This window comes from Lygodium microphyllum, chromosome 29 (genome assembly GCF_053477565.2).
Source record: "Lygodium microphyllum isolate KBCC chromosome 29, Lygodium_microphyllum_v1.1.10, whole genome shotgun sequence".
In the NCBI taxonomy this organism is placed as follows: domain Eukaryota; kingdom Viridiplantae; phylum Streptophyta; class Polypodiopsida; order Schizaeales; family Lygodiaceae; genus Lygodium; species Lygodium microphyllum.
In genome coordinates, this window is record NC_141163.1 from 98,213,073 (window position 1) to 98,285,161 (window position 72,089).

Genomic DNA, 72,089 nt, shown 5'->3' on the forward strand with positions numbered 1-72,089 from the left:
AAGTAGAAGTGTGGGAAGGCGAATGATGGTGTTTTCCAAGTGCACAGTACTCACATATTCCCATACGTGGATGAGATTTAAGATCCATACCTTGCACAAGACCATGACGATGAAGATCAAGAATTTTGGCAAAATCGGAGTGTGCAAATCGTTGATGCCATAATTTGCAATCTGCATCTCCAGGGGTAGTAACAACATTTGCAAGCATATCATTCAATGATAGCTCAAATAGATTACCATGCCGAGGAGCCACTGCTATAGTATGTCCGTCTTTCTCTATACAACATTTGTAACATGTCCACTAGTATCATCTAGGACACGTCTTAACAGTCCATCACAAAGGATGTCTAGAAAGCTCCGCCCGGCACTCCCATGGAATGTTATGGGGTTTGCGATCCAGGGCTTTCCGCGTCTGCCACGTAGCCGAAGTATTCTGGCCGTTCCCACTTAGGATCGATCGAAATTAGGGTTTTTCCGATTGGTCATTTCCTAATAGCAACTAGCGTCGGACCCAAGCGAACTACTTTACATAGAAACGCCAAGTCCGAAGCAGATTCACGCTGCACTTGGTTCAAGGAGAATGGGAAACGAGAGGGATGCAAAGCTCAACCTCTCTGCCATAAGGCATAATCCCATTACGTTCCCCTAAAACAGGGTAATTCAGGTAAGACATAACTCTAGGTCATCACTTTCATTACTCTGTCCTTTGACGATCATCCCGCTGTTCTTCGAGATTTGAGAAAAGTTTCTGGCTAACCGGGACCACCCAACCGTAGGACGGACCCATGGTTTGTTTTAGTTATATAATTATCTAACACATTAATTGGACATGTAACAATCAACTTCTTTAATTAATCCGTTAAGCACTGGTTCCTTCACGTAATCTTATCACGTGACATAGAAAAACAATATCAAACAAGTTCTTTATTAACATATCATCATATTTATCTTTGAAATACATGGAGTTTCACCCGTAGGCTTGTCCATAATCCGCCCGAAGGCTATCCAGTAATCCACAGGGAACACTTATTCCAAGCTTCCGCCCATAGACTAGTATGCGGGCCCCCGACATCCAATCCCGAGTCACGTTAGCCTCTTGTGCAAGACCCGGAGGGCGAGGGATTTATGACTAGAGCCCCCCTTGGCACCCAAGCATCCTCCTACTCCAAGTAGAGCTCAACGGAGAGACCTCTCACGGCGGATTCGGTCCACGTTCCCGGCGCGGTCAACAACCCCCTTGGTTAGGGTCAGGCAGGCAGTCGGGGGTAACTGAAACTGCCTCTCCCTTCAGGCCTTCAACCTGAAGTATAGATATTCATTTAATTTGTAATTCATAAATCAAATAGTGCTCTAAAATCTCTAGCAAGCACAAATATTTCCGATAATCGATCTTGTTGTTGGCAAACTGCTAAGGAATGATTCTTTCCTTTCGAATGCATCAGCACTCCTTCCAAGGTGTCTTGCAACTTGGCAAGATCCCTTATATTCTGGGTTAGGGCGTACCCTATTAACCCAACTCGGTCAACCCTAAAGTTCATTGGATACATTAGTTTTCGGTTTTTTTTAAACCTTCCTTAGAAGGATATCAAAGAATATATCCTTTTGCAAGATAACTTGCGTAAGGATCTGCCATCCTTGTTGAGGGTATTTAACCTTTCTTCTTGTGAATCAATCACAAGACCATATGACTTCATACTTGCTGCACAAGTCCTGCATTGTAATATACGATGAAACAATCCGTTTTAGTTTCTTTAAGCTGACGTTTATTAGAACTAGGGTCTCTTTTTAAGAACCTCAGGGACAAACCCTAGTTCTTTTACATTTACGATATATTGACCCTACAATCAGGGAAGGTAGGCAAGTATTTAAGGTATAAACGTTTCTTGGATTTTTAAATCATTCCCAATGCATATTTCGCAGCATAGATATTTCTAAGTTTATATTAATTTGGTTAACTTTTAGAAGGTAATATCGACATCACCTCTGCACGATTTGTTATCTATATGACGATTGATTTTTTAGTCCTAAAATTTATTGCTTCGAGGTTAGGCAAATTCTGTTCATCTTCTTTTTTTCCTTGCGAACAAAACTCATGCCAAATAAACAATCTTTCCCTTGCTAAGATATGCAGTTAGCCACAATCAAGGAATGTGTACTTCTAAGGAATGTGTACTGGCACAATCAAGGAATGTGTACTGCCACAATCCCTTGATCCCTGCACCATTGTTTCCACCAAAGTCTTGCTTCGTCGCTGAGTTTTAAGTTGGCGAGCATTGCTTGATTGGCAGGTGCAGTACCAGCTGCTTCGAAGTAATCCGCCACCATAGACTCAATCTAAATTTCAGCATTAGCTTGGACGAATCTGCCTCTCCCGTCAAACTCGGGTGGCTTAATCTGCTTAAGAAGAACTTCTTCTCCTGGATCACAGCAGTACTAGATGTAGGAGGTGAATTAGGAACCTGTACCTGGGGTTGTGCCTGAATAAAGGTTTTCTTAACGTTATTATACGATAATCGACGTTTGCATATCTTTAATTCAGCTATCTCGTAAACAATGTAGCTACTTAACTTTTTATCAACTCTTATGCACAGCCAGACATTGATAAAAAGAAGTCTTTATTTGTATTTATATGGGCATAGCCCTTTCGAATACAACATTTCATGTGATGATAAGCCAATTGTTACATTTAGTTTGGGGAGAACAACGTTGTATTGCATTTATCTACAGGAACTGTGTAATAGTAGGGTTTTGGGTCATGGATCTTCAGGAATCGGTAAGTCATTGGAAGTTCAGGATATCCTTTCCGTTGGAATCCATACTTCTCATGGCGGCCCAACACTTTAATCCTGTCGGTGGGGATTACACGAGTTACTTCCTCATATACATATGAGTTCATCTCAACCCTCCGACCTCGAATATGTAAAGTCGAATTTACGTGAGCTTCCACAAAAACGAACAACTTCACGACTTTCAGGTCTTCCAACCACTTGATCCTCTTTAGGTTGGTCTGTAGATAAGCAAACCGATGGGCGGCTATATAGTAGATTCCTGAAGCACCTGTCCATCTTCGTTCCATGTATAAAGGTGACGGGTTATAAATCTGCTCTAGGATGTTCATCATCCCAATTCTTTGTCTATAAAGCGGAGAATGCATTGCAGTCATAAACATGACTCGAAATACCAAGAACTTGTTCCACGTTTCGTAATTCTGCAAGACACCATTGAAGGTAAGGAAATGTTTGGACAGCAACAATTTCTTTACTTCATTTCATTGAGATCTCATAAAAACAATTTCTGTTGTTAGTCAGCTCTGATACCAACTATAACGTGTCCACTTGTATCATCCAGGACACGTCTTAGCAGTCCATTGGAAAGGATGTCTAGAAAGCTCCGCTCGGCACTCCCATGGAATGTTCCGGGGTTTGCGATCCAGGGCTTTCCACGTCTGCCACGTAGCGGAAGTATTCTGGCCGTTCCCACTTAGGATTGACCGGAATTAGGGTTTTCTTGATTGGTCATTTCCTAACAGCAACTAGCATCAGACCCAAGCGAACTACTTTATGCAGAAACCCCAGGTCTGAAGTGGATTCATGCTGCACTTGGTTCAAGGAGAATGGGAAACGAGAGGGATGCAAAGCTCAACCTCTCTGCATAAGGCATAGTCCCATTCCGTTCCCCTAAAACAACGTAATTTGGATAAGACATAACTCGAGGTCATCGCTTTCATTGTTCGTGTCCTTTGATGATCATCCAGCTATTCTTCGAGATTTGAGAAAAGTTCCCGGCTAGCTGGGACCACCCAACCGTAGGATGGACCCATGGCCCATCCTCCGCACTTTCCTCGATTTGTTTTAGTTATGTAATTATCTAACACATTAATTGGACATGTAACAATCAGCTTCTTTAATTAATCCGTTAAGCACTGGTTCCTTCACGTAATCTTATAACGTGACATAGAAAAACAATATCAAACAAGTTCTTTATTAATATATCATCATATTTATCTTTGAAATACAAGGAGTTTCACCCGTAGGCTTGTCCATAATTAGCCCGAAGGCTATCCAGTAATCCACAGGGATCACTTATTCCAAGCTTCTGCCCGTAGACTAGTATGCGGGCCTCGACATCCAATCCCGAGTCACGCTAGCCTCTTGTGCAAGACCTGGAAGGTGAAGGATTTACGGCGAGAGCCCCCCTTGGCACCCAAGAATCCTCTTGCTCCAAGTAGAGCTCAACGGAGAGACCTCTTGCGGCAGATTCGGTCCACGTTCCCAGCGCGGTCAACAACCCCCTTGGTTAGGGTCAGGCAGGCAGTTGGGGGTAACTGAAACTGCCTCTCCCTTCAGGCCTTCAACTGAAGTATAGATATTCATTTAATTTGTAATTCATAAATCAAACAGTGCTTTAAAATCTCTAGCAAGCACAAATATTTCCGATAATCGATCTTGTTGTTGGCAAATTGCTAAGGAATGATTCTTTCCTTTCGAATGCATCAGCACTCGTTCCAGGGTGTCTTGCAACTTGGCAAGATCCCTTATATTCACTGTTAGGGTGTACCCTATTAACCCAACTCGTTCAACCCTAAAGTTCATTGGATACTTTAGTTTCCGGTTTTTTTAAACCTTCCTTACTTAGAAGGATATCAAAGAATATATCCTTTTGCAAGATAACTTGCGTAAGGATCTGCCATCCTTGTTGAGGGTATTTAACCTTTCTTCTTCTGAATCAATCACAAGACCATATGACTTCATACTTGCTGCACAAGTCCTGCATCGTAATATACGATGAAACAATCCGTTTTAGTTTCTTTAAGCTGACGTTTATTAGACCTAGGGTCTCTTTTTAAGAACCTCAGGGACAAACCCTAGTTCTTTTACATTTACGATATATTGACCCTACAATCAGGGAAGGTAGGCAAGTATTTAAGGTATAAACGTTTCTTGGATTTTTAAATCATTTCCAATGCATATTTCGCAGCATAGGTATTTCTAAGTTTATATTAATTTGGTTAAATTTTAGAAGGTAATATCGAGATCACCCCCTGCACGATTTGTTATTTATGTGACGATTGATTTTTCAGTTCCTAAACTTTATTGCTTCGAGGTTAGGCAAATTCAGTTCATCTTCTTTTTTTCCTTGCGAACAAAACTCATGCCAAATAAACAATCTTTCCCTTGCTAAAATATGCAGTTAGCAATGATAACTTCCTAGAGTTTAAGCAACATAAGAAACCTTTCATGAATTTCATCTTCTATGATGATTCGTTGTAAAAAAAAATAAGGGTTAATGGTGCAATATGCAGTTTTTATACCTTCAAGATTTAGCCAAAATATACTACTTTAGTGGGTAAATAATCTTGCTCATAATTCGTTTCAATGCATAATGCTATTTGAAGGAAATCTATGTTTTATACATTATCCATTTTGCATGTTTAATTAAACTAAATTCTTTCATCGTAAATAACTAGGACAAAATATATCTTGTCCCTAACAATTCATCTTGCATGATTGAATTAAAACCGATATAAAACCAAGAAGGAAAAACCTGGTTTTGGGGTGAGATATCCACATGGATACCGGGAGATGACCCTCCCGCAGCTACTTCTTGGACTTTCTTAGGTGGCATCGCAGTTGTAATCCTTTGAATGTGGAAGTAGCTTTACACTCCTTTTCGGAATTCACCATCGCTTCAATATTCCTCTTCTCTCTTTCAAGTCAAGGAATCATTAAGGGATTGGCCACAAGAAAGGGGTAACAAGACCTTTAAGGTCTTAACTTCTTCAGAGAGGGAAAGGTTTATAAAGCCTAAAAGAAAAAGGGTCTATAGGGTATAATCACAGTGAAAAGGGTGTGTGTGAGTGTGGTTTCACAAACATATATGAAGGGCCTTGGGAGATCTTTGGGCTTGGGGTAAAAGGTATAGGAAGGGGGATTTTTGGAGAGGTTTTTGGGACACGGAGTAGTAAAGGTTTTAGGGATTTTAACCCGGGGTGATAGGGGAAAGATGAAGGGTGAAGGCTTATAGCATGGGGGAGAGGGAAAAGGGTGTGTAAGGAAAAGGGGACACGGGGGTTAAAAAGGGCTAAGGGGGGTGTGTTTAAAAAAAGAATCTGAGGGGGGGTGCAACACGGGGGAGAAAGGGTAATAAGGCTTTTCAAGCCTTAGTTCATTTTGGGGATTCCATCCATGGGAAGGGTTTTATGGGGACTAGGAAGGCTTAAGGTTCCTCGAAAAGGGGTTAAGGCTTCCATGGGAAGTTGCTTTAAGGGAGAAAAGGCCTTAAGCGTTTAAAAACTGGGGGGGGGGGAGGCAAAGGGTGAGTAAAAAGGGATATAAGGGGGGTGAAAGGGTTCTAAGGAGATAAAACTAGGAGGAGGGGAAGGAAAAGGGTTAATGAGGAAGGGGGGCTTAGATGACCCCCTCCTTAGAAGCTTCTCAAGAAGATTCTGAGAAGCTTCTGTGGGCAGCCACATGGAGGGAAGGGGAGTCACTTCAAGGCGGCAGCAGGAAATGGAGATGGCAACAACGGCAGCTGGCGATTGGCGGTAGGGCGGCTCCTCCTTAGCAGCGAACGTCATTTTTGCATCAGGCGGCACACGGCGAATGATGTCGTTCTCTCTCCCTCCCTCACGGCAGATAGACAACGTTCTGGTGTTTTCTTTTTTTCTTCCATTACTCCCCTCCCATAGGGTCTTTTATAGGTGAAGGGAGGGGACCTCCCCACCCCCACGCAGCCCGAGTGCATGGTTGAGAAGCCAAGCAAGCTCCAGCGAGGAGCTTGCTGGCTCTTCTTTTCCCTTCCACCCTTCCAGCTCAACCGTCGCGGACAGGAGGATAAGGGAAAAAAAATTTCCCCTTTTTCTTTAATTTGATATATTACATTATTTATTATGATCAAAGCCAACAAACAAACCAAGATCAACTAGACGAGCAACAGAAATAAGATTTCTTTGCAAATCTGGAACATGAAGAACTCCTCTTAATATTCTAGTGGATGAAACAGTCCCCAATTCATTGGAGTGCTACAAAACGTATTCTTAAGTACCTGAAGGGTACTAAGGAGTTTGGTCTTATTTATCGTCATCAAGAGGATTCTTCTTTATCTTCTTCAACTTCTCTTGACCTTATTGGATATACAGATGCTGATTGGGCAAGTTCACATTTATCCATGCGATCTACAAGTGGGAATTGTTTCTTTGTAAATGGATGTTTGGTTTCTTGGTCCAGCAAGAAACAACGATGTGTTGCGGTTTCTACAACTTAGGCCGAATATGTTGCTGCATCATTAGTAGCTCGTGAGCTAGTTTGGCTTCGACAACTACTTGCAGATTTCAGACATCCTTCATCATCTAGTATACCTCTTCGATGTGACAACCAAAGTGCTATTATTCTTACCAAAGACTATATACAACATAGTAAATCAAAGCATATTGCTATTCATTATCATTATGTTCGACATGAAGTCAAGAAAGGTTCCATTATGGTGGAGCATTGTCCCTGTGATCAAATGGTTGTAGATATCGTCACAAAAGATCTTAGTGAATCTCGCTTTAGTTCATTAAGACATGCACTTGGTATTGTTCCAAGTTCTTGTCTCATTGATTGGGGCATGTATCATTGTATTCAAGAAAAATTTATAGTAAATCATTTTTGTATCGTAGGTATGTGTAGGGGCTCGGGTTTTTCCCTTGTTCTCCCCAAGGGGTTTTTCACTCGCAGCTAGAGACCTTTGTTTGACTAGGGATGTTACAACTATATATATCATCTCTCACTTGACTTGGGTCTCACCTATATATACTAACTCTACATCAATATGAATCATTCGTAGGGAGCATGTCTTGTGTATCTCTCTCGTACTCTCTCTCTCTCTCTCAACAAAAAGAAGGGCAAGCAGCCATGATATAAGTTGCAATCTGACATTGAGACAGCCACAGATCTTAAGAAGGTTCTTGAAGAACGGATCTTAAACAGTCGGGTGGAATTTACCTTGGGAGAGATGCTTGGCATTGCCAAGTGAGAATTTCATGATGAGATCATTGACATAATTAAAAGGAAGCATCAATTTCTTGGTGATGCCACTAGTGCATTGCTGCAATTTGAAGAGGAAACTGGTTTGTTGGGAATTCGGGCTGAATATGAGCATGAAGTAAGTACTGGATTATCTATGTAGGAAGCTACTAATCAATGGACAGCATGTGGAAAAGAGAAGAAAGTGGCTGAAAATGCATTGTCTTGTAGCAATATGCATGGTGGAGTAAGGCAAATACAACAATATAGAGAAGAGACTCTAGGATTTATTCCTCGAAGTCACTACACAAGAAATCCTTGGGCTAGAGCTACCACTAAAATGGTAGTGAAAATAGGGGAGCGTGAAACTCCTTGTGTTCCTTTACTTGACCATGGGTCTAAGATAAATGTCATTGAGTGGGGATTGTATAAAAATGGTGCATGGCCTGTGGACACTGATCATGGTTGGCATATGAGGGCTGCAAATAATTCTTTAGGGGAGCTCTATGCTGCATGTCCTAATGTAAAAGTGACAATTGGTGATATACAAGAAGGGCAACACTTCTTTGTGCAAGATAATTCCTCATATGTAGTGATTTTGGGACAACCCTATATTACAAGAGTGCGTATGGAAACAAAGGTACTTGATGATGGTTTTGCTTATGCAAGAGTCAGAAGCAAAGATGGGAGGAAAGTAGTCCAATTTCTTACTGTTTGTGTTAATCATCCTAGAAATCATGATACACTTCAAGAGTCTCCTTTGGTTCCAAATGCAAGGGAATTCAAAGACTTGGATTTTCATTAAGCATTGTTATAATGCGGGGCTACAATAGTGGTGTTCAGAGGGTGTACTCACCTCTTGATGAAATGAAGCATGTATTTACTATTGGTAATTCTCAGTTTATAGCAAACAATTCATGTTGGTTTAAGCCTATGGAAGCTATGTGTAGGGCTGAACTCATATCTATGAAACGGGCCATTAAGAAACTAAGATCATTGGGGCTGTTAGTTGAAAATGATGGCATTTTAGGCATCTTTTATGGGTTGAATATTACTGATACTATGGCTGAAATTTCAGCAACTATACATGTAGAAAATGAGGCTGAAAATAGAGTGTTGTCAGTATGTTCTTTGGATATGTGTGATGTTATAGCATTGTTTGCTTAGTAGGAAGGGTTAGAATGGGCTGAAGCACTTGTCCAGACAAAGTATAAGATAATTGACAAAAAGGTGAAACCAATTGCTTTGCCACTTCCACCAGAGAGTGAGGGTATGTATGAAAAAGTGTCAAGACAGCCAAGCTTACGGAATCCTAAAGATATAGGTCATCATTTTACATCTGAAACATTACAGGAATTGAAAGTTGGTGCAAAAGGGTTTCTTTTGCATGTTGAGAGAAACTATTTTATGCAGATGTTGGCTAGACATGGAAAGGCATTTGCATTTTAGCCAAGTGAAATAGATTGTGTGGACCCAAATGTTGTCTCTCCTATGGTCATATTTACTGTGCCACATGTACCATGGAACTTGAGGCCTATTCCAGTGCCTAAAGCTTACTTGCCAAAGCTGATGGATTTGCTAAATGAAAAGATTCACATGAAGATCTTGGAGCCTTCTTTAGCCCCGTACTCAAATCATTCGTTTACTGTGCCCAAAAAGAATGGGGCTTTCAGATTTACTCAAGATATGCAACTGGTCAATAAAGTGACCATAAGAAATGTGGATTTAGGTCCTGTAGTTGATGAATTTAGAAAGGCTTTTGCAAGCAGAGCGATCTATTCTTTGGGTGATCTTTACTCGGGTTATGATCAATTTCAGCTTGCAATTGAAAGCAGGGATATCACAACCATGAAGACTCCTTTGGGGTTAGTACGGATGTGTACTCTCCCACAGGGTGCAACAAACTCAGTGCACACATGACAAATGCGATGAATAGGGTACCTAGGGATTTTATACCACAATTGACTATGCCCTTCTTGGATGATGTTCCAATAAAAGGGTGTGCAGTGGATGAAAAGAATGAAGAGATGGATGCTCATGGATGTAGACAGTTTGTTGCAGATCATATTGTGGATTGTGAGAGGATTTTGACACGTCTAGAAGAGGTGCATTTAACTCTTTCTGGATAAAAGTCTGTCTTTGGAGTTGAAGAGGTTTTGATTGTTGGGCATATGTGTGGGCCTTATGGGTGAAGGCCATCACCAGCAAAAATAGATGGGATTGATAGAATGCAAGAAGTATGCACGAATGTATCAGGGGCGCGTAGATTCTTGGGTGCATGTGTGTTCTATTTGATATGGATTCCTCACTTTGCACATGTAGCCGATGTTCTTTATCAGCTTCTAAGGAAAGGTAAAAAATTTCATTGGGAAAGGAAGCATCAGAAAGCAATGAAGAAATTGAAGCAACTCCCTACAAGGGGAGGGTCTTAGCAACCCTTGTTCTATGCATAGTCTATAAGGAGGAGGGAGTTTCAGTACTTCCCCTCTCCTAGTTAGTCAGTCCACTTTGAGTGGGCTAGTAGTGTAATCAGTTCAAACTCCTTTGACAAACCCGATTGTTATCATGGCACAACCTATTGCAATCCAAGTAGGAATTCCAAACTTGCCAGCCTTAGGATTTCCTCTACCCATTTTTAATGGGTTAGCAAAGGAATATGTGAACTTAATATTAATGAATTCCAAAAGTTAATGTCGAACTATCGAATCCAAGATGAAGGAAACTTGATGATGTTCTTTAATATGATGCTGAAAGGACGATCTACAGTATGGTATCACAACCTTGGATCCATTACTAAAATTGATATATATTGCACAAATCTATGGGTAATACATTGTAGTAGTTAAAAGGATGCAATCAAATGGTGTGTAGATTCAAATGGACACTTTTGGTCGATAGTTAAAATGTCCTATAACTTAGTATATTGTCTAATATATGGATAGTATGACACAAGAGTTGCATGGATAGTAGCCAAATGACATAGATATTTAAACATGCACAAGAGACTGACCCTTTATAGAATTTTTGAACCTCTATTTCATTGCCTTTTGGTATACACTAATAAATTAGTCCCTATTGACCAAGATTTGGACACCGCCACTTATTTGTAGCTCCTAAAATATATACTACCAAACAAGACCTAAAATGGCCCTGACACTGACTCTAAGGCTCTAGTTTGGTCTCTATGCTCCACCAAAACACCCTACTCCATGACCTCATGGCTAGGATCATCCTACACACTGATCAAACCAAATAAGTGTTTGTATGGCTCATAGTCCAATGGATAACCCCTTCTCAAACTCCTAACAGGGAGCCCCTACACATATTGTTGTTGTACACCACGTAAAACAGACATAGGGAGCATACCTTGGCTAATTATCGTGGCCCCACTACGACTCTCCTACACCTCAAGGATTGGCCTTGAGATGTGTTGTGAACACATAAAGCACACACGACACATACTCCTCTATTTTAAATAATCGTTCCAAGAGATAAAAGATAATCCTCACTGGTTTGGACACTCCCCAAAGGAAACGAATGACTAGCCCTACAACTTGGGATACCTCACTCTCAACGTGGGTCAATATTTATGAAGACAATTGCTATGTATTGACTAGGATGATACAATGTGTTGAATACAATGCAACTGTGAATGATTCATAATGCTCAACCATTTTTATTCATTTAAAGAAGAATTATGACAGTGCAAAATCATTTCTTTTTATGCTTTCATTCTAAAGGTAATTGCTACATTACATAGGGTCAGCACTAAGCATGCTCGTGCTATTGAACCCTTTAATTATCAAAACACATGCACCCTATATGCAAAGTGCATCAAGGAAAATGAGATTCAACATTTAATCCCCTCCTCTCCCTACTGTTTAAAGTTGTGCATCAGTGGTAGGTTTAGAGAGTATTTTGATGTATTTTTCTTCATAAAAATTGATAAATACTCACTCTAACATAAAGATAGAGCTAAACTAAGGATAAAACCTCTTGCTTTAGCCATACCATATATCCATGGACAAATATATTAGTTTTCTCTAATTTTTAAGTGCAAAAATCATGTTTTTAAAAATTTTCTCTATTTTTTCTATTTATTTATTAATTCGCATCCTCAAGTACTATCATACTGCAATTCATGGCTTCGGCATTCTTATAAGTACACTTAGATACATGATCATTTGTATATTTTTCACCACATTTGAAGCATAGTGCCCTTCTCTTTGGATTCTCTAAAATGATCCATAGGTATAAACTTGCCATTGTTTGTTGAATTATTTCTAGGTCTATTATCACCTTACCTAGGCTAGACTTTATGATAATTGCTAGCTTTGAAGTATCTTGCTATCTTAAAGAACTAAAAGTAGGGTATGTAGGGACTTTAGGGCTTCTAAATGAAGTATTGGACCCACCATAATTGTCACCAAAGTTGGCCTATTTACCAACAACCCTTTGCTATCCAAAAGAAGCCTACATGAGAATATCCTTCTTGTACTTACAAGCATACCTCTCTACTAGCTTAATAGCTTGGAATAGTGTGGTAGGTCTCTGGGCCATAATATCAGCTGAGAAATTTGGCTCTGGACCATAGATACATTTATGTAACTTTGCATCATTGCTCACACTCTCTCTATATATGGTCAGATTCAAAAACTATTTCGTATGCTCTCTAACTAATAGGCTTCTTTGATCCAACTAATATGATCATCTTCTAGCTAGCTTTTCTTTCTCAATGGGAGAGACAAATACTTCAGTCATCTTAGCTTTGAATTCCTCCCAACTATCAACCTATTGATTTTCCCTCTTAATGTACCTCCACCATGTATAAGCAAGGCCCTCAAAAGTGAAGTGTAGCAAAGTGAATCTTTTGGTCATTTGACCTAGGAAAAATATCAAAATAGGATTCTAACTTTGAATTCCTCTCCTCCAAATCAGTTGATGATGATGAATGGCCACTATATTTAGTAAACACAATCTTATCACAAAGTTTCACCGTAATAAAGCCTTATTACCCAATAGATGCTTGGGGTTGCATGTCCATGTAACTACCAATGGGGTTTGAAAGACTAGAGGCACTCCTATGATAGTTAGTTTGAAACCTACTTGGAAGAATAGGTGGGTGACTTTTAGCTATTCGAGGAGAATTTGACCCATGAATACTCAAAATAGGCTCATCAGTCCTATTTTAAGAAGTCTCCCTAATCTCATAAGTTGTATGCGGTATACTCTTATTTCCAATGATACATGGCTAGGGGTTATTATTTAATGGCTAAAAGGAGTGTTTGCCTCTACTCTCTTTGTCTACCATTTGTATTGCCACAAGCATAGAGATTTGAGCACTAAGTTGTCCAATGAATCTCTAGTGGAAGAGACAAATTTCTCCAAAGAATTTGCACATATCCTCACTAAAATATCTATAACTTTTCGCTTTGATACTAGAATCAGGAAAATTTTAATGAAAATTGAAGCTAGAAAATATCTCTTCATGATAAGCTACTCTATTTAACTTGAAGAATATGATTGATTCACTTAGAATCAAACCTTACTCCATTAGTTGAAAAGGTTGCCCCAAATCAGTCCAAGAGCTTTATGCTTTCAAGAATTCATTCAATTCAGCCCATACATGCTTGAAAACAATTAAATCCTTGAAGGATCAACGTTTTGAGTCCTCTTGAACACTTGAATATGAAAGATTTAAGGTCCCTAACCAAAAGCCCCAAAATGTAGCTCCATTATGCACTCCAAGAAGCTTGATATGCTTCTTCAATCTTCCACCTCAATGCTTCCTTACTTTGGCCTTAGAAGAAAGATTTCTTAAGGAATCTTGAAGGCCTTAAAAGTATTTTAGAAATATCTTGATATCCATGATCATTGGAAGAAGAAGAAAGCTTGAAGAGAAGATTCAGAAAGAGCTCAATCTTGCTACCATCGATGATCCATAACTAAATAGAGAGCCTTAGGAAAAAGAAGATAAGTAATCCCATGGGATTTATCAAGTTGCTTGACCACTAAAGTTGCTACTGTGTTTTGCCATGGCTAGGGTTTAAAGAGATTGCAAGAAAAGCTCAAAAGGTTAAAAGAGAAGATGGCATGCCCTTCATAGGTGACCAATCTTGTCCTTGATCACTATATCTTGGATTGGAGCTTGTTGAAGATGAAGAATGGAGGCAATAGTTGGCGCAAAAAGTGACACAATTTTTGGGTAGTTTATTGGCCTTTAATCCCTAATTAATCTCTCCGGTAAGTTACTTATGAATATATGTGTGCATCACATGGGTTCAAAATAAGGTATTTTTAAAATACCATTTTTTATACATTTTTTACATACAGAAGGGTGTAATACAAATGGCTTATTTACAGATTGAATAGAAAAGGGTTATACTTTATTTAGGAAAAATTTACAGGTAAGGATATTTATAAATAGGCCTTGAACGCACAAGATGTAGAGGATATACATATAGTAACTTCCCCGAGATTAATGAGAGGATATACATATAGTAACTTCCCTGAGGCTATACATATAGTAATATACATATAGTAGAGGATATACATATACAATATTAGTGAGTTTGGGAATCTCCCAATTCCCATTTTTTGAATACTAAAAAGGTGGCACCCGGATAACATGCCCATAAGTTTCTCAAAACCATATGATGTGACCTATCATTGGAAAGCGCTTGAAAAATGGAATCTATAGAGCTATAGACCGCTTGATTTGGAGTTATAGTATTCAAGTTATGACAAATCCAAAGATTTGACCACGTGTCCCAAACTTATGGAAAATTCCCATATTCCTGAATATGGTGTAGACTATCATTATGGTGCTCATAATGCTTGGCTTGACTGATTAATTCTTTGCCCCATAGTTAGAGAAGAAGATAGAGTGATTTCTGATGAAGAATGACTAATTGCTGTCATCCACCATGGAAGTCTGAATCAAAATCTTGAAAGAAGGAAGTAAAAGAAAACTTCTCAAAAGTAACTAGACCATTAACTCAAACTAACTCCATTTTCCCCTTCTTTTATAAATTTACCTCCAAAATGGCTTGTTTCTTATCCACGACTTGCCATTTTTTCCATGATGCCTCCAATGTTACCTTCATGTACCCCATTTTGACTAGATAGGTCCTTAGTCTCCTTGGTCATTGCACCTATCCACTTTTAAGTTGACACCTTGTCCTTGAGTAACAAGAATGTAACTAGTTTGAGAAGGAAATCTAGAGAAAGATTAAATCAAATGCATCAAATACCAATGCTCTGATACCACTTGTCAAGAAGAGAGCTAAGAAGTGAGAGAAAAAGAGAGAGAAAAGAGGAGAGAGAATGAGTGACGAGAAGAGATAAAGACTAGAATGATAAGAAAGAAGAGAGAGAAGCCATGAAAGCTATGAACAAGAAGGTGAGATGAGAAACACTGTTAACCATATCAAAATGTGATGAAACTTAACATGCACACTTGTTGGGTTAAAAGAGCATACTAAAATCCTTTGTTAAAAAGAAAAAGCCAAGAAGACCCTAGTTTGAAGTTTGGTGTCTAGAGCCATTTTCTTGGTGGAAGACGGCAAGAATGGCAAAAAATGGCCCCAAATTCTAGACTTGGGACCAAGGCACTAGAAACATGGCTCTACATACCTGACTTTGTACTAGGGCCTTCTTGTATTTTTTTGGAATTAAAAAATATTGATATATTTTTTAGCCATCTAATGGGTGTGCATGTTAAGTTTCATCACATTTTGATAAAAGATTATGGATTTATAATCACAAAATGAATCATGCATTTGACAATGCATTTAGTCGCTTTGGGGTTTAAAGGGTTAAAAGTTCAATCTTATTCTCATTTTGACTTATCACTTTCACTCTCTCCTCTTCTCCATTCTTCTCTGCTTGAGCTTACATGGCACACACCAAGAAAATTTCTTGCCATTACATTTGCAAGATCTCTACAACAAATGCAACATCCTTCGGGATTGGAGATCTCCACAAAAGAAGAGAAGATGACGACTGGATATTGTTGCCATATGAGAGATGAATCTAGTGTGGTACAAGCTCCTTATATCAAAGGTATCATTTCAAATATTGTTTGGAGATCTTGCAAGGCTTCCATCGGATGATCTTGGAAAGGTTTTGGGACGAAGTGATAGATGGCCCAACATCATGGAAGTGGACTACTATGGCAATGGAGGCCCGGCAAACAATGGCAAAGGGATACCTCATTGAACTCTTTGATGTCACACATTTGGCATCCATCCATGCAAAATGGGTCACTATGAGGCTAACAAGGATATGCAATTCATTATTCATTGCCTTCATCGGGGCAAGGGACTTCACCCTTATCATACTCAGACGTGAGGTTTTGTTGTGTATGGCCATGTTAAAAAAATCTTGAAAGTCACTATCTTATATACGCATCTCAACTTTTATATGTGTGTGTGTGTGTGTGTGTGTGTGTGTGTGTTCATTCAAATTTTTTTGAGTGAATCTAACTATTGTGTTTTTCAAATTTCTATGCAAAGCCATCTATACATGTATTTAAGAAATTGAAATTACTTTAATACATGCATGCACTACACACTATTGTATTAACATGTACTACATATGATTGCATTGCATGTAACACGTGTATTCAATAAATACATAATATATTGTTTCATAAATAAGTAGGAAGAATATATTTAATCAGTTTAGGGGTGCAATAAATAAATGTACCATGTGTTTATATAATAGACTTTTATTACACTATTGCATGAAAATCTATCACGTGCTATTGCATGTAAATAAACCACATGTTATCATACATATTTGTATATCATATTACTATCACATGCATGCACACCACACATTTATTTAATAAATTTTAAAATATTAAGGCAAAGAAAAGTAGATTGTATTGACCAAAAAAGATATAACATGCTCAATTTGATAGTGTTTGATACAAAATGCATTTATAATGACATGCACATTGCAAACAAAGAAAGTCAATATTTCTTTAATTTCTTTAAGGGTGGAGATGAGGGGCTTTCAGACACAAATAAAAATTCTTTTTTTGACTTGAATATGAGGTGCTTGTGCTTAACTCTTCTTATAGGAGAAGTGGGTTGGATAGCTTGCCAAGCTCACCCAATGCAACAAGCATTTAGATTGTTCTGCTAGACACTCGATCAAACAAGTACAAAAGCTTTTGGCATTTCACAAATACCACCATCTCCATGTTGAATGTTGTAGGTATGGTGCAAAATGTTTTAGTGCTTGAATCTTCATTATTGTCTCATCCACTCTAGGTAAGCACTTCTTGTGAAGAATAATTACATCAGTAGTAAGGTGGCTAATGTACTCCTTCACATTAGTCCTTGAACTAATCCACATGCCTTAATCCTCCTTCACTTGACTCAAAATCATTTATCTAAAGAAATACTTGGATCACCTTGGGCAAAAAGAAACTGATTATAACACACCTAGAAATATTGGAATGTGACAAAACTTGACCATGGGGTGCATCAAACCAGATGATACCCTTGACAAAATCTTAGCAAAAAATGAGTGATGTATGGCCTAATGAGATGCTAGACTTTGGAATAGGGCCATAAAAAACTAAAATTTTTACTAAGATTTCATTGAGGGCATCATTTGAATCTGATGCACCCTAGGGTCAAGTTGTCACTTGAAAATGTATCGAATGTAGAAAACTTGCTTTCTCTAGCTCATCCTGCATCTTCAAATCCTCATTCATTTAATGAAGCACCCTTTGAGCAAAGGGATTGAGAGATTTTGTCTTCATTGAAATATCAAGCCTTTTTCCAAATAGGTCATGTTGCAAAGCTTGGAACTCAACCTCAAAATTATTGTACCTCGATTATAGTAATGTCTTGTTGGGAAACTATGATTGTAGTCATAGTGTCCAAGCTTGTGGTCACTAATGTCATCCATCAAATCTCTAATGAGATTCAAGAAGATATCTTCCTTCTTCATCTCTAAGTACTCTAGTGCATCAGATATAGTACGAGGTATTGTATGCCCTCTATCTCTATAGGCATCAATGAGGCAAGTTTGGGTTTGTCAAGGATTGTCCCTTTTAAGGATGATTGCATTGTGAAAGCCAACCCTTGCTCTATCACTATCTGGTACTCTTTCTTGGGGTTGGTAGGCTCTTCAATGAGCTCTTCTCCCTGAGCTTACATCTTCATTGCTCTCCTACTCTATGGACATGTCCAATGCATGCACATAAATGACCAAAGCATCGTCATGCTCCATGATCTCAAAGGGTGTCATACCTAAAGCACTGCATATTGGTATAATGCATGCTCTATGACACAAAGCCACATGGGCCAAACATTGGTTAAGCACTTTTTTTGGTTCTTTCCATGTTGCATTCCCATTAGTCGGTCCAAAGGCACCCAAGAAATGTCTGATCCATGGATGGAGTATAAGAAGTAGCAAAGGTGCTCACAAAGTATTCCATGACTTGGATATCAAGATCTACCCCCGAGAGAACATGATCTAGATTGAAGATCTTTGAGAACACCTTAAATATCTCATCACACTGGCTAGGAAACCATGTGTCATGGATCTACTCGTGTCGAGCTATGCACATGAGTATCCATTATAGCTAGGTACAAGAGGGATATGTTAACTGTGAAGAGATCAAGAGAGAGTTTGTGAAATGAAACAATGAAACAAAATGTAAACTAAATCTATCTTGAAAACCCTAACTATTAAAATAAAGAGAGACAGTTCACACACAATTTTAACATACATTTTAAATCGACTTCTTAAAAAATTTTACATGCATGTATAAATGTACCAATGTAACATTTGACTATTATATCAGCTAATATCACGTAGTAACTTCTTGTGTATGCATTGCATGTCAAAAATATACATGTATATGTGTTCAACAAAGTCACTATAAAGTGCAAGAATGCACAAGAGTAGTCTATCAACTCATTTTGGAAGGGAGGTGTCCCCCTCTCCTCCCCCTTAGGGGATATTTGGATGTATGCATCTTGATTAGAAAATGTATATGTATATGTTTGAAAAGTTTTAAATTGGTGGAGGTGTCTCTTACCCCCCTATGTGGACATTCAAATGCTTTTATCTTTTCTCAAAAATTAAAATGTGTGTATACATGTTTAAATAATTTGGAATAATGTGCATGAATATATGATAACTTAACAAATGACAAAAATTAGAAAATTGCAAGCATATGATATTGCAAAAAGTACTTGTATTCAATGAGATAAAATTTCACAAATTGCAATAGTTAATAATACAACTTTTAGAGTTGGGGTATATAAGGCCACTCCACAATTTCTAAGATGTGTGGAGGAAGTTAACAACAGGTGGATTCTTCATTAATATCACAATTTCTTGATGTGTTATACTTAAGGACCAATCATCCTCTATTTCCAACACTTGGGGCCTAGGACCTTCATAAATAATAGTAGCACTCATAGTTTTACTATCACGTGTATCTTGGTTAGGGCATAAGTATTCACCCTTTAGTATCCTCCATCTATGATACTTGAATATCAAGCATAAAGTTTATATTGTAACAAAGTATCCATATTTGGAAAGAAAAGTTATCTAAGTAACAAAAAAGGAGAATGTATTTTGTAAACCCAATAAAATTATTCATATACATATATCATCAATTTGCTCATCCACAATGTAGTGCAAGTACTTGTTATTTGCAATGTTTTGTTGAATGTTTCTTATGGGTGTGACATGTGTTTGTTTGTGCATGAATACATATTACTCCAATACCTCTATCACAAGGAAAAACTCAACCGTTCTTTGTCTTAGAGCTAGAATTCTACCCTTTGAGTGCTTCAATACATCTCCTATCGATATTGTCACTTTGAAAGCTCCATTTATGGTTGGACACATATGTATACCGAAGATAAAAAATGATGTGTATTAATGATTGAATTCCCTTGCTTAACTTTCATATTATGTGCTTATATTTAGAAATTTTTTGTTCTTCTCTCTAGCATTATGACCTAGACAATGCATGTAAAGAAATACATTAAACGCTAAATGATAAGCATTTTATTACCATTGAGTAATAACAATTATGACATATAAATCAACCATGGCATTAAAAGGTATTAGGCATTTTGTAATTAGCTCCAAACATCAAATTGAGTATACATAGACTTAAGCCCAAATTGAATTTGAAACCATCACATTGATCAACATGTTTACATGAAATAGAATGGAATAAACAACTCATAAATGCTTAGAAAGATAATTTTATAGAAAGAGAGTCCATTATATTGAATAGAGTCTATTTTGAACAATATTTTTCATAAATATATGGGTAATACATTGTAGTATTTACAAGGATGTTTCTACAACACTCAATCCATATCGCACAAGAGGAGAACTCACCACAACAAAGCGGATTGAGAGTTATGTGCTTGATCTTAACCTTATGTTGCACTTGTATGTTGACCAAATATGGTATTTCAATAAAAACAAAAATAACTACTTAGTCACATGAATTATGACAATGGAAAAATGGGAGAAATTTACCTATAAGCTAATTCATAGAAGATAAGATGCAATTTTCCATTTTCTCATTCAATTTTGGCAACATATAAGAGGGGAAATTTACATGTAAGATGATTTACAAGATAGAAGATAAGATGTTAGCTCTAATGCTTATGGTGTTGTCCGAAAAGAGAAACCACATAAGATGTTAGAACTAACATAGATATACACTTATGTCTAAAGAAAAAACATAAAGAGTGTGCTAGAGAGAGAGAGAGAGAGAGAGAGAGAGAGAGAGAGAGAGAGAGAGCATCTATGCCTCTTACCCAAAATGATCTCTACAAGAAGACAACAATAAGAGTTAGAATCCATAAAATCCTACTAAAAAAACAATGCAAAAGACAAAACAAAGATAGTGGGCATCTAGGTTTTTGCCAAAATTTGTAGTTATATGGAGAAGAAATTGCAGAGGTAAGTATAGATATTAAAACCTTGATTACTTTATTCATAGAGATTCATTGTCAATGAAAATTTACCAGAATGGAGTAGAGAGGGAAAGAAGTCTCTTGCTAAATTTTTGGGTCAAATTGATTTCTTGAAAGGGAAACATGAAAAATTAAAAAATGCTCGAGCAGAAAAAGGAAAGTATGAAGATAGAGAAACTCAAAATTTGTGCACAATTTATTTTCCCTTTTTCTAATGTCTCACAATACCCCTTTTTATAGTAAAAAACCTAAGATTTAGATAGACAAGACTCACCCTCCATAGATGTTAACATCTTTTCTTCCTATTCAATGATAAAAAAGGTCTATCTCTTAAACTATATTATTTTTAAGAGTCCATTTTTAGATTCATTTTTTCTTAATGATTGGAATTATTTATACATTTAATTTTTTCCAAATGATAGCAAGTAAAAGATCAAAATAGTAATATTGTAGTAGCGAAAGAGAATTATGCTTTTCAATGATACTAATCTCATGAAAATCAAGTGTGATGTGAAATAGGTAAATATAATTGAAGAAAAAATCACATGTGAGTGCTATGAATTTCATGAAGATACTCATTATCAAGATCTAGGGCCTTCTTCTTTGAAAATTTGTTATAGGTTCTGGAGGGTTGAGAAGCCATAGTGTTGGGAGTAGGACCATTCTCAATGCTTTGGGAAGTGGGTAGAGGTGCTTGAGAAGAAGGGTTAGATGGTCTAGGAGAGACAAGTTTTGAGGGGGTATTATAAAGAAGAAAGGGGAGATAGGTGAGTGGGTAGAGGTGCTTGAGAAGAAGGGTTAGATGGTCTAGGAGAGACAAGTTTTGAGGAGGTATTATAAAGAAGAAAGGGGAGATAGGTGAGTGGGATATTAACATGGCAATGAAGCCATAGGGGGACTTGTAGAAATGAGAGGCTGAGAAGGGAGAGTAAGTGGATTGAGAGCATTGTATAAGAAATAACATTCTCTTCCTCAAATCAAATTGGGACTCAAACTCGTGTTTATCCATATTACCTACAAATTTAAAAAAAAGAGATATCAACTAATAAAGAGATAGAGAATAAGGAGGCATCAAGTAGCAAGGAGATTTTCAAAAGAGGTATGAAAAAAAGAAGGTATCAATTAACAAAGAGAAGAGATATATTTGCATCACATGTTGTGCCCATAAAGCAACACCTATAAAAATTGAGAAAATGATATGAGAAAGGCACTTTGAAAAAATTGATCATGCTTTGAGAATGTCATTGACATGATAGTAAGGTTGGCACTTAGAAAAAAATGATTATGCTTTGAGAATATCATTTGCATGATAGTAAGGGTACCTTTAAGCATGTGAATTCATCCTTTCAAATCTTCAAGGCCAACTTGAAGCCAAAGATATGCTTCTTTTATTATGCTTGAAAGGCTAATTGAATGTTTGAAAAAGTTTAACATTTAGAAAAATAAATGTTGCAAAAGAAAAGTTTGATTAAACATTAATTATAAAGAAAAAAGTTGATTAATTAAAATTTAGACAATAAGTATTTATTAAAGGTTAGGATTTTGTTGTTGTCATGTGTGTTGTTAGGTAGGAGCTATGTTTGGGGGGGGGCGGGTGTGGTTCAGAAGAAAATAACGTGGAGGTTACCACGACATGAAGGTCCAATGAAATGCTGCTTTTGCACAATTTGAATAGGGATACCATGTGTGAGATGCTAGTTGGGCCCAAAAAGGCTACATGATGTCTTCTACCCTTGTCTAAAGGCATCCTAACACAGTCTAATCATATCCTTCTAGCATAGCGTGCGCGCGCGCGCGCACACACACACACCCACCCATGCACACACGCATGCACGCATGCACGCACGCACACACTCACGCGCGCATGCACGCACTCACACACGCGTGCGCACACGCACACACACACACACACACACACACACACACGAGATCTTTCTCCTAGTCTCTCATGGAAATCTATGTAAGTATCGAGCTTCTAGCACCTTATAATCATGATTGAATTTGGTAAGATGACAGAAATTTAGGTAGTGATAGATCCGGTACTACTACTTTCCCCCCCTTCATATTGAGACATCACTTATTAATCCATGTGGGCTATTGTGGATGGTGGAGCTTTTGGTTTGCATGGATTGCAAAGGACGTGAAGAAACCATCTATGAGAACTTGCCAAAGGAGAGGTACTTAATCACAATGTACAAACTTCATTCCAAGGATCCATTTCTTTTACTTCTTCACTAAAAAATATGTCATCTTAGCTGAAACTCCTGGCGTTAACCTTGCCTTCTCACCATTATAGGTCAAATTGATTCAATTATCATAATGTTGGATAATGTTTTTTTCTTCATATAACTTTTATTTCTTACTAACCTAATTGTCTTTAATTTTAGGGGTGGATGGTATGGAGGTTGTTCTAGAACAATAGAAAGTTACTGTGATTGGGTTTGTGGACATGTTAAGGTCTTACGTGCTAGGAGAAAGTCTAGGAAAAGCTTGAATTGTGGAGCCCCAATCAATTCTTCAATGAAGAATATACGCTCAAATATGTGCAAACACCTTGTGCCTTTACAAAGACCTATAGCTATAAAAGACATGGCCACAATATTTCCTTAGTGGCAAGAAATACATTCCACTTACCACTATGGAGAAGAAGAGGAGGTGAAGGAGGAGGAGCATGAGCGATATCAACTTCCCACAATTTTCAGTTATGACGTGATGAGTCCAACTTTCACATTCCTACTCATTTGATTATGATGTGATGAGTCTAACTTTCACATTGAGCTTCTAGACTCTCTCATGGAGATACTCATTGAGACCAATCTAATTTACCTAACAGTAGAACATGGGTTTAAAATGTGACATAGAGTGTATTGATACTTACCCATATGGTAAATTTTACTTGTTTCATGATCAACATCATTAATCCAACCCACTTGGATAGAAATGTTCAATTGATGGAACATGCGATTTAGATGTCCTTAAAAAATTTATTGAACTTGTATATATATTTACTATATTTGAAGTTGTAATCTTCCACTCAAAATGATCAAAGAGTGATGATTGATATGTTCAAAAATGTATATTTATTATTAAATATAATAAGTTAACTATTTTATTTTGTTGGATATACATGAATTGTTAAGGGAGATGTAACGTGAAAAGAGGTGATTTCCTTATGTTAGGTTTTTAAATGTAAATTTTATTGTTAAATACTTTGAGACTAGTATATATTTGTATCACTATTACACATTGTCAGAGGGGTTTTAGTCAAAAGGTTGCATCCACTGGGGATTAGAGAGAGAAGGAAGTAGAGAATATGAGATAGAAGAGAAGAAAAAGAATAGGTAAGGGATTCAAATCTGCCACAGCATTTACACAATATAAAGACAAAGCTCAATGATTCAAAGTACTATGTATTGATATAATATGAGAAGATAAATAAAATCCTTGGTAGAACAAAGCATTATATCTCTTGGAGCTCCTTGGTAGACCAAAAATGCACACCAAACATTAGCTTCTTCTTTGTTGCTCAAACCGCAAATCCAATGGTTTTGTTGGCCCCCAAAAGGGGGTAAAGCCCTAGGAATCATACTTAGAAGTCTCCTAGATCGCTCTTTCTTCTTCTTCTTCCCAGTTTAGAGTACTATTTGCTGGTTGAAAACAATGATTGCACGCTATGCGATTTTGGAAGCCCTTCTTTTTGCATGAGATCTTCCAAACTGGCTAAAAAACAACTTGCTTTTTATATGTCACCCTATTCTAGAAATTTTCTACATATTTTTTGGATATTTACAAGAAATAATGTAAAAAATAGGCTAACTTGTCCAAAAATCTTGTATTTTGGAACCATCCATACTATGGACTCTAACATTAATGACTAATATGACATTGAATCTCTAGATTAATAAGACAACTAGATGATGACAACATGGAAGGGGTTTTGATACTAAGAGTTCAACATTCCACCAACACTTTTATCTCATAGCTTTCTGATTTTTCAAAAACTAATTCAAATAACTAATTTAGACTAACTAAATAACTCTAAGTTATCCAACCCATTAACTAATCAACCATCTAACTACTACCTCTAACCATGATATGGATTTTATGGGGGAAGGGGGGGGGGAGATGCGACAAATATTGAGCAAGGCTTCCAAGCTGACCAAAGAAAAGTTCAATAATCCTCATCCTCATCTCACCATACCACTCCTAGACTCTTTGGCCAACATGGTCAAAAATAGTGCTTCTTGATCATCTCAAGGAAAACTCACTTTGATAAGAGCCCTTGGAGAGTAAGAGCCTAGATATCTTTGCACAATTCCAAACCACCATGGCTAGACTTCTTGATCAAGCTAAATTAGTTAAAATGGCTTGTACTTTTTGAATCTTTGTTGAAGTGTGCTACTGACAGTAATTTATGCTTTTAATATGTGTTATCAATAGTAATTGTTAATATGGACTTGTCGTATAAAAAACAATTTACACTATCAAATTGCATGTGAAAGTAATTTATTTACCTATTACACATTTCACGATATTGAAACGCTAACTTAAAGGGATAATTTGTCTTACTAACCTAGTATGTATATGTAGGTTATAATGGCAATCTCTGAAAGAATGGCCTTATTTTATGCATGATTGTGCTCCTTCACAATCACAAAGCTTCTTGCACCAACCCACATGCACATTGATGAGGCCACACTACAAATATGGTTACATTTAATTCAATGTATAGGCTGTTCAATAAACATTAAGAAGAAAATTAATTGTATCAAGGACCATGAGCATAGGAAAACTTGGGCTTACCCACATCCATAACATTTTCTTGAGTATTACTTGCTAGGTTCTTATGTAGCAAGTATGCTCAAGAGGCATCTTCACATCAATAGAGAGACTTTTCATTACTTGTGTAGAAGTCTTGCTCCAGAAATGGAAAAGAAAACTACAAATATATAAATGCTACTCTAAGTATTAGTACACATGTTTGTCTTGCTATTCATAGATTGGCATCTGGCACATTATTAGAGGTCTTAGTAGGTTTGCATGGGTGTGCAAAGAGCACTACTTGTGATATGGTCATAGACTTTTGTAAGGCCATACTCACATTGGGCTGAAGGGATGCATATATTAAGTGGCCATCTCAAGCTCAATTTGGGAAGTTAGCTACGGAATTTGAGGCCTTGAGAGGTATCCTTTATGTCCTAGGAGTAGTTGATGGTTTGAATATTCCTATCATTGCCCCAAATGAGAAACCATGAGGATTACTTTAACATTAGCCTTGTAGAAAAAAATCCACTTTTATGGAAATTTGGATCCTGTTTAAAAAAATTCCATTTCTCATTAATGAGAAAGATTAAGAAGAAATGGTTCTAGTTAAATGCGACTAGTGCAATATAGTAGTCAAAAATTTTAGAAAGGGGCAAAACAAGCTAAGAAGTGTATATTTCTATGTCTATCTTTGACAGGATTTTTGTAGAAAATCAATAGCTTTTAGTGTTTCTAATCAAAATCATCTCAAAATTTTTAAAATCAAGCTAAAGCTTTTACGAAGAATACTTTGATTTCTATAATATACATTTCCATTAAGAGATTTGTAGTTAGATAAAAATTATCAACTTCTTTATTTAAAAGCTCAAAATAACATTTTTGAGTGTTCTTTATGCACTTTTGAAAATTCAAATTTTATAGAAAATGGATTTCTACTTGAAACTTGTTTCAAATATTTTATTCTACTATATTATAATATTAGTAAATTTTTATCCTATTCGGTATCATATATACATATGATTTCAAATATAGTGAAATAGTACCATAGCCATTAAAGTGGCTTGTAGCCACTTTTGTGGTAATTTAGAGGACTAGTGTTAATTGTAAATGGTTCCCTTCGATTCTGTTACAATTAATAGTTGAAGAAAATATATGAAACTATATTGATATAGGATGGATTGGGTCAATCCACAACTCTTTAAACTTCACTAAAAGTGAGTTAGGTCAAAGATATATACTAGGGGCAAGTTGGGTAACTATTGTTTGGTAGGAGATTTCACTTATCTACCTCAATCGTACATGGTATTACCATTTAAATAATGTAAAGAAGGCTTATCACACATGAATTATCATTGGAATTTTTACAGTGTAGCATAAGAATACTAGCAGAACAAGCTTTTGGTATGTTAAAGGCAAGGTTTCACATATTGTTGAGGAGATGTGACATGGATTTACATCACATGCCAAATCTAGTAGTTGCTTATCTTGTGTTACATAATATTTGCATATACCATGGTGATTCTTTTAACATGAAATGTGTACATGAGGCTGAGGCAAGGTTGCAACTTGGTGGCTCAATGGAAGAGGATCAAAGAGCAACAAGAAAACCAATGGTTGAGATAGAAGTAGTTCACCTTGTCCAAGCAGAAGATGCAATAGAGTGAGCACAAAGAGGCGATGATAGTGGTGGTGGAGCTGTACCAAATGACATTGGTTTAGGGAGCTGATTGGTGCAACAATATTGCAAGACCAATGTATAGAGAATATGCCATTTAAAAAAGTACATTAAGTTTTGGGTCACAACATTTCGAAAATGGAGACATCGTCATCTTCCACCTCACACTTGTCACAATGCTTGACGAATCGTGCTGCATTGCGAAAAAGCATGGGCCACCACAGTTGATATTGCAATACTTTTCGTGCTGTCGTGTCTCTGCTAAAATGCCCTCTAGCAATGCCTCCGTGCGCTTCTGAGAGCACATCATGCACCTCATATTTGCACATGCATCTACGCAACAATCCGTCTTGTCCCAGCCTGTAGAGTTGGCCTGCAATCAGTTAATAGGGCTGGATCTTAAGGATTAATCTCCTAAGCCGGGATTTTTCTATTGGTCGGTCAGGCAATCCGTGCTCAAGCACTTGGACTATGTCATCTGCCCAATATGGTGTTAGATCAGCCTTAAACAGGTCTCTCTCGTTGGAGAGGTTAAATAGATGGGCGTCCTGCAGTTCATCAATAACACTGTGTCTAGTGGCTTCTCCGGTGGGGACGCGCGACATGTGATCAGCCATGTAATGCTGCTTTCCCTTCTGTACCACTACGAAGAAGTCAAACTCTAAAAGCAGAAGGAGCCATCGAGCTATGCGTCCTGTAGCACAAGGTTTGTTTACTAGATATAGCAAGGCTTGATGGTCCACAAAGAAGGTGAAGGGCGTGGCCAAGAGGTAATGCTGGGATTTCTTCACTGCGAATACCATGGCTAGTCCTTCTCTTTCCGTCATTGAGTAATTCATTTCTGTATCAGTGAGTTGTCTGCTAGCAAAGCTCAATGGATAGTCTAAATTGTGTTCGACAGGCTGGCACAACACTGCCCCCACGGCAAACTTAAAAGCATCGATATGCACGTGGAAGGTGATGGTCCAATTGGGGGCTCGTAGGATTGGTGCTATGGTTAGAGCCTTCTTCAACTCTTCGTATACCCTTTGGCATGCTTAAGTCCATTCGAAGACTATAAGTAGCTTGTACAATGGTCTGGCGATCAATGCATAATTGAGTACAAACCGCCGATAGTACCTGGTATGGCCTAGGAAGCATTGGACTCCTTTGTAGTTGCTCGGGGGTGGAAGGTCAACAATGACCCTGACCTTCGAGAAGTCAGTGGCAATGCCGTTCTTTGACACCACATGACCTAGAATGCATCCATGCTTCACCCAATACTGGCACTTGCGGAGTTTGTCTAAGTGTTCGACCCATGTTGAGTGGACACAGAGGTCGTCAACAAAGACTTCTAACTCCTTGCGAAGCATGGCCTTAAAGATGGTGCACATGAGGCGTTAGAAAGTGGCAGGGGCATTAGTCAACCCGAAGGGCATGACTATGTAAGCAAAGACACCCCACTTAGTGGTGAAGGCAGTCTTATGCCTGTCAGCAGGATGCACTTGCACCTGTTTGTATCCCAAGAAGCCATCCAAGAAACTGTAGGCTTCCTTGCCTACCACTCTCTCCAGCATGTGCTCGGTGTACGGCAACGAATAGTTGTCCCTATTGGTGGCAGCGTTCACCTTCTTGTAATTGACGCGCACTCGGATTTTTCCATTTTTCTTCATCATAATGACTATGGGCGATACCTAGTCTGTGTGCTCAATTTCATAAATGAATCCTGCTCTCATTAGCTTATCAATCTCCTCCTTGACAACATGAGCATGTTTGGGATTCATAGGGTACGGTCCCTGCTTGACCAGTATTGCGTCCGGCGTCATGGATATGTTGTGGGTCACGACACTTGGGTCTACCCCCTCAAGCTCTCCTACGGACCAGGTGAACACGTCTATGTACTCTCGCAAGAGAGCGACAAGACTCGTTTCTTCTTCATTATTTAAATCATCAGCAATGAAGACTGGTTGGGGTGGTTCCCCCTCTTGGGCTAGGTCCACCTCCTTGACCCTGGCTGGTCCCTCGATTGGTTCTCTTATTTGTGCTTGACGTTTGGCACCTAACAGCACTACCACCCCATCCCCCTTTTTGAATTTCATGAATCATTTAGGGAGGTCCTGTGGCTTCCGCTGTTCTTCCTTTTGATCCTCTCTGGGTTGTTTTGCCTTCTACTATCTCAATCGCCTGTGCCTCAGGTGGACCGGTAGGTCCCCCTTGGTGCGTTTGGTTGTGGGTGGCCTAGGGATCTCTGGATCACTCTCCGAGCTAACCTTTGATTCAGAGTCGAATCCCCCTCCTTCGCTAGAAGAGGTGGTTTCTCCTGGTGGGCGCAGTTTAGATGGTAGTTCAATTCTCAATACCGACGTCATTCCTGGCTGGGCTAGTCCCGCTTGCTCGAGGTCTATGGCTCCTACGCGTTCCAACTAGGCGTGGTCACATTCCACACTCATGACTCCTCATTCTTTCCGAAAGATACTCCTTCTCTGCGGCTTGGAGTCTGCTCGTATTTGCTCTATTTCTTGTCCTTCAGTGTCGTATTCCACAGTATCTACCTCACCCTCACTTTCATCACTAAAGGACTGGCAGTCTTCGTATTCGTCGTTCAAATTTCCTTCATCAGACTGCTCGTCATCTCCTAGGACTCGGTCTATCCTTGGTCATTGGTCAGGCACCAGGGCCGAGTTATACATGAGGTTTAAGTCATGCACTCTGGTCCATTTCCACTTGTATTCATTTAAGAGGTCCTGGAGTGGTATGAGATTTGCAGTTGGATTGCCAGTGAGCTTGTCCGATAGATATTCCAGTATCTCTCGGAGTTCCCTTTTGTTGGTTGAAATGTGGGAGTTGACGGGCTTCAGCTTCCCTTGAAGGCTTCCTGTCATCATACAGACTAGCACGAAGGTGTGTCGTCAGCTTTGCCGATTGTTTTGATGGCTTGCTCATATGCTTCGTGATCAGAGAACGGCAGGTCGATTGTAGCAAGGACATGCATCCAATCCCGCTCGTCCTCTGGGCATGGGATATACCTGGTCAAGGGCCTGTAGGACTTCTTGGCCTGAGCATTACCCTTGAGCATAGCAGAGATGGCATCTAAGTCGACGGATGAAGTCTTCCAAGTGTCCATCTCCACTCTCACAGCGTCCGTCCTATTGCCAAGGAAGATCAAGCTGTTGCCCCAATCTTCGATGACCCTAGTGTTGCGCATCCAGGGTCGGCCTAATAGGATGTCGTAGTCCACTCCCTTCATGACTATAAAGTCAACGAAGAACTGGACACCTGCAATCTTCACTGGCCAATTCTTAAGCACCCCGAATGGCTTAACTCTCACACCATTTGCTAGCGTGACATTAAACCTAGCAGTCTCAACAGGTGGGTTTCCCCAAGTCTGAAGCACTGTGTGGCTAAGCACACTAACCCCGGCTCCCGTGTCTATGATTCCCTTCCTCATTGTGTCGCCTAGGGCTAAAACTGGCAAGACTACATGCATCTCAGAGCCTTCCCAAAAGGCATTGATGTGCAAGGACTTAGGCATAGTGTGCAACGTCAAACTTGGTATTTGTGTTTCTGCCTCATGGTAATGAGGGTCTGTCGTGACCTGCTCTTGTGTCCCTTCAACCCACTGCTTAAGGTCCTACCATAGGGTGGGGTGCTGCCTAAGCAGATCTCCCAGACTGAGTGTTACAGGGGTAGTCACTAGTGTGGATAGGAGATCATTGGGTGTTCGTCTCTCTCCTAACCTGGATTTTCCTGACCAGTGGCCATGACTGAACTGTGGCCCTATAGCAGCGTCGAGGCTTGGCCTTAATGGCACTGCTTGTGGTGCAGTTGCTTCTCTCGACTTTGGTTGTGGGAGTGAGGTTGGCATACTTATGCTGGAGATGTCATCAATCCCATCCTCTATGATGGGCTCAGCGTCCTTTAGGTGTTCTTGGGCTTCCTTCACCCATTCCCTCACCTTCTCTATGGCCTCTAATTGTCGCTTCGGTTACGGGTACTCCCCTACCTTAGCGCTTCCCTTTTCGATCGTCTTAGGGGTTGACATCTCTGCTTCTGTGTCGGAGACCTTCTTTCCAGCGGGTAGAGTTGTAACACTCTCAGTCTTTAGTGTGATTTTAGCTTTTGACTTCCTCTTCCGCCGTCTACGGCTCTTCTTCCCTATCGAGGCTGCATCTAGATTGCTAGGTCATGGCAGAGAGATGCCAGCTTGCTTTGTTTGGGCACGAGTCATGACCCGCAATGGGATAGGCATGGCCTCCCTGTCGTGGTTCTCGACACCCAACAGTCCCAATGGAACAGACGGCTCATTAGCTGAACTAGGTGACGGTTTTCTCCTTGGGCAATCGATGAAAAGATGGGTGATTCTGCACTCAGCGCACCTTTGGTCGGCCTTATCTCTATTTTGTTGCTCCCTCTCAGGGCAGCGCGATGAGACATGACCTAGGTGGCCACAGGTCCAATAGGTAATTGGGTTCTGTGCCTACCCTCCTAGGCCCTTACCTTGTCCTCTTCCCAACGCCATCACCGAGACTGGTCGATAGTCCATGAGGACAGTGTTGCCCTCGTCATCATGTGAAACATAAGGGCATATGTAAGCTTCCTCCTTGTTTGGTTCTTCCACATAGTGGATAGGAGCGTCACTCAATGGGTGGGTTACGTAAGGACTAAGCGGCCGAGGAATGCCTGTAGGATTTATCTCCATCCTAGGAACGGCCGGCTTAATGTCATTTGGCGAGGGAAGGGCCAATGGGGCTCCCCTTCCGAAGAATGGCTATAGCCTGCTCACTAGGTAAGGCTGGCCATATGGTTGTGAGTATGGAAGTCTCCTTGGCAGTCTACATTGCGTGACGTCATGACCGAACCTACCGCAATTAGCGCAAGGTCGTGACCTAGGGTCTTGACACTCGGCTGGCAAGTGGTTTCCGCCACAGTACATGCATTGGATGTGTGGATGTGTTAGTCGTCTCAACATTTCTTGCAACTTGGCTAGTTCCATTCTAACATCAGCCAAGTCTTGATTCTGTTTCGGTGGCTTTTCCCTTATCGTGGGCTGATGGTGCCGATCGCTCACTCGAGGCTTACAGCCTCTCTGAGCTTCACGAAATGGTCTCTTCTATGTTCGCACTTCTGGAGCTCCGCTCCTTCAGTTGATCGTCCACTCGGATGGCCTCCTCAAAGACCCCAGCTAGCACGTCCCGTTGCAAGCTCGAGTTGCCTGCCAAAGCCTTGTATACCTCCTCATTCTGAATCCCGTTGATGAATTCAGTTGATACTGCTCTTTTGGTCGGTCGCTCTCCAGTATAGGGATTCTCTTAAAGAGACTCCGTACATGGGTCACGTAGTCATGGATGTCTTCCTTCTCTTTCTACTTGACGTTCATCAAGCGTACGAGTAGATTATAGAAGTATCCGGGCTCGGCAAACCTCTTAATGAAGAGATCCTTGAGGCCATCGAAGTTGGCTCGCTTCGCGTTATCTAAGCTCGTATACCACGTCTTGCCCTTGTCGCCCAAGCAAAGCCCAAATGCTTGCGAGCATTGAGTTAGGTCGTTGAGGCCGTTGGCTTCACAGACTTGCTCGAACTGCTCGACAAAGCTGTAGGGATCATCATGGGACTGGTACTTATCGAGTTGATTGGCAACAATAGGGATTTTAGCCTGGCTCTTTGAGCCTTGGTTTGCTCCTAATCCTACGAGCAACGATGTCACTAGGGCCGTGGAACTTTGCTCTCTAGCCATGTTATCGAGCAGTCGCTTCATCAAAAGCTCAATCAGCGTTAACTCTCCTTCTAGTGCCCTCTCATGGTCCGTTCAATTCCTGCCAGCCAAGTTCAGTACCCGCTGCACCTCTTGCAACTCCATGCCTTGCCTTTGGTTCCTAGCCTGCTGATCCCTATTGTACTCAGCCATGCTTTGCAATGCCTTGTGGGCCAGCTTTCTCTCCTCTTCTAGATCTACAATGATAGCCTCCACTGTTCTACCGCACTGCTCGTACCGAGCATGAGCGTCGTAACTACTGAGCAGGTGTTGAACTGCATCTGGGAAGGCTCCTAACTCAAATTCCTTATTGTATCGGTGGTCTGAACTTTCCTCTTCCATTGTCAAGTGTTCGTGCTCCACCAAGCTATCGATTAGGTTCAGTAGGCTTGGTAGATCCACTTCGTCGACATCCCTTGCTTGGTCCTACCTCTGATCGTTGACGGTTTGTCTCTGCATTGGGTTTTCTCCTATTGGTGGGTTCCTTGAGTGGTTTATCTGGGCGAGTTCCTTCAGTTATTTAATACAGTCCTCAATTCATAGCCACTCAATGTGTCTTTCCTCGTGCACTCATGCTCAATCAGGCTTTCAGTTTCCTTAGGTGTACTTCAAGTGCAAAAATTCAGGATGAGTGCAGCAACCACTTCCTAGTCGTCTTACGCACTCTCGCATTGTTTTGGGCCGAATAGGCTTGTTGGTCACTTCCTGGCCGTCTTGTTAGGGTTTAGGGTTTCCCTAAAATGTTGCCTTGTTTGTTTCTGGTCAGATCAGGCCTTACAGCTCTACGGGTCGCATCTAGGCCTCTAGGTCTCGCAACTGCCCACTCCTAGCTGCTAAGCAGCAGCGCCCTTCTACTTTGCCTATTCCGCGTGCCAGAATCAAGTTCTGAGCGCCCTACGGGCTTTCGACAGTCTGAGCTACTGAGTCCTAGCTGAGTTAGGTCAATTTTCTGAAGATCTGGCAAAAATCTACACTCGGCCCAGCTGGTCTGAATTGCACGGTCTGAATGGGTTACTCGGACGGGCTAAGGCGCATGGGTCGAGGGCCGAATCCGGGGACTTGGACAGGGTGAACTTGGACTGGGTCACTCGGACGGGGTCACTCAGACGGGTCGAGCGGTTGACTTGGACAAGGTTGTTCGGACGGGCCGAGGCAAGTGGGCCGAGGGCCGAGTTTGTTCACGGTCCAAATTATAAACTCGGATGGGCCGATTAGGGTTTTGGTTAGATGGGCCGAATTGGACACGTGGCCAAGGGCCGATTCTGGGACTCGGCCCAGGAGTGGTCACTCAGACAGGCAGAGCATGGTGCACGTAAATAGTGGAAACTCGATTTTGATCTCCTCTCGTGCTTCACTCAATCATACCAGGCATAACCTTCCAGATCCGACCTAGGGGAGTAAGAGAAGGGATTCATATACCTGGATGGAGTGACGGGCTTGTCGTTGGTGCGATCGAATCAAATCGGCCGGTAGCTCTCTCTTGCTCTCTCTCTCTCTCTCTCTCTCTCTCTCTCTCTCTCTCTCTTTCACACTGAACTGTTGCAAATGAGTGTTACCTTGGCCTTTCGGCTCTTATACCCCTTCCTAGGTATGGTGTTGACACCCCCAATCACTAACTTACCATTCTTAAGCATCGCAAGCGAGCTTTTTGCCCTTTTTGCACTATTTTTTGCCCTGTTTGCCTTGTTTTGCAACAGTACACCCTACCCTTCTTTGGTGTGATTTCCTAATCCTATCCTACTCTAAATGCAACACGAATCCAAAGCAAAATACTGAACTGATTTCTCCATGTTTCCTAATCATCAAACAAACAAAATAACCCAAAATACTTACTTGTTTTCAAGATAAAAAACACCCAAACTTCCTACCTATGTCAAGCTCCGTTTCGGGGATGAATCCCTTACTTCAATGCTCGATATGAGGCGCGCAAGTGCTCACGCTTGAATCCGTTGGTCCTGGCAACAGAACCAAAATGTGGGAGCTTTCGCTCAACTGCCAAGACCCACGGACGGCTTATTGTTTCAAGTGTTCCAAGCGAGCTCTAATGGCTATCTCTCACCTAGCCGATGCGCCGTCGATCCTACGGGTGTAGTGAGCTTACCTTAGCACTGATATGAGTTGCCTCCTCTCTTCCACACACCGGTAGCTCCACGATCCTAGATGCTAGCTCAAGCATCCTCAAGCCTCCTCCACCTCCAAGATCCATCCTCCATAGCCGTGCGCACAAGAAGAGAGAGAAGGGGGGAGAAGAAGAAGAGGAGGAGATGGTGAAGAGCTTCACCCTCTTGATCCCTCGCTCTCACACACACTCACTCCCTCACACTCTCACACTCCCTCTCTCAAGAGCACACACAAGCAAGAAGATGAGAAGGAGAGAAGAAGAAGAAGACTCCTTTTGCCACACACCAAAGAATGATCTCTTATTCACTTTTTGAACTGTATATATACAAACCCTAAAATCCCATGGGCACCCATCCCTTTTTTACATGACCGAACATTGTGGCAAGGTCCTTTTTCCATTTTCCTCTTTTAGCCCCGTGCCTCTAGCCTACACCCGTCTAATATTTTACAATGGGCATAGGAGGGAGCCTGGCGCTCTTTTACAAAGATTTTTTGAGTTTTTTTAAGGCGCCTTTCTTTTATGTTTGCGCTTTTTGCCTCGGTCCTCTTTAGGGGCCGCTTGCGTGTCTTCACTCTTTTTGTTCATCTTCCTTTGCTTTTTCTCAATTTTTCGCCATCTTGGCTTGGGTTTAACACATACATATCCATTATCCATGTATATCATAAGAGATGTCGCATGATGTCCAAGGTCAATAACAGCTAGACCATCACCCCCTTATACCGATGCACTCACAGACATTGCTCCATTATAAGGGTGGGTTCACACGATGGCAGTTGATGGTTGGGGAATACATTTTCGAGTGGATTAGATCCTAAAGTATCCTTGCTGGTGGCTTAACTTCACATAACATATGTGGAAGAGACTTTTTTTAATGTTCTAGAGCCCTTGTCTTCACATGATGGTTATGGAAGATTCGAGATATGCAATTTTCATTGGACAAAAGCATGCAATTTATGAAGAATTGAAAACTTATGATTAAGTTACACAATAGATTTCATGCTATAAACATGGTTGAAAAGCAAGAGTAATTATAACATTGATCAAGTCTAAAGAGAGGGTGTATCAACTATCAAAGATCATAGTAGAAAAATACATGAAGCAATACATTTTCTTTCAGGTGGAAGATGACGATGTCTCCATTTTCGAAATGTTGTGACCCAAAACTTAATGTACTTTTTTAAATGGCATATTCTCTATACATTGGTCTTGCAATATTGTTGCACCAATTAGCTCCCTAAACCAATGTCATTTGGTACAGCTCCACCACCACTATCATCGCCTCTTTGTGCTCACTCTATTGCATCTTCTGCTTGGACAAGGTGAACTACTTCTATCTCAACCATTGGTTTTCTTGTTGCTCTTTGATCCTCTTCCATTGAGCCACCAAGTTGCAACCTTGCCTCAGCCTCATGTACACATTTCATGTTAAAAGAATCACCATGGTATATGCAAATATTATGTAACACAAGATAAGCAACTACTAGATTTGGCATGTGATGTAAATCCATGTCACATCTCCTCAACAATATGTGAAACCTTGCCTTTAACATACCAAAAGCTTGTTCTGCTAGTATTCTTATGCTACACTGTAAAAATTCCAATGATAATTCATGTGTGATAAGCCTTCTTTACATTATTTAAATGGTAATACCATGTACGATTGAGGTAGATAAGTGAAATCTCCTACCAAACAATAGTTACCCAACTTGCCCCTAGTATATATCTTTGACCTAACTCACTTTTAGTGAAGTTTAAAGAGTTGTGGATTGACCCAATCCATCCTATATCAATATAGTTCCATATATTTGCTTCAACTATTAATTGTAACAGAATCGAAGGGAACCATTTACAATTAACACTAGTCCTCTAAATTACCACAAAAGTGGCTACAAGCCACTTTAATGGCTCTGGTACTATTTCACTATATTTGAAATCATATGTATATATGATACCGAATAGGATAAAAATTTACTAATATTATAAGATAGTAGAATAAAATATTTGAAACAAGTTTCAAGTAGAAATCCATTTTCCATAAAATTTGAATTTTCAAAAGTGCATAAAGAACACTCAAAAATGTTATTTTGAGCTTTTAAATAAAGAAGTTGATAATTTTTATCTAACTACAAATCTCTTAATGGAAATGTATATTATAGAAATCAAAGTATTCTTCGTAAAAGCTTTAGCTTGATTTTAAAAATTTTGAGATGATTTTGATTAGAAACACTAAAAGCTATTGATTTTCTACAAAAATAGTGTCAAAGATAGACATAGAAATATACACTTCTTAGCTTGTTTTGCCCCTTTCTAAAAAATTTTACTACTATATTGCACTAGTTGCATTTAACTAGAACCATTTCTTCTTAATCTTTCTCATTAATGAGAAATGGAATTTTTTTAAACAGGATCCAAATTTCCATAAAAGTGGATTTTTTGCTACAAGGCTAATGTTAAAGTAATCCTCATGGTTTCTCATTTGGGGCAATGATAGGAATATTCAAACCATCGACTACTCCTAGGACATAAAGGATACCTCTCAAGGCCTCAAATTCCGTAGCTAACTTCCCAAATTGAGCTTGAGATGGCCACTTAATATATGCATCCCTTCAGCCCAATGTGAGTATGGCCTTACAAAAGTCTATGACCATATCACAAGTAGTGCTCTTTGCACACCCATGCAAACCTACTAAGACCTCTAATAATGTGCCAGATGCCAATCTATGAATAGCAAGACAAACATGTGTACTAATACTTAGAGTAGCATTTATATATTTGTAGTTTTCTTTTCCATTTCTGGAGCAAGATTTCTACACAAGTAATGAAAAGTCTCTCTATTGATGTGAAGATGCCTCTTGAGCATACTTGCTACATAAGAACCTAGCAAGTAATACTCAAGAAAATGTTATGGATGTGGGTAAGCCCAAGTTTTCCTATGCTCATGGTCCTTGATACAATTAATTTTCTTCTTAATGTTTATTGAACAGCCTATACATTGAATTAAATGTAACCATATTTGTAGTGTGGCCTCATCAATGTGCATGTGGGTTGGTGCAAGAAGCTCTATGATTGTGAAGGAGCACAATCATGCATAAAATAAGGCCATTCTTTCAGAGATTGCCATTATAACCTACATATACATACTAGGTTAGTAAGACAAATTATCCCTTTAAGTTAGCGTTTCAATATCGTGAAATGTGTAATAGGTAAATAAATTACTTTCACATGCAATTTGATAGTATAAATTGTTTTTTATACGACAAGTCCATATTAACAATTACTATTGATAACACATATTAAAAGCATAAATTACTGTCAGTAGCACACTTTAACAAAGATTCAAAAAGTACAAGCCATTTTAACTAATTTAGCTTGATCAAGAAATCTAGCCATGGTGGTTTGGAATTGTGCAAAGATATCTAGGCACTTACTCTCCAAGGGCTCTTATCAAAGTGAGTTTTCCTTGAGATGATCAAGAAGCACTATTTTTGACCATGTTGGCCAAAGAGTCTAGGAGTGGTATGGTGAGATGAGGATGAGGATTATTGAACTTTTCTTTGGTCAGCTTGGAAGCCTTGCTCAATATTTGTCGCATCTCCCCCCCCTTCCCCCATAAAATCCATATCATGGTTAGAGGTAGTAGTTAGATGGTTGATTAGTTAATGGGTTGGATAACTTAGAGTTATTTAGTTAGTCTAAATTAGTTATTTGAATTAGTTTTTGAAAAATCAGATAGCTGTGAGATAAAAGTGTTGGTGGAATGTTGAACTCTTAGTATCAAAATCCCTTCCATGTTGTCATCATCTAGCTGTCTTATTAATCTAGAGATTCAATGTCATATTAGTCATTAGTGTTAGAGTCCATAGTATGGATGGTTCCAAAATACAAGATTTTTGGACAAGTTAACCTATTTTTTACATTATTTCTTGTAAATATCCAAAAAATGTGTAGAAATTTTCTAGAATAGGGTGACATACAAAAAGCAAGTTGTTTTTTAGCCAGTTTGGAAGATCTCATGCAAAAAGAAGGGCTTCCAAAATCGCATAGCGTGCGATCATTGTTTTCAACCAGCAAACAGTACTCTAAGCTAGGAAGAAGAAGAAGAAAGAGCGATCTAGGAGACTTCTAAGTATGATTCCTAGGGCTTTACTGTAACGTGTCCACTAGAATCCTCTAGAACACGTCTTAGCAGCCCATTGGAAAGGTTGTCTAGAAAACTCCACCCGGCACTCCCATGGAATGTTGCGGGTTTTGCAATCTAGGACTTTCCGCGTCTGCCACGTAACGGAAGTGTCCTGGCCGTTCCCACTTAGGATCGACCGGAATTGTTTGGTCCTTTACTAACAGCAACTAGCGTCAGACCTGATCGAACTACTTTACGCATAAACACCTGGTCTGAAGCGGATTCATGCTGCACTTGGTTCAAGGAGAATGGGAAACGAGAGGGATGCAAGGCTCGACCTCTCTGCCAGAAGGCATAGTCCCATTCCGTTCCCCTAAAACAGCGTGAATCGGGTAATCGGTAATTCCAAGTCATCGTTCTCATTACTTGTTTCGGTGATGTTGATCATCCTTCTGTTCGTCGAAGACTTTGAGAAAAGTTCCCGGCTAACCGGGACCACCCATCCGTAGGACGGACCCATGGCCCATCCTCCGCACTTTCCTCGGTTTGTTTTAGTTATGTAATTGCTTACCACATTAGTTTGACATATACAAACAGCTTCTTTGAATTAACCCTCTTATGCACTGGTTCCTTCACGTAATCTTATCACAGGACATAAAGAAAACAATGCCAAACAACTTCTTTATTATCATTTTATCCTTTTATCTTTGAAATACAAGGAGTTCCCGCCTGTAGGCGTATTCATAATCCGCCCGAAGGCTATCCAGTAATCCACCAGGGATCACTAATCCAAGTTTTCGCCCGTAGACTAGTATGCGGGCCTCGAGATCCAATCCCGAGTCACGTTAGCCTCTTGTGCAGGGCCCGGAAGGCGAGGGATTTACGGCCAGAGCCCCCTCTGGCACCCAAGCGTCCTCCTGCTCCAAGTAGAACTCAACGGAGAGACCTCTCGCGGCGGGTTCGGTCCACGTTCCCGGTGCGGCTAACAACCCCCTTGGTTAGGGTCAGGCAGGCAGTCGGGGGTAACTGAAGCTGCCTCTCCCTTCAGGCTTCAACATGAAGTATTTAGATATATTTTTGTCCTTTAGTTCATTGAGCAAACAATGCAAACAGTGCTTTCCAAACTGATACAAGCACAATCAATTTCCAATGGTCGTTTAGCTGGCAAACTGTTAAGGAGTGACTCCTTTTCTCCGAATGCAACCTGCATTCGATCCGGAATCAATTGCAACTTGGCAAGATTCCTATCATTCTTGGGTTAGGGTCATACCCTACCAATACTTTTGTTGTGGTAGGTTCCAGCGACCATTTCGCTTTAGTTTATTGTCTGGTCATTTGCTTCAAGGCAAATACCTAACTTTCCTTTTCCTTGGCAATTATTTCCCAAGAAAAGTGAGTAACAGGATGATTACTCATCCTCTTGTAAGTTAAATTCTTTCAATAACTTGCCAACCTCATTTCGAGAGATGACAAAACTCTCTTGTGGACAAATCTCAAGTCTATACGATGTTGCAACCTTTTTGCACATGCGTTGCATCATTCCACGGGATCATTCCACCCATTGAATGGCGTCCTCCGACCACGGAATTACCTCTAGCCGAGTAGCAGGGTTTAGGGTATCCTCCAACCCATTCCTAATTATGTTGGCCCATGGTCTAAGAAATTTGCAACTCCGTCGGAGTTTCATCATTTGAACGAATGATCCTTAGGATAAAACCTTAGATCATTTTATGCATGAACATCCAATTTATTCGACATTTCGTGAACGTGTGTAAGATCTTTGGGTTTGCGGGTTTAGACTTGGCAACAAGTGTAAAACTAGGTCGAATTCTTACTGCACTTGGCACTTGGGGATACTTATCATATCGACTGAGCCATGCCCATATGAATCCCTTGTGTTTTAGGTTACTTAGACAACTCAATATTCTTGTATTGCAACAAGGATGAACCTTCTAAAGGTAATAAACTACATCTAATGGAGAACAATAGTTACAACTACACCAATACGCGTAAACATGCGATTTATTGCTTTTACGCATCACATTTTATCTTTCCTTGGTGTAGCAAAAATGCATGATAATCTGGATACTAACTTTTCCTAAGACCTATTAATCATGCCTACAACCTTGTAATCTATACTTTCGAATCTTATGCTTTGACGAACCATGCAACCTTTCCTAAATGCGGCTTCCGATGAATGATGTTTTCGCATGATGACTATGCAATACGCAACATTCTCCTAGCTACAATGTAGTTAAGGAAGTTTATACCAACTAAAGCTAGTGTTAACTCATTCCATTTTTACATGCTATTGCAAGTCCATAAGATCATTTTCGTACTCTATTATTTCTTTTCGGATAATATCTTATGGTGTTAACCTTGCCTCATGAAATCATTACGAGGAGGATGTTGCCTAACATGCGGCACACGCTTATTCCTACCATGTCTAGGACGAAAGAGAATGCACTTATAAATTCCATTTCTTTGCCCTAAGTTTGGACTCATTACTTTGATAATGTACAAAAGAAACTACATGCAACTAGTCTTCTAAGGTGGATAACTCGTTCAAATTCATGACATATTTCAATCTTGCCTAATGTTCAAGAAATACTTTACCAAATGTATTTTTTTTTTCCAATTTCCACATGCATTAAAATTAAGCGTAAAGATGCAATCTCCCTTATGAACTAAGCGCGTCTAATCATTTCTTTATGCGGAAATAACTCGAAAGAACCTGGACTTGTGGGCTCGGGGAGATGTCCACTTGTATACTCGGAGATGAACCTCCCGTAGTCGCATCTTGTGTCCTTTTTGGGGCCATCGTAGGCGTGGTCTTGGCTTCTGATTAGCTTTTGCGGCCTACGAATCGACTTGCCTCGGAATGTAGCTTCCAGACCTTTGCCTTTTTCCCTCGTACGCAGGAGATTCCTTTGCGGGATTTTGGATAAATGGTGCTTGCGGAAGAGGGCTTTATGAGTCCTTTAGGAAAACCTGGGTTGGCACGGAATTGATTCACGGATGGCTTGTGGGCTTTGAACCTAATTTCAGGAAGCCTCTTACGAAGGTCTTGCGGGAGGGCTTATAGCTTCATCCTCGTCTCTTCAAAGTTCCGGGGGGGTATGAATGGACTTTTTTTTTTAGGCCTAGTGGGAAGGGGGGCTTAAGAAGCCCCCCTTAGAAACTTCTTAAAGAAGCTTCTAAGAAGCTTTCTGGGGCAGCAGCGGCCACGTCAGGGGTGGGGTCGTGGTCATGGCGAGGGTGGCCGCGCTCCTGGTCGTAGCAGCAAACGGAGCCACAGCAGTCCGTGGCGGCTTCCCCTCCATCACGGCGACTCCCTCTGTCCACGGCGACCTCCCTCTAGCACGGCCCTCCCTCTCCTCCAGCACGGCCACCTTCTCCCCCCTCACCCCTTCCTAGGGGGGTGTTTATATAGGCAGAGGGGGGAAGAAGGCCTCCACCACGTGGCCCCCCTTGCATGGGTCCCCCCCCCCCATGCAAGCCACGTCTGCCATATCCCCATCCTCCCCACACTCCCCCTTCTCCAGCCATGCATCGGCTGGAGAAAAAGGGGAAGAAATAAAAAAAATTGCCTTGAATTATTCAAAATGCCCCTCCCCAGAGGGTGTTTTTGTGAGACTTGCGGTTTTGAACTCCCGGTTTTGATTTACCAATGCGGAGGATCCCATTTCACGCGTGCGGGTCACACATTACACTGTCAATAATTTCAATGCAAGAGATAATCCTTTGCACAAGGTTTACGTCGTGTGTGGGACGTCAATATTTACGGTACGCAGTTGCGGAAATATTACATTCTCTCCCCCTTAGAAGAATCGAGATGTCCTCATCTCGAGAAAACTGGGGATATTGAAGATTGAGAGAGCTTTCATCCATCCAGGTAGCATCCTCTTCGGGATAATCTTTCCACTGGACGAGGCATTCTCTCAAGGTTCTAGATCTCAACTGTCTCTCCCTGACATCTAAAATCTTTTCCGGTCTTAGTTCAAGGACTCCTTGACTAGGCATTACAATTTGTTGGTCATCAAGTACATGATTTGGGTTGGGTACATACTTTTTTTAAGAGACTAATATGGAATACATTGTGAACCTTTAGGTTATCAGGAAGTTGCAATTTATAAGCATTGGGTCCTAGGCATTTGAGGATTTTGTATGGTCCACAATACCTTGGACTTAGCTTCTTGCATTTACCTAGAGATAAAGAACTCTTTTTCGGCCGTACACGAATGAAGACCATGTCTCCTTCTCCGAAGATCCTCTCTTGGCGCTTCAAATCCGCATATGCCTTTTGTCTATCTTTGGCTGCTTGTATGTCTTGTCTTATTGACCTTATTTGGTCATCCATGTCCTCCAACATTTGTCTTGAAACTTCCACCCTTAGGGTAGGATTAGAAAAATTTAGGGGACTTCGACAATCATGACCATACAATGCCTGGAAAGGCGTCATTTGAATGCTCTGCTGGTAAGAAGCATTGTAGGCAAATTCTACTAACGGCAAGTATTGAATCCATCTCTTTGGCTCTCGACAGCAGTAAGCCCTAAGCATATCCTCAATGATTTGATTTACTCGTTCTGTTTGTCCATCCGTTTGGGGATGGTAGGCAGTGCTAAAACAGAGCTGAGTTCCAATAGCTTCAAAGATAGCTCTCCAGAAGTGTGAAGTGAAAAGAGAATCTCGATCGCTAATGATCCTTCTAGGTAACCCATGTAGCTTGAATATTTCTTTGATAAACACTCTTGCAATATCGGAGGCTTTATAGTTTGTCTTTACTGGAATCAGGTGTGCAACCTTAGTAAGCATGTCAACTACAACCATAATGGAGTTGTATCCTCCTTGGACTTGGGGTAAGCCGACCACAAAATCCATACTGATGAATTCCCATTTCATTTGGGGAATGTCAAGTGGTTGTAATTTCCCTGGCATCATGACATGTTCAGCCTTGATACGTTGGCAAGACAAACATTCGGTGACATATTTGAGGACGTCACCTTTGAGCCTCTCCCAATGATAGCTCTTCCTAACTGCGTTAAGAGTTTTTGCATAGCCAGGATGTCCTGCGAAAGGGGAGTCATGAGCTTCCCACAATATCTTCTGCTTAAGTGACTGGCTTGCTGGTATACATAGCCTTGTTCTGTAATAAACAAGTCCATTGTCAATAGAAAATTCATGATACTTGGCCTGTAACTTCAAATTCTGATCCTTGGTAGATATTTCTTTTATCATTGCTTGGTAGGCTAAGTCATGGCATGCTTCCTCTCTAGCTAATTCGAGTATAGGGTTGCTTGGCATACATACCTTTGTAGCCAGAGATCTGGCCGTTGATGGATTCTGCAAGATTAGGGAGTTTAGGAATGCCTTGCGACTGAGTGCATCGGCAACTACATTCTCTTTCCCTGGTCGATACTTGATTTCAAAATCATATTCCTCCAATACTTCAATCCATCGACGTTGCCTCATGTTGAGCTCGTTCTGGGTAAAAATCCATTTGAGACTCTTATGATCGGTTACTAGAGTGAACTTATTTCCCAACAGATAGTGTCTCCAAAGCTTTAGAGCATGGATGACAGCTAATAACTCCAGATCATGAGTGGCATAATTCTTTTCGTGACTCTTCAATTTCCTTGAAGAATATGCTACTGGATGACCTTCCTGCATAAGAACACACCCCAAGGCAAGAATGCTGGCATCAGTTACTACCTCGAACTCCTTATTGAGATCAGGAAGTTTCAGAATAGGTGCTGATACTAAACATTGCTTCAATTGATCGAAGCTATTTTGCTCGTGAGTTGACCATGTAATGGAAGTCTGCTTCTTTAGTAAGTCGGTAAGAGGTGCTGCAATCAAAGCATAGTTTTTTATAAAGACCCTATACCATCCTGTCAAGCCAAGAAAACTGCGTATCTCTTTGATGGATAATGGTATTGGCCATTCAAGCACATCTCTGACTTTGGCTGGATCTACTGATATCCCTTCTGATGATACTATGAATCCTAGATATTCAATCTGACGTTTGAAGAATGCACACTTCTTCATTTTTGCATACAGCTTATGAGACCTCATTGTCTCCAAAACAATCCGTAGTTGAGGTTCATGATCTTCTTCCTGTTTAGAATAGACTAAAATGTCATCGAAGAAGACAAGCACGAAGTCATCAAGATATGGTCTAAAAATATCCTGCATTAATCTATTGAAGGTGGCAGGTGCATTTGTAAGCCCGAATGACATAACCAAGAATTCAAAGTGCCCATATCTTGTATTGAAGGCTGTTTTTGGAATATCCTCATCCTTGATCCTGATTTGATAGTAGCCTGACCTGAGATCAATTTTGGAGAAGATCTTTGCACCTTGAAGGCGATCAAGAAGCTCATCTATTCTAGGAATAGGGTACTTGTTCTTGACTGTTGATTGATTCAACCCACGGTAATCAATACATAGTCGAAGTGTCCCATCTTTCTTTTTCTGGAATAGAACTGGAGCTCCCCATGGTGAATTGCTAGGCCGGATGTAGCCTTGGTTTAACAGTTGCTTGAGTTGTTCCTTCAACTCAATAGCTTCCGATATAGACATTCTATAGGGTCTCTTCGCAATTGGCGCAGCTCCTATTACTAGCTTGATCTCATGATCTACTTCTCTTTAAAGCGGGAGTTCTGTTAACTCTTCAGAACTACGTCCACGTATTCCTTCAGCCAAGTGACCAATTCACTTTACTACTTTTATCAATATTCATAGTCAAGACAATCGGAAGAAAAAGTTTTATTCCATTCATATCAACATAGCCCTTTCGGGGTACAATTATTTCTTGGGGTGATGGAACAAGTTGATACATTAATTCGAGGAGAATAAGATATTATTGCATTCAGCTACAGGAACTGAGTAGTAGTACGGATTGGGGTCATTGATTTTCAGGAATCGATAGTTCATTGGAAGATTAGGGTATCTTTTCCTTTGATAACCCTTCTTCACATGACGTCCCAAAACCTTGATTCGGTCGGCAGGGATTCTTTGAATCACTTCCTCGTACACATACTTATTCTGGTTAACCCTTCGACCTCCAACCTGTAGGGTCGCGTTTGCGTGAGCCTCAATAAAGACGAACAGCTTTACGATCTTCAAATCCTCCATCCACTTGATTCTCTTCAAGTTAATTTGAAGGTACGCAGGTTGATAGGCAGTTATGTAATAGATCCCTAAAACACCCATCCATCTCCATTCCACGTACACAGGTGATGGATTGTAAATGCGGTCTAGGATGTTCATCATTTCAATTCTCTGCCTATAATGCAGAGAATGCATTGCAGTCATAAACATGATCCGGAACACCAAAAACTTGTTCCACGCTTCATAGTCCTGCAAGACAGTATTGAAGATGAGGAAATGTTTGGACAGGAACAATTTCTTTACTTCATCTTTCAATGAAATTTTTATGAAAACAATTCCATTGTAAGTCGGCTCTAATACCAACTGTAACGTGTCCACTAGAATCCTCTAGAACACGTCTTAGCAGCCCATCGGAAAGGTTGTCTAGAAAACTCCACCCGGCACTCCCATGGAATGTTGCGGGTTTTGCAATCTAGGACTTTCCGCGTCTGCCACGTAATGGAAGTGTCCTGGCCGTTCCCACTTAGGATCGACCGGAATTGTTTGGTCCTTTACTAACAGCGACTAGCGTCAGACCTGATCGAACTACTTTACGCATAAACGCCTGGTCTGAAGCGGATTCATGCTGCACTTGGTTCAAGGAGAATGGGAAACGAGAGGGATGCAAGGCTCGACCTCTCTGCCAGAAGGCATAGTCCCATTCCGTTCCCCTAAAACAGCGTGAATCGGGTAATCGGTAATTCCAAGTCATCGTTCTCATTACTTGTTTCGGTGATGTTGATCATCCTTCTGTTCGTCGAAGACTTTGAGAAAAGTTCCCGGTTAACCGGGACCACCCATCCGTAGGACGGACCCATGGCCCATTCTCCGCACTTTCCTCGGTTTGTTTTAGTTATGTAATTGCCTACCACATTAGTTTGACATATACAAACAGCTTCTTTGAATTAACCCTCTTATGCACTGGTTCCTTCACGTAATCTTATCACAGGACATAAAGAAAACAATGCCAAACAACTTCTTTATTATCATTTTATCCTTTTATCTTTGAAATACAAGGAGTTCCCGCCTGTAGGCGTATTCATAATCCGCCCGAAGGCTATCCAGTAATCCACCAGGGATCACTAATCCAAGTTTCCGCCCGTAGACTAGTATGCGGGCCTCGAGATCCAATCCCGAGTCACGTTAGCCTCTTGTGCAGGGCCCGGAAGGCGAGGGATTTACGGCCAGAGCCCCCTCTGGCACCCAAGCGTCCTCCTGCTCCAAGTAGAACTCAACGGAGAGACCTCTCGCGGCGGGTTCGGTCCACGTTCCCGGCGCGGCTAACAACCCCCTTGGTTAGGGTCAGGCAGGCAGTCGGGGGTAACTGAAGCTGCCTCTCCCTTCAGGCTTCAACCTGAAGTATTTAGATATATTTTCGTCCTTTAGTTCATTGAGCAAACAATGCAAATAGTGCTTTCCAAACTGATACAAGCACAATCAATTTCCAATGGTCGTTTAGCTGGCAAACTGTTAAGGAGTGACTCCTTTTCTCCGAATGCAACCTGCATTCGATCCGGAATCAATTGCAACTTGGCAAGATTCCTATCATTCTTGGGTTAGGGTCATACCCTACCAATACTTTTGTTGTGGTAGGTTCCAGCGACCATGTCGCTTTAGTTTATTGTCTGGTCATTTGCTTCAAGGCAAATACCTAACTTTCCTTTTCCTTGGCAATTATTTCCCAAGAAAAGTGAGTAACAGGATGATTACTCATCCTCTTGTAAGTTAAATTCTTTCAATAACTTGCCAACCTCATTTCGAGAGATGACAAAACTCTCTTGTGGACAAATCTCAAGTCTATACGATGTTGCAACCTTTTTGCACATGCGTTGCATCATTCCACGGGATCATTCCACCCATTGAATGGCGTCCTCCGACCACGGAATTACCTCTAGCCGAGTAGCAGGGTTTAGGGTATCCTCCAACCCATTCCTAATTATGTTGGCCCATGGTCTAAGAAATTTGCAACTCCGTCGGAGTTTCATCATTTGAACGAATGATCCTTAGGATAAAACCTTAGATCATTTTATGCATGAACATCCAATTTATTCGACATTTCGTGAACGTGTGTAAGATCTTTGGGTTTGCGGGTTTAGACTTGGCAACAAGTGTAAAACTAGGTCGAATTCTTACTGCACTTGGCACTTGGGGATACTTATCATATCGACTGAGCCATGCCCATATGAATCCCTTGTGTTTTAGGTTACTTAGACAACTCAATATTCTTGTATTGCAACAAGGATGAACCTTCTAAAGGTAATAAACTACATCTAATGGAGAACAATAGTTACAACTACACCAATACGCGTACACATGCGATTTATTGCTTTTACGCATCACATTTTATCTTTCCTTGGTGTAGCAAAAATGCATGATAATCTGGATACTAACTTTTTCTAAGACCTATTAATCATGCCTACAACCTTGTAATCTATACTTTCGAATCTTATGCTTTGACGAACCATGCAACCTTTCCTAAATGCGGCTTCTAATGAATGACGTTTTCGCATGATGACTATGCAATACGCAACATTCTCCTAGCTACAATGTAGTTAACGAAGTTTATACCAACTAAAGCTAGTGTTAACTCATTCCATTTTTACATGCTATTGCAAGTCCATAAGATCATTTTCGTACTCTATTATTTCTTTTCGGATAATATCTTATGGTGTTAACCTTGCCTCATGAAATCATTACGAGGAGGATGTTGCCTAACATGCGGCACACGCTTATTCCTACCATGTCTAGGACGAAAGAGAATGCACTTATAAATTCCATTTCTTTGCCCTAAGTTTGGACTCATTACTTTGATAATGTACAAAAGAAACTACATGCAACTAGTCTTCTAAGGTGGATAACTCGTTCAAATTCATGACATATTTCAATCTTGCCTAATGTTCAAGAGATACTTTACCAAATGTATTTTTTTTTTCCAATTTCCACATGCATTAAAATTAAGCGTAAAGATGCAATCTCCCTTATGAACTAAGCGCGCCTAATCATTTCTTTATGTGGAAATAACTCGAAAGAACCTGGACTTGTGGGCTCGGGGAGATGTCCACTTGTATACTCGGAGATGAACCTCCCGCAGTCGCATCTTGTGTCCTTTTTGGGGCCATCGTAGGCGTGGTCTTGGCTTCTGATTAGCTTTTGCGGCCTACGAATCGACTTGCCTCGGAATGCAGCTTCCAGACCTTTGCCTTTTTCCCTCGTACGCAGGAGATTCCTTTGCGGGATTTTGGATAAATGGTGCTTGCGGAAGAGGGCTTTATGAGTCCTTTAGGAAAACCCGGGTTGGCACGGAATTGATTCACGGATGGCTTGTGGGCTTTGAACCTAATTTCAGGAAGCCTCTTACGAAGGTCTTGCGGGAGGGCTTATAGCTTCATCCTCGTCTCTTCAAAGTTCCGGGGGGGTATGAATGGACTTTTTTTTTTTGGGCCTAGTGGGAAGGGGGGCTTAAGAAGCCCCCCTTAGAAGCTTCTTAAAGGTGGGGTCGTGGTCATGGCGAGGGTGGCGGTGCTCCTGGTCGTAGCAGCAAACGGAGCCACGGCAGTCCTTGGCGGCTTCCCCTCCATCACGGCGACTCCCTCTGTCCACGGCGACCTCCCTCTAGCACGGCCCTCCCTCTCCTCCAGCACGGCCACCTTCTCCCCCCTCACCCCTTCCTAGGGGGGTGTTTATATAGGCAGAGGGGGGAAGAAGGCCTCCACCACGTGGCCCCCCTTGCATGGGTCCCCCCCCCCCATGCAAGCCACGTCTGCCATATCCCCATCCTCCCCACACTCCCCCTTCTCCAGCCATGCATCGGCTGGAGAAAAAGGGGAAGAAATAAAAAAATTTGCCTTGAATTATTCAAAATGCCCCTTCCCAGAGGGTGTTTTTGTGAGACTTGCGGTTTTGAACTCCCGGTTTTGATTTACCAATGCGGAGGATCCCATTTCACGCGTGCGGGTCACACATTACACTGTCAATAATTTCAATGCAAGAGATAATCCTTTGCACAAGGTTTACGTCGTGTGCGGGACGTCAATATTTACGGTACGCAGTTGCGGAAATATTACATTTACCCCCTTTTGGGAGCCAACAAAACCATTGGATTTGCGGTTTGAGCAACAAAGAAGAAGCTAATGTTTGGTGTGCATTTTTGGTCTACCAAGGAGCTCCAAGAGATATAATGCTTTGTTCTACTAAGGATTTTATTTATCTTCTCATATTATATCAATACATAGTGCTTTGAATCATTGAGCTTTGTCTTTATATTGTGTAAATGCTTTGGCAGATTTGAATCCCTTACCTATTCTTTTTCTTCTCTTCTATCTCATATTCTCTACTTCCTTCTCTCTCTAATCCCCAGTGGATGCAACCTTTTGACTAAAACCCCTCTGACAATGTGTAACAGTGATACGAATATATATTAGTCTCAAAGTATTTAACAATAAAATTTACATTTAAAAACCTAACATAAGGAAATCACCCATTTTCACGTTACATCTCCCTTAACAATTCATGTATATCCAACAAAATAAAATAGTTAACTTATTATATTTAATAATAAATGTACATTTTTGAACATATCAATAATCACTCTTTGATCATTTTGAGTGGAAGATTACAACTTCAAATATAGTGAATATATATACAAGTTCAATAAATTTTTTAAGGACATCTAAATCGCATGTTCCATCAATTGAACATTTCTATCCAAGTGGGTTGGATTAATGATGTTGATCATGAAACAAGTAAAATTTACAATATGGGTAAGTATCAATACACTCTATGTCACATTTTAAACCCATGTTCTATTGTTAGGTAAATTAGATTGGTCTCAATGAGTATATCCATGAGAAAGTCTAGAAGCTCAATGTGAAAGTTGGACTCATCACATCATAATCAAATGAGTAGGAATGTGAAAGTTGGACTCATCACGTCATAACTGAAAATTGTGGGATGTTGATATCGCTCATGCTCCTCCTCCTGCACCTCCTCTTCTTCTCCATAGTGGTAAGTGGAATGTATTTCTTGCCACTAAGGAAATATTGTGGCCATGTCTTTTATAGCTATAGGTCTTTGTAAAGGCACAAGGTGTTTGCACATATTTGAGTGTATATTCTTCATTGAAGAATTGATTGGGGTTCCACAATTCAAGCTTTTCCTAGACTTTCTCCTAGCACGTAAGACCTTAACATGTCCACAAACCCAATCACAGTAACTTTCTATTGTTCTAGAAGAACCTCCATACCATCCACCCCTAAAATTAAAGACAATTAGGTTAGTAAGAAATAAAAGTTATATGAAGAAAAAAACATTATCCAACATTATGATAATTGAATCAATTTGACCTATAATGGTGAGAAGGCAAGGTTAACGCCACGAGTTTCAGCTAAGATGACATATTTTTTAGTGAAGAAGTAAAAGAAATGGATCCTTGGAATGAAGTTTGTACATTGTGATTAAGTACCTCTCCTTTGGCAAGTTCTCGTAGATGGTTTCTTCACGTCCTTTGCAATCCATGCAAACCAAAAGCTCCACCATCCACAATAGCCCACATGGATTAATAAGTGATGTCTCAATATGAAGGGGGGGAAAGTAGTAGTACCGGATCTATCACTACCTAAATTTTTGTCATCTTACCAAATTCAATCATGATTATAAGGTGCTAGAAGCTCGATACTTACATAGATTTCCATGAGAGACTAGGAGAAAGATCTCGTGTGTGTGTGTGTGTGTGTGTGTGTGTGTGCGTGTGTGCGTGCGCGTGTGCGAGTGCGTGCATGCGCACGTGAGTGCGTGCGTGCGTGCATGTGTGCATGCGTGTGTGCATGGGTGGGTGTGTGTGTGTGTGTGCGCGCGCGCGCGCACGCTATGCTAGAAGGATATGATTAGACTGTGTTAGGATGCCTTTAGACAAGGGTAGAAGACATCATGTAGCCTTTTTGGGCCCAACTAGCATCTCACACATGGTAGCCCTATTCAAATTGTGCAAAAGCAGCATTTCATTGGACCTTCATGTCGTGGTAACCTCCACGTTATTTTCTTCTGAACCACACCCGCCCCCCCCCCCAAACATAGCTCCTACCTAACAACACACATGACAACAACAAAATCCTAACCTTTAATAAATACTTATTGTCTAAATTTTAATTAATCAACTTTTTTCTTTATAATTAATGTTTAATCAAACTTTTCTTTTGCAACATTTATTTTTCTAAATGTTAAACTTTTTCAAACATTCAATTAGCCTTTCAAGCATAATAAAAGAAGCATATCTTTGGCTTCAAGTTGGCCTTGAAGATTTGAAAGGATGAATTCACATGCTTAAAGGTACCCTTACTATCATGCGAATGATATTCTCAAAGCATAATCATTTTTTTCTAAGTGCCAACCTTACTATCATGTCAATGACATTCTCAAAGCATGATCAATTTTTTCAAAGTGCCTTTCTCATATCATTTTCTCAATTTTTATAGGTGTTGCTTTATGGGCACAACATGTGATGCAAATATATCTCTTCTCTTTGTTAATTGATACCTTCTTTTTTCATACCTCTTTTGAAAATCTCCTTGCTACTTGATGCCTCCTTATTCTCTATCTCTTTGCTAGTTGATATCTCTTTTTTAAAAATTTGTAGGTAATATGGATAAACACGAGTTTGAGTCCCAATTTGATTTGAGGAAGAGAATGTTATTTCTTATATAATGCTCTCAATCCACTTACTCTCCCTTCTCAGCCTCTCATTTCTACAAGTCCCCCTATGGCTTCATTCCCATGTTAATATCCCACTCACCTATCTCCCCTTTCTTCTTTATAATACCTCCTCAAAACTTGTCTCTCCTAGACCATCTAACCCTTCTTCTCAAGCACCTCTACCCACTCACCTATCTCCCCTTTCTTCTTTATAATACCCCCTCAAAACTTGTCTCTCCTAGACCATCTAACCCTTCTTCTCAAGCACCTCTACCCACTTCCCAAAGCATTGAGAATGGTCCTACTCCCAACACTATGGCTTCTCAACCCTCCAGAACCTATAACAAATTTTCAAAGAAGAAGGCCCTAGATCTTGATAATGAGTATCTTCATGAAATTCATGGCACTCACATGTGATTTTTTCTTCAATTATATTTACCTATTTCACATCACACTTGATTTTCATGAGATTAGTATCATTGAAAAGCATAATTCTCTTTTGCTACTACAATATTACTATTTTGATCTTTTACTTGCTATCATTTGGAAAAAATTAAATGTATAAATAATTCCAATCATTAAGAAAAAATGAATCTAAAAATGGACTCTTAAAAATAATATAGTTTAAGAGATAGACCTTTTTTATCATTGAATAGGAAGAAAAGATGTTAACATCTATGGAGGGTGAGTCTTCTCTATCTAAATCTTAGGTTTTTTACTATAAAAAGGGGTATTGTGAGACATTAGAAAAAGGGAAAATAAATTGTGCACAAATTTTGAGTTTCTCTATCTTCATACTTTCCTTTTTCTGCTCGAGCATTTTTTAATTTTTCATGTTTCCCTTTCAAGAAATCAATTTGACCCAAAAATTTAGCAAGAGAGTTCTTTCCCTCTCTACTCCATTCTGGTAAATTTTCATTGACAATGAATCTCTATGAATAAAGTAATCAAGGTTTTAATCTCTATACTTACCTCTGCAATTTCTTCTCCATATAACTACAAATTTTGGCAAAAACCTAGATGCCCACTATCTTTGTTTTGTCTTTTGCATTGTTTTTTTAGTAGGATTTTATGGATTCTAACTCTTATTATTGTCTTCTTGTAGAGATCATTTTGGGTAAGAGGCATAGATGCTCTCTCTCTCTCTCTCTCTCTCTCTCTCTCTCTCTCTCTCTCTCTCTCTCTCTCTCTCTCTCTCTCTCTCTCTCTCTCTCTCTCTCTCTCTCTCTCTCTCTCTCTCTCTCTCTCTCTCTCTCTCTCTCTCTCTCTCTCTCTCTCTCTCTCTAGCACACTCTTTATGTTTTTTCTTTAGACATAAGTGTATATCTATGTTAGTTCTAACATCTTATGTGGTTTCTCTTTTCGGACAACACCATAAGCGTTACAGCTAACATCTTATCTTCTATCTTGTAAATCATCTTACATGTAAATTTCCCCTCTTATCTGTTGCCAAAATTGAATGAGAAAATGGAAAATTGCATCTTATCTTCTATGAATTAACTTATAGGTAAATTTCTCCCATTTTTCCATTGTCATAATTCATGTGACTAAGTAGTTATTTTTGTTTTTATTGAAATACCATATTTGGTCAACATACAAGTGCAACATAAGGTTAAGATCAAGCACATAACTCTCAATCCGCTTTGTTGTGGTGAGTTCTCCTCTTGTGCGATATGGATTGAGTGTTGTAGAGGTTGAGGTTCAAAAATTCTATAAAGGGTCAGTCTCTTGTGCCTGTTTAAATATCTATGTCATTTGGCTACTATCCATGCAACTCTTGTGTCATACTATCCATATATTAGACAATATACTAAGTTATAGGACATTTTAACTATCGACCAAAAGTGTCCATTTGAATCTACACACCATTTGATTGCATCCTTTTAACTACTACAATGTATTACCCATAGATTTGTGCAATATATTGAGTCAAAACATACTCTATTTAAACATCCTTGTAAATACTACAATGTATTACCCATATATTTATGAAAAATATTGTTCAAAATGGACTCTATTCAATATAATGGACTCTCTTTCTATAAAATTATCTTTCTAAGCATTTATGAGTTGTTTATTCCATTCTATTTCATGTAAACATGTTGATCAATGTGATGGTTTCAAATTCAATTTGGGCTTAAGTCTATGTATACTCAATTTGATGTTTGGAGCTAATTACAAAATGCCTAATACCTTTTAATGCCATGGTTGATTTATATGTCATAATTGTTATTACTCAATGGTAATAAAATGCTTATCATTTAGCGTTTAATGTATTTCTTTACATGCATTGTCTAGGTCATAATGCTAGAGAGAAGAACAAAAAATTTCTAAATATAAGCACATAATATGAAAGTTAAGCAAGGGAATTCAATCATTAATACACATCATTTTTTATCTTCGGTATACATATGTGTCCAACCATAAATGGAGCTTTCAAAGTGACAATATCGATAGGAGATGTATTGAAGCACTCAAAGGGTAGAATTCTAGCTCTAAGACAAAGAACGGTTGAGTTTTTCCTTGTGATAGAGGTATTGGAGTAATATGTATTCATGCACAAACAAACACATGTCACACCCATAAGAAACATTCAACAAAACATTGCAAATAACAAGTACTTGCACTACATTGTGGATGAGCAAATTGATGATATATGTATATGAATAATTTTATTGGGTTTACAAAATACATTCTCCTTTTTTGTTACTTAGATAACTTTTCTTTCCAAATATGGATACTTTGTTACAATATAAACTTTATGCTTGATATTCAAGTATCATAGATGGAGGATACTAAAGGGTGAATACTTATGCCCTAACCAAGATACACGTGATAGTAAAACTATGAGTGCTACTATTATTTATGAAGGTCCTAGGCCCCAAGTGTTGGAAATAGAGGATGATTGGTCCTTAAGTATAACACATCAAGAAATTGTGATATTAATGAAGAATCCACCTGCTGTTAACTTCCTCCACACATCTTAGAAATTGTGGAGTGGCCTTATATACCCCAACTCTAAAAGTTGTATTATTAACTATTGCAATTTGTGAAATTTTATCTCATTGAATACAAGTACTTTTTGCAATATCATATGCTTGCAATTTTCTAATTTTTGTCATTTGTTAAGTTATCATATATTCATGCACATTATTCCAAATTATTTAAACATGTATACACACATTTTAATTTTTGAGAAAAGATAAAAGCATTTGAATGTCCACATAGGGGGGTAAGAGACACCTCCACCAATTTAAAACTTTTCAAACATATACATATACATTTTCTAATCAAGATGCATACATCCAAATATCCCCTAAGGGGGAGGAGAGGGGGACACCTCCCTTCCAAAATGAGTTGATAGACTACTCTTGTGCATTCTTGCACTTTATAGTGACTTTGTTGAACACATATACATGTATATTTTTGACATGCAATGCATACACAAGAAGTTACTACGTGATATTAGCTGATATAATAGTCAAATGTTACATTGGTACATTTATACATGCATGTAAAATTTTTTAAGAAGTCGATTTAAAATGTATGTTAAAATTGTGTGTGAACTGTCTCTCTTTATTTTAATAGTTAGGGTTTTCAAGATAGATTTAGTTTACATTTTGTTTCATTGTTTCATTTCACAAACTCTCTCTTGATCTCTTCACAGTTAACAATATATCCCTCTTGTACCTAGCTATAATGGATACTCATGTGCATAGCTCGACACGAGTAGATCCATGACACATGGTTTCCTAGCCAGTGTGATGAGATATTTAAGGTGTTCTCAAAGATCTTCAATCTAGATCATGTTCTCTCGGGGGTAGATCTTGATATCCAAGTCATGGAATACTTTGTGAGCACCTTTGCTACTTCTTATACTCCATCCATGGATCAGACATTTCTTGGGTGCCTTTGGACCGACTAATGGGAATGCAACATGGAAAGAACCAAAAAAAGTGCTTAACCAATGTTTGGCCCATGTGGCTTTGTGTCATAGAGCATGCATTATACCAATATGCAGTGCTTTAGGTATGACACCCTTTGAGATCATGGAGCATGACGATGCTTTGGTCATTTATGTGCATGCATTGGACATGTCCATAGAGTAGGAGAGCAATGAAGATGTAAGCTCAGGGAGAAGAGCTCATTGAAGAGCCTACCAACCCCAAGAAAGAGTACCAGATAGTGATAGAGCAAGGGTTGGCTTTCACAATGCAATCATCCTTAAAAGGGACAATCCTTGACAAACCCAAACTTGCCTCATTGATGCCTATAGAGATAGAGGGCATACAATACCTCGTACTATATCTGATGCACTAGAGTACTTAGAGATGAAGAAGGAAGATATCTTCTTGAATCTCATTAGAGATTTGATGGATGACATTAGTGACCACAAGCTTGGACACTATGACTACAATCATAGTTTCCCAACAAGACATTACTATAATCGAGGTACAATAATTTTGAGGTTGAGTTCCAAGCTTTGCAACATGACCTATTAGGAAAAAGGCTTGATATTTCAATGAAGACAAAATCTCTCAATCCCTTTGCTCAAAGGGTGCTTCATTAAATGAATGAGGATTTGAAGATGCAGGATGAGCTAGAGAAAGCAAGTTTTCTACATTCGATACATTTTCATGTGACAACTTGACCCTAGGGTGCATCAGATTCAAATGATGCCCTCAATGAAATCTTAGTAAAAATTTTAGTTTTTTATGGCCCTATTCCAAAGTCTAGCATCTCATTAGGCCATACATCACTCATTTTTTGCTAAGATTTTGTCAAGGGTATCATCTGGTTTGATGCACCCCATGGTCAAGTTTTGTCACATTCCAATATTTCTAGGTGTGTTATAATCAGTTTCTCTTTGCCCAAGGTGATCCAAGTATTTCTTTAGATAAATGATTTTGAGTCAAGTGAAGGAGGATTAAGGCATGTGGATTAGTTCAAGGACTAATGTGAAGGAGTACATTAGCCACCTTACTACTGATGTAATTATTCTTCACAAGAAGTGCTTACCTAGAGTGGATGAGACAATAATGAAGATTCAAGCACTAAAACATTTTGCACCATTTCGTACAATACCTACAACATTCAACATGGAGATGGTGGTATTTGTGAAATGCCAAAAGCTTTTGTACTTGTTTGATCGAGTGTCTAGCGGAACAATCTAAATGCTTGTTGCATTGGGTGAGCTTGGCAAGCTATCCAACCCACTTCTCCTATAAGAAGAGTTAAGCACAAGCACCTCATATTCAAGTCAAAAAAAGAATTTTTATTTGTGTCTGAAAGCCCCTCATCTCCACCCTTAAAGAAATTAAAGAAATATTGACTTTCTTTGTTTGCAATGTGCATGTCATTATAAATGCATTTTGTATCAAACACTATCAAATTGAGCATGTTATATCTTTTTTGGTCAATACAATCTACTTTTCTTTGCCTTAATATTTTAAAATTTATTAAATAAATGTGTGGTGTGCATGCATGTGATAGTAATATGATATACAAATATGTATGATAACATGTGGCACGCGATAGATTTTCATGCAATAGTGTAATAAAAGTCTATTATATAAACACATGGTACATTTATTTATTGCACCCCTAAACTGATTAAATATATTCTTCCTACTTATTTATGAAACAATATATTATGTATTTATTGAATACACGTGTTACATGCAATGCAATCATATGTAGTACATGTTAATACAATAGTGTGTAGTGCATGCATGTATTAAAGTAATTTCAATTTCTTAAATACATGTACAGATGGCTTTGCATAGAAATTTGAAAAACACAATAGTTAGATTCACTCAAAAAAATTTGAATGAACACACACACACACACACACACACACACACACACACACACACACACACACACACATAAAAGTTGAGATGCGTATATAAGATAGTGACTTTCAAGATTTTTTTAACATGGCCATACACAACAAACCTCACGTCTGAGTATGATAAGGGTGAAGTCCCTTGCCCCGATGAAGGCAATGAATAATGAATTGCATATCCTTGTTAGCCTCATAGTGACCCATTTTGCATGGATGGATGCCAAATGTGTGACATCAAAGAGTTCAATGAGGTATCCCTTTGCCATTGTTTGCCGGGCCTCCATTGCCATAGTAGTCCACTTCCATGATGTTGGGCCATCTATCACTTCGTCCCAAAACCTTTCCAAGATCATCCGATGGAAGCCTTGCAAGATCTCCAAACAATATTTGAAATGATACCTTTGGTATAAGGAGCTTGTACCACACTAGATTCATCTCTCATATGGCAACAATATCCAATCGTCATCTTCTCTTCTTTTGTGGAGATCTCCAATCCCGAAGGATGTTGCATTTGTTGTAGAGCTCTTGCAAATGTAATGGCAAGAAATTTTCTTGGTGTGTGCCATGTAAGCTCAAGCAGAGAAGAATGGAGAAGAGGAGAGAGTGAAAGTGATAAGTCAAAATGAGAATAAGATTGAACTTTTAACCCTTTAAACCCCAAAGCGACTAAATGCATGATTCATTTTGTGATTATAAATCCATAATCTTTTATCAAAATGTGATGAAACTTAACATGCACACCCATTAGATGACTAAAAAATATATCAATATTTTTTAATTCCAAAAAAATACAAGAAGGCCCTAGTACAAAGTCAGGTATGTAGAGCCATGTTTCTAGTGCCTTGGTCCGAAGTCTAGAATTTGGGGCCATTTTTTGCCATTCTTGCCGTCTTCCACCAAGAAAATGGCTCTAGACACCAAACTTCAAACTAGGGTCTTCTTGGCTTTTTCTTTTTAACAAAGGATTTTAGTATGCTCTTTTAACCCAACAAGTGTGCATGTTAAGTTTCATCACATTTTGATATGGTTAACAGTGTTTCTCATCTCACCTTCTTGTTCATAGCTTTCATGGCTTCTCTCTCTTCTTTCCTATCATTCTAGTCTTTCTCTCTTCTCGTCACTCATTCTCTCTCCTCTTTTCTCTCTCTTTTTCTCTCACTTCTTAGCCCTCTTCTTGACAAGTGGTATCAGAGCATTGGTATTTGATGCATTTGATTTAATCTTTCTCTAGATTTCCTTCTCAAACTAGTTACATTCATGTTACTCAAGGACAAGGTGTCAACTTAAAAGTGGATAGGTGCAATGACCAAGGAGACTAAGGACCTATCTAGTCAAAATGGGGTACATGAAGGTAACATTGGAGGCATCATGGAAAAAATGGCAAGTCGTGGATAAGAAACAAGCCATTTTGGAGGTAAATTTATAAAAGAAGGGGAAAATGGAGTTAGTTTGAGTTAATGGTCTAGTTACTTTTGAGAAGTTTTCTTTTTCTTCCTTCTTTCAAGATTTTGATTCAGACTTCCATGGTGGATGACAGCAATTAGTCATTCTTCATCAGAAATCACTCTATCTTCTTCTCTAACTATGGGGCAAAGAATTAATCAGTCAAGCCAAGCATTATGAGCACCATAATGATAGTCTACACCATATTCAGGAATATGGGAATTTTCCATAAGTTTGGGACACGTGGTCAAATCTTTGGATTTGTCATAACTTGAACACTATAACTCCAAATCAAGCGGTCTATAGCTCTATAGATTCCATTTTTCAAGCGCTTTCCAATGATAGGTCACATCATATGGTTTTGAGAAACTTATGGGCATGTTATACGGGTGCCACCTTTTTACTATTCAAAAAATGGGAATTGGGAGATTCCCAAACTCACTAATATTGTATATGTATATCCTCTACTATATGTATATTACTATATGTATAGCCTCGGGGAAGTTACTATATGTATATCCTCTCATTAATCTCGGGGAAGTTACTATATGTATATCCTCTACATCTTGTGCGTTCAAGGCCTATTTATAAATATCCTTACCTGTAAATTTTTCCTAAATAAAGTATAACCCTTTTCTATTCAATCTGTAAATAAGCCATTTGTATTACACCCTTTTGTATGTAAAAAATATATAAAAAATGGTATTTTAAAAATACCTTATTTTGAACCCATGTGATGCACACATATATTCATAAGTAACTTACCGGAGAGATTAATTAGGGACTAAAGGCCAATAAACTACCCAAAAATTGTGTCACTTTTTGCGCCAACTATTGCCTCCATTCTTCATCTTCAACAAGCTCCAATCCAAGATATAGTGATCAAGGACAAGATTGGTCACCTATGAAGGGCATGCCATCTTCTCTTTTAACCTTTTGAGCTTTTCTTGCAATCTCTTTAAACCCTAGCCATGGCAAAACACAGTAGCAACTTTAGTGGTCAAGCAACTTGATAAATCCCATGGGATTACTTATCTTCTTTTTCCTAAGGCTCTCTATTTAGTTATGGATCATCGATGGTAGCAAGATTGAGCTCTTTCTGAATCTTCTCTTCAAGCTTTCTTCTTCTTCCAATGATCATGGACATCAAGATATTGCTAAAATACTTTTAAGGCCTTCAAGATTCCTTAAGAAATCTTTCTTCTAAGGCCAAAGTAAGGAAGCATTGAGGTGGATGTTAGAATCCTATTTTGATATTTTTCCTAGGTCAAATGACCAAAAGATTCACTTTGCTACACTTCACTTTGAGGGCCTTGCTTATACATGGTGGAGGTACATTAAGAGGGAAAATCAATAGGTTGATAGTTGGGAGGAATTCAAAGCTAAGATGACTCAAGTATTTGTCTCTCCCATTGAGAAAGAAAAGCTAGCTAGAAGATGATCATATTAGTTGGATCAAAGAAGCCTATTAGTTAGAGAGCATACGAAATAGTTTTTGAATCTGACCATATATAGAGAGAGTGTGAGCAATGATGCAAAGTTACATAAATGTATCTATGGTCCAGAGCCAAATTTCTCAGCTGATATTATGGCCCAGAGACCTACCACACTATTCCAAGCTATTAAGCTAGTAGAGAGGTATGCTTGTAAGTACAAGAAGGATATTCTCATGTAGGCTTCTTTTGGATAGCAAAGGGTTGTTGGTAAATAGGCCAACTTTGGTGACAATTATAGTGGGTCCAATACTTCATTTAGAAGCCCTAAAGTCCCTACATACCCTACTTTTAGTTCTTTAAGATAGCAAGATACTTCAAAGCTAGCAATTATCATAAATTCTAGCCTAGGTAAGGTGATAATAGACCTAGAAATAATTCAACAAACAATGGCAAGTTTATACCTATGGATCATTTTAGAGAATCCAAAGAGAAGGGCACTATGCTTCAAATGTGGTGAAAAATATACGAATGATCATGTATCTAAGTGTACTTATAAGAATGCCGAAGCCATGAATTGCAGTATGATAGTACTTGAGGATGCGAATTAATAAATAAATAGAAAAAATAGAGAAATTTTTTAAAAACATGATTTTTGCACTTAAAAATTAGAGAAAACTAATATATTTGTCCATGGATATATGGTATGGCTAAAGCAGGAGGTTTTATCCTTAGTTTAGCTCTATCTTTATGTTAGAGTGAGTATTTATCACTTTTTATGAAGAAAAATACATCAAAATACTCTCTAAACCTACCACTGATGCACAACTTTAAACGGTAGGGAGAGGAGGGGATTAAATGTTGAATCTCATTTTCCTTGATGCACTTTGCATATAGGGTGCATGTGTTTTGATAATTAAAGGGTTCAATAGCACGAGCATGCTTAGTGTTGACCCTATGTAATGTAGCAATTACCTTTAGAATGAAAGCATAAAAAGAAATGATTTTGCACTGTCATAATTCTTCTTTAAATGAATAAAAATGGTTGAGCATTATGAATCATTCATAGTTGCATTGTATTCAACACATTGTATCATCCTAGTCAATACATGGCAATTGTCTTCATAAATATTGACCCACATTGAGAGTGAGGTATCCCAAGTTGTAGGGCTAGTTATTTGTTTCCTTTGGGGAGTGTCCAAACCAGTGAGGATTATCTTTTATCTCTTGGAACGATTATTTAAAATAGAGGAGTATGTGTCGTGTGTGCTTTATGTGTTCACAACACATCTCAAGGCCAATCCTTGAGGTGTAGGAGAGTCGTAGTGGGGCCACGATAATTAGCCAAGGTATGCTCCCTATGTCTGTTTTACGTGGTGTACAACACCAATATGTGTAGGGGCTCCCTATTAGGAGTTTGGGAAGGGGTTATCCATTGGACTATGAGCCATACAAACACTTATTTGGTTTGATCAGTGTGTAGGATGATCCTAGCCATGAGGTCATGGAGTAGGGTGTTTTGGTGGAGCATAGAGACCAAACTAGAGCCTTAGAGTCAGTGTCAGGGCCATTTTAGGTCTTGTTTGGTAGTATATATTTCAGGAGCTGCAAATAAGTGGCGGTGTCCAAATCTTGGTCAATAGGGACTAATTTATTAGTGTATACCAAAAGGCAATGAAATAGATCCAAAATACAATCAAGCCAAGCTTTAGAAGTAAGAAAGAGCTAAAAGGGCTAGATGGTGAGCTGAAATTATTTGGAGATATTCTCCTCATTGGAGTGTTCTAATATCCCTACAAGGGGAGGGTCTTAGCAACCCTTGTTCTATGCATAGTCTATAAGGAGGAGGGAGTTTCAGTACTTCCCCTCTCCTAGTTAGTCAGTCCACTTTGAGTGGGCTAGTAGTGTAATCAGTTCAAACTCCTTTGACAAACCCGATTGTTATCATGGCACAACCTATTGCAATCCAAGTAGGAATTCCAAACTTGCTAGCCTTAGGATTTCCTCTACCCATTTTTAATGGGTTAGCAAAGGAATATGTGAACTTAATATTAATGAATTCCAAAAGTTAATGTCGAACTGTTGAATCCAAGATGAAGGAAACTTGATGATGTTCTTTAATATATTGATGCTGAAAGGACGATCTACAGTATGGTATCACAACCTTGGATCCATTACTAAAATTGATGTATTTTTTGTGGATTTTTAAGAGAGTTTTCCCCTAAAGGGGAGGTTAGTATTGACTATGTGTTCTCAATGTAACACGTCAAGAATCTTAGGAGAATGTTTGAGGCTATGCCAAGAAATTGAAGGAAGTATTTCGTAAGTTGCAAACTTATATTTCCATTCTAGCTACTACTCAACTCCAATACTTTTTGCATGGGCTGGACTTTAACATTCAAGTGTAGTTAAGCAATGTTTCTCTTGTTGACATTGATACCATTATTACACAAGTAGAGGAGGTAGAGTCGCGATTACAAGCAGCCTATATCTCTAGGCCAAACTAGAATTGGAGTCTAGGTGATGGAAATACTTTGGCATTTGCAAATGGAGGTCAAGGGATGCCCATGAGTACTTCCAATGTGAGAGGAAGCATAATTTTGAATGTGCCTATGTTGCCAACTCCTCCTAGTGTGACCATGCCTATGGTCAGTCAAATGGCTCCACCAAATGTTGGAAGCCAAACGACAAATTCTAATGTTGTTCCAAGGGATGAACAGCCAAATTCCAATCTAGTGGTTAGTCCAATGGAAGATAGATAGATGATCACGGCTATGAGTTAAGCACCTCAAATGTCCTTAGCAAAGTCAAGGATATGATAAAGCGATAAAGCACTATATTGACATGGTCAACAAACAATACAGGCAAATAGCTATTGATGTCAATTTCCTTAAAAAGTAACAGAATTTGATAGGGAGTCGATGCCCTAAAGAGGGTACCCCCTCAAGATCTAGCTATAAGTGGTGTGGTGGCCAATATTTCCCTAGTAGGAATTTGTAATGAAAGAAGCTAAGAGTAGAGAGAAGAAGAGCTAAGGAGAGAGAAAGAGAGCAAGAAGAAGAAGAGAGAGAAAGAGAGAAGGGAGGAGGAAGCCATGGAAGCTAGAGATGAAGGTGAAGAGTATGATCTTGATAATAATCGGTTCCCCTAAGCTGGGGCTCTTACGCCTTAAATACCCCGGTCAGTGTGATGGGGTGTCTAAACCCTAGTCGATGTGTATCCCATTTGTTACAATTCATCCCCACTTGAAAGGTTTTTGCCCTAAAAAACAAGGAGAAATAGAGGGGAGTGATGGGTGGGCTAAGAGAGGGTTACAGAGTACTACTCAGAGCCCTTTCACAATGAAGATTAGGTGTGGAGAGACTAGGGACAGCATGGAGTCTGGGATCAGTCTGCTGAAGTAAACTGGTCACAACTTTTGATAGGCTTCTCCAAATAGGGCGTACCATATGTCAAAAACGGAGCTTATGATGAGTACTTTCAGCCTATGTAGAATGCAGATGCATATTATTTGAATAAGTACAAAACTGTTCTAAAGTAGTGTGCAGTCTGTGGGTAGAGGGTGGGCAATTTGGGGCATGATCAGCTAGTCTTTCAGTCTTTGGGTTCACGGAGGTAGGGAAATTCATTAAGGATGGTTGCTGGGCACCAAAAGGCTTCTTCCAAGGGTAGGCCTTGCCATTTGATGAGGTGTTCTTTGATGGATCAGGACTGTAAGTGCTTATCTCACTGCCCAATGATTGCTTCAAGGACATATTGAGTGATGCCCTCTTTATCTATGGAGGGAAGTTCTTCCACATAGTCCAGTAAGGAGCCTACAAAGGGTTTCAGCTGGCTAACATGAAACACATTGTGGATTTTGGTGGTAGGGGGAAGTTCTAAGTGGTAGGCCAAGTCGCCAACTCTCTTGAGGATCCGGTATGGGCCATAGAAGTGATGGGCTAGCTTGTTACTGCTGCCCTCTTTGAGAGTTGAGTAGTGGGACTCAAGCATTTTCAAAAGGACCAATTCCCCCTCTTGGAATTACAAATGCCTTCATTTTTCATCAACATAGAGTTTCATGTGTGTTTGGGCCTTTTGAAGATTCATTTTGCATTGCTGAAGTAAGGCTTGCATGCAATCCAATTTAGCTTGACTCTGAGGGTTGATCTTATCAGTAAACAAGACTGTGGGAAGGGGAACCTTATACCCATATAAGGCCTTAAAAGGGGAAACTCCAATGCTAGAGTGTGTGGAGTTATTATATGCAAACTCACCCAAATGAAGCCACGTATCCCAACTGTGATGTACATCATGGCAAAAGTGCCTCAATTATGTCTCAAGCCATTTGTTCACTCTCTCAGTTTGGCCATTAGTCTGAGGGTGGTACGCAATGGATGGAGCAAGCTTGGTCCCTATGGAGGTGAAAACTGTCTACCAGAAGTTTCTCATAAACTTTGCATCCTGATCATGTACTATGACTTGTGGTAAGCCATGCAGCTTGAAGACATTTTCCATAAACTAAGTGGCCACCTGAGAGGTAGTATATTGGATCTTAGTGGGGATAAAGTGGGCAGCTTTGATGAGGCGATCAACTACCACATAGATACTGTTCCACCCTTTCTTAGTCGCTCGAAGGCCAGTGATAAAGTCCATTGTGATGTGAGTCCATTTCCCTTCAGGGATAGGGAGAGGCTGCAAGAGGCCAACGGGCCTGAGTGTAATATCCTTCTTTTGTTGGCATGGAACACATTAGGTCACAAAGTCCTTGACGTCCCTCCATAAGCCTTTCCAATGAAAGCTCTTGGAAATCGTGTCATTTGTTTTGAAAACACCCAAGTGACCAGTAGTGGGGCAAGAATGCATCTCTTCCATGATCATTTGCGTGAAGGGGGATGTGTGCGGGATGACAATCTTGCCATGGGACCAAATAAGACCATGCTTGAGCTGATATTGGGAGTTTTCAGCCATAACCCCATGCTGTAATTTCTGAAATGTGTAGTTGAAATGATCATCTAACAAGTAATCCTCTTGGAGCTCTTCAACCCAATCACTGTGCAATTCTGAGATAGAGGACACTCTGCATGCCCACATTCGAGAGAGTGAATCAGCCACAATATTATCCTTGCTCTGCATGTGTGAAATATCAAAGTCATAGTTCTGTAAGGTTGCCACCCATCGCCTTTGCTTAGGAGTCAAAGTAGACTAAGTCAAGAAGTACTGGAGGACTCGGTCGTCACTTTTTACTTGGAAGCGGCTGCCATACAAATAGTGGTGCCATTTCTTGATGGCATGGAGGATGGCCAACATCTCCTGGTCATATACATTCATTTGCATCTCCTTTTCATCAAGCTTGCGGCTTTCAAATGCAATCACACCATGCTCTTGCAACAATACTGCACCAATACCCTGGCCACTAGCATCACAATGAATGGTAAATAGCTTAGAGAAGTCAAGGCAAACAAGGATGGGGGCTGAAGTAAGCGCACCCTTTAACTGCTTGAAGCTATGATCCATAGTGGCATTCTAAAAGAATGACTCTTTTTTCAAGCGATCAGTCAAAGGTGCTGCAATGGGGGCATATTGCTTAATGAATCATTGGTAGAATGAAGAAAGACCAAGGAAGCCATGCAAATAAGTGGTGGTGGAAGAAGTGGGCCAATCTCTAACACATTGCACCTTCTTCAGGTCAGCCTGTATACCATTTTTGCTCACAATGTGTCCAAAGTACTCCACAGATGTCTACATGAATATGCATTTGCTCTCCTTAGCAAAGAGTTGATGCTCTCTAAATATGTCAAACACCCTCTGAACGTGTGTCAAGTGCTCCATAGATGACTTGTTATAAACGAGGATGTCATCAAAGAAAACAAGCACGAACTTGAATAGAAAGGGTTGTAGGATTTTGTTCATGAGGCTTTGAAAGGTGGCAGGAGCGTTAGTTAAACCAAAAGGTATCACAAGAAAATGGTAAAGTCCACGATTAGTCCTGAAGGCTGTTTTGACCTCATCTCCTGCCCGCATACGAATCTGGTGGTAGCCAGAGCGCAAGTCAATCTTAGTGAAAAAGCATGCCCCTTTTAACTCATCCAGTAAATCATCAATCCGTGGGATGGGGTAGCCGTTCTTCACTGTAATTTTGTTCAAATCATGTAGTTAATGCACATGCGAAAGGAGCCATCTTTATTTTTGACTAAGAGGACAAGGGATGCATAGGGGGAAGAACTCAATTCAATGAAACCCATCTCCAACAACTCCTTGATTTGCTTTGCAACCTCTTCATGCTCACACTTGGAGAGTCTATAGGGCGGGTTTGTTCACTGGCTTGGAATGGGACTCTAGGTCAAGTGGGTGGTCCACTTGTCTCTTGGGAGAAGGGAGGGATGTAGGCATCTGAAATAAGACATTGTATTCCTCAAATAAGGATTACAAGGCTGAATCATGAGATACTGCGGAGGGCTGATCAGAATTGTCCTTATTTAATTGCAAAACAAAGATTTGTGAGCATTTCTTAAACTCCCATTTGAGTTGCTTTGCTGTAATGAGCTGAAAATCAGCATGATCTTGAACTCCCCCTAGGTGGATAGGTTGTCCATGCATCATAAAATCCATGTAAAGCTGAGATAAGTCCATAGAAATTTTCCCCAATCACAACCCAAGACAACATCAATGGGGCCCATATCTAGGGCAATCAGATCAACCAGTGCCACATGATTTTCAACCAAGCATAAGGGAACTGCAAGACATACATGTGTGCTGATTTCTTCTTCTCCATTTGCTACTTGGACCTTCAAGGGGTGGTGTAATGCCATAGGGGTACATTTCAACGGATAAATGACTGATTTATTGACAAAACTGTGAGTGCTTCCACTATCCACAAGGATGAAAACATACTTTCCATTGATACTACCTTAAATGTGAAGGGTACTGGGGCTACGGGAACTCGTCCAAGCATCCAAGGAGATCAAGCAAAGGGAAGTGAGGTGGGTGGGATGTTAAATCAAGTAACTGTGATGAAGCACCGCTCAGGTCAAAGGGAAACCCATCCTTAGGGTCATAGAACTGCTTGTGATCAACATCCTCCGTGGGCTCAGCCTGGTCGATGGGTAGGTCATCCTCCTCAGTGTGCCAATCTTCCATGACATACATGCTATGAAATTTGACCTTAGTTGTCTTGTACGGACATTTGGAGGCATGATCAGCAGTGTACTTATCTCCACACTTAAAGCATAGGCCCTTTTCTTTCTGTTCCTTCACAACATCTGGGGAGATGAACCATTGACTACTGGATCCATGGGAAGGTGATGCAGTGGACTATTTATTTTCAGCATTAGAGCCCGATGCTATCCCAAAAGTGCCCATTTTTCTTTCAACATGGAAGGTGGGGTAGGTGGGTATTTTGGGGTTGTTATTAGGCATAGAAGTGCCTCGAAAACCACCTCTGTATGGGGCTGATCGTGAAGGAATGCGGCGAGGTCCAACAACTTACTTAAAATGCTCATTCTTACGGTATTTTCTTACATATTTCTCAGAAAATTCGATTGCATCAAATAGTGTAGTAGGTTTTTGGGCCATGACATTAGTCGATAGACTCAATTCCAACCCATAGATGTACTTGTGCAATTTAGCATTGTCACTAATGCTCTCCACATACATGGTCAAGTTCATGAACTAATTTGTGTAGTCATGTACAGTGAGGTTACATTGGTCAAGAGCGTACCATCGTCTTGCCAACTATTGTTTTTCCACAGGGGACACAAAAACTTAGACCATATGCATTTTGAAATCTTCCCAATCAATGAACTGTTGATTCTCCCGATTGATATAGTGCCACCATGTGTGGGGGAACCCTTCCAAGTGGAGAGAGGCAAAAAGTATTTTTCGATCATCAGTGCGGGAGTAGATATTGAAGTAGGACTCCAACCTAGATGTCCATTCTTCCAAGTCAGATGGTGAGGGGGATTGCCCATTGTATAGGGGCCATGCTGCCCATGAAATCCTTGATGTCCATGCAGCCCGTGGTGGCCATACATGCCCTACTGTCCATACATCCCTTATGGTGCATTAAGCCCATGTTGTCCATTATAACCATGTTGTCCATGATTGCCAGGCCATATTGTCCTTGATGGGGTTGATTCATATGGGGTGCATGGGGGCTCCTAAGTAGAGCAGGTGAAATCCGGCCCAAGGTGGGAGAAGGCCTCAAATGGATATTGCCGACATGGTGGACGGGGGAATTCAATAGGGGCTCATCATGCATATGAGAGAGCTCCCTGATCTCATAGGTAGAAGGGAAAATTCCCTTAGCACCAAGAATACCTTGTGGACCATGTGATGGTTCTTGACATGGAGGACGTCTAGACTCAGGCCTAGAGTCATTGGTCTCCTCTTGGGATGAAGTGGTTGCTAGTTGAGCAACAAGAGCAGTGAGCTACTCCAAGGTCTATTGAGTCTTTGAGTTTGAGATAGCCATGTGCTCGAGCGCTTCTTCAAGCTTGGACATCATTTGTCAGTGGTGGTTGGTGATCATATCATTGTGTCATTCCATATGACGGAGATCATGTTGGCAGAGGGTGTGATTGAGAATGGTATACGGGTCCATTTCAGGCATTTCCTTCTGTATGTCACCATGGTAATCTTGCACTGAGATTGGTTCCTCATTCATGGAGGTCCAGGAGTCTCTAATCTCCCTCTAGAGGTCCTCTTGGGCCTTGCTTTTTCCTTTTTGGCCAGTCATTTGGATGCAGTCCATAGGGCCTACTGTCAGTACAAGGGGCATAACTCTTTGTAGGAAACTGCGATTGATGAGGTTTTGGGCTCAATTCGGAGGGGACAACATCCTCTTCGAGATGAGTTATTAAACTTTGTGATAGAAAATGATCAGAATTTTTTGTAATGGGTTTACTATGCCTGTCCTGGAGCGGTATGCATCCTATCCATAGTGACCCTAGTACACAAAAATGGGCATAAATTTTACACCGTAGCTCCGATTGGGGAGATTTTTGATTCAAAACGGAGGGGAAAAAGCCCTCTTCTAGGTGAGATATAGTGTTTACCCCCACATTCAGAACAAAATTGTCTACAATGGGATCTTTGTGACAGTCCTGCAAGAATGTGACCAAAAACACTGCATGTCCCTTAGTACCAAGGTCTTACATGGATAGAGCATAGTTCAAGGGGCCTGATCAGCCACATCAATAGCATCTTGAGCATACTGAGCATAATCATGAGCATCATTTCATACCCATCAGCTCTGCCATTAATGTATAAGTACATTCACTGCCATACATCTCCTTTGACTGCATGTACTTCAATTGGCATACATGGGTGCCATTAGCATTGTGGGGTATCCAAGAGGGATCATTGGGACAGGGGAGTGGAGCTCATGGAAGTACCAATACTTGCATACAAGTATTGGGCTCTGGATCACTGAGAGGTGGGCAAAGTTCCCCCCAGGCCGGGTTGTGCACCCCTTTAGGGTCTTAAGTGGTAAGGGAGGGTTACCTCTCTTTTGTATTACCACCTCGCCTGGCATCGGCCTTTTTCCTCAGCCGAAGTATACATGGCTGACATTTTTAATAAGCAAATAGTATGAAATGCATTACAAATAAGACATTTGGCCTTTTAATGAGATGCAAGGAATGATAAAGGTTGGGGTAGGGGTTACCCTAGCAGTCTAGTGACTCATTGGCTGCTACTTACCCAATTTACAATGGCTATTATTCATCCAAGATCACAAGACAAGATAGGGGGTTAATGTCAGCCATTACAATGAATTTCAAGAAGAAGTATGATGCTTGCACATGAAGAGGATTAAACTATTAAACCTATGCATGAATCTCTCCAACAATGGATTAAGCTCAACAACTGGCTAAATTGAGAGATTAAGTTCAGAATGGCATACCTCTTTAATGCTTGGGAAGACCATTGAAGCATGAATCATCATGATACCGCTTGCTCCATTGATCAAGTCCGGTTGTTGGTTGGGGCATCCAAAAAAGAAGATTTCAGCATTCGAATGCTCCTACTGATGAGGAAGGCTCCCGTGCTTGTCCCCCGTGCTTGTCCCCGAGCTTGAGCTTCAAGAATGGGAAGCTTCAAGTAAAGCTTTCATAACTGCCCACAAAGTTTCCATGCATGCTGAACTCCAA